The 72,089-nt window shown below is 40.0% G+C and overlaps 1 protein-coding gene across 6 annotated transcripts; it reads right to left on the reverse strand.

The window, feature by feature from the left end:
- Window positions 1-24,339: 24,339 nt before the first annotated feature.
- LOC147611408 (ethylene receptor-like) lies at window positions 24,340-43,971 on the reverse strand. Of its 6 annotated transcripts, XM_086784490.1 has the most exons (5): window positions 42,674-43,902; window positions 28,508-28,685; window positions 27,099-27,927; window positions 25,195-27,008; window positions 24,340-25,113 (listed from the first exon to the last, which is right to left on the reverse strand). In XM_086784490.1, exons 4-5 carry the CDS (start codon window positions 26,965-26,967, stop codon window positions 24,571-24,573), a joined length of 2,316 nt encoding a protein of 771 aa, XP_086640616.1. In that variant the 5' UTR covers window positions 26,968-27,008; window positions 27,099-27,927; window positions 28,508-28,685; window positions 42,674-43,902; the 3' UTR covers window positions 24,340-24,570. The 6 variants fall into 6 exon arrangements, with proteins under 6 accessions (XP_086640616.1, XP_086640615.1, XP_086640619.1 ...); XM_086784489.1 differs by lacking the exons at window positions 27,099-27,927; window positions 28,508-28,685 and having other exon boundaries at window positions 42,674-43,971; XM_086784493.1 differs by lacking the exons at window positions 27,099-27,927; window positions 28,508-28,685 and having other exon boundaries at window positions 43,702-43,902.
- Between the last annotated feature and the right edge of the window lie 28,118 nt (window positions 43,972-72,089).

Here is a 72,089-nt window from a genome sequence, read left to right on the forward strand (position 1 = left end):
TAATAGAAATAACACTTTTATAATAAAATTATTTCTACTATGCATTTTTCTATGCATAGAATGAAAATAACACTTTTAAAATACACAAACAATGGGGATTACTCTTTTTGAATAATAAAAGATAAAACTTATTTCATAAAATTTAAGAAAATTTTGCCATAGCCTCCTTTGTATGGCTGACCATTTTTTAAATTTTCTATCCTAAAATTACTTAAAAATTATCCCCAATTGGTCTAAAGCATTCCAAACTAATCAAATTCTACTTTTAAAAGAGAAACAATATGAAAAGTTTAATTCCAACAATTAGATTACTTAACTAGGATAAAGAAGGGCTGAATTTAAGAAGGAGAGGAGGAAAGTCTTTCCAACAAGGCATAGCATCTGCTTATCATTTTAAAGATAACAAAAAATCAGAAAACCATTAAAAGAATAAAGAAAAAGTAAGATTTCTTACTTACATGAATTTCTGGGAGCTTTCCTTTGGCTTGATGGTTTGAGGGATCTACTCTTGTTTGTAACAAGAGTGGCCACCAATTCTTTAGAAGAGGGAATGGTCAAAAAACTAATGAATTATTAACAAATTCACAGTTTTTGGCTCTGGGGAGGTGCAGAGTAACAGTGTATAAAACACTATTAAGCTTTAACAAAGGGGGAGGCTTCTATTTATAGGAAAAAGTGAGCCTCTAACCAAGCAAACTGATTCTAGAATTTTCTAGATCAGTTTGGTCAATTTTTGACCATTTTTAGGTCAGTTTAGCTTACTTTTTGGATCTAGTTGAAGCAGGAGAGAGGAGAGATAAAAATATCTCATTATTTGTGAGTTTAAAACTCACCCACACATGTGAAATAGGCACCTCCTTCATGAGGGGAATTCCCCCACATTGAGGTGTCAAAAATGCATCATTTCACTAAATATCTCTTCTTTTTTAACTAATATCCTTATCCTTAGTCAACTCTTCATCTTATGTGAGTATTTACTCATTTTTGGGGGGGATTTTCTTTATTTCTTCATTTATCTCCTCCATACATTTGGATGAATCTGATTGTCCCCTCAGAACCTTAATTTAAAATTTTTCGAAAATTTGGACCCCAGGATAAGGCCTTTTAAGCAGATTATAATTAATTTCTAATGCACCTTCTGAAAATCTTTTTGAACTTCTGTTTTGGTGGAATTTATTTTAATAAGAAGAGATATTTTTCATCCAAAAATATCCAAAATCTGAATAACCTCTCTCTAGAACATTTTCTCTCTCTAAGCCAAAACAGGTAGAAACAAGATCTTTCTTTTCTAAAGAGGGATTTGATTACAGGGGAAGATACTGGACATCCTGAGAGGCTGGGGAAGAATCTTACACCAATTCACCATAATAGATGCCAAGAAGTGGCTATCTCCTGGATGGAGGAGCGGGGGTGAGCAACAAAACGATGTTGGAAAAACTAGGGTAAACCAAAATTGGAAAGAGCAGATCTAATCATCAAAATGGCAGACATAATGTCTTCAAAACCTATGGGGTTATTGAAAAATGTCAAACTTAAGGTCTTTTCATTTCGCTACCATCATACATTTGTTGTAATGGACTTTGTGTGCCAACCAGATTCATATGATATTATCTTGTGCAGACCTTTCATAAGGGAAGCTAAATTGGTGCATGATTGGGCATTAGATCAAGTGTATGTTCAAAGGGACTTCTAGATTCTAAAGATTGATCTACAAATGTGGAAGGCACACCCACCAATGGAAGGGTAATTTTTTGGAAATGATTCAGTCACCACCGAACAAACCATGTCCTTACAAGTTTACCAACCAACGGAGGAGAATGCATGGGACAAGGAAGACGCCGCAATGTATGTGTTGCTTCACCCCCGGATTTTAGTGAAAATTGGATGCATGTGCTTGCTACTATGGATGTGTTGCCTTCCAGAGGAACCTAATACGTTGAATTAGGGAACATTCCTACCACCTCAGTACACATGGTAGATGTGCAACCAAGAGAAGAAGAAACGAAGGATGAAGCCTCTAGCACAGATGGTTCTAGATCACAAGGCCACAACAGCACCCAACGCCTTAGGAGATGGCATAAAAAAAAGAGGTATATCGTGTTGAGATGTCAAGCTCAACATGAGCTGACACTCATGAGGCACCTGCATGACCGTTCAACATTTATATCACTAGCGGGTTTGGTAGCTGGCAGCACTGACATATCTTCGCGAGAGATTCTACAGTTGGACTACACCAACTAGTCTACACCTACCCACTCCACTTAGCGTGTTAACATTATGGATTGCTTGTATATACTCGATTATGTGTGTTGGTCACTTTATCTTCTTTGTAGACCTCTTTTTTGTGTGGAGAAGAAGAAGAATTTTTAACCTCTCACCTTGTGTGCCCAGAGCTTGGTTTATGCTAAGGGCTGAGTAGCAAGCAAGAGGGCGAGACATTAGTCCTCCCTGATGTCAAACAATGCTTGAATATCTATTAAGAGGACATACTAGTGGTCACCTATTGGAAACACAAGGAGGACTAAGGTTGGAACGTGCTTTGTTTTCCTCCACCACAACGGGCTCCTTGTCTCACAACTTGGGTGTCTTCTCTTCTGAGGGCATCATTATCAAACTCCTCACCGAGTTCCTTCTCCACCACGGCTAATTTTATCTCCTCTTCAACCTCGTGAACCTCATCATCTTCTACTCTCGAAGGTTCCTCTGACCTTTCCTCATCTCCTTTTATTAAACCTTTCTCATCCTCAAGCAACATATGCAAATAGCAAATAAACTTGTAGTGGTAGTCAACAAGACGACATTTATGCTTGTGTATTGGGCACTTACTATGTGTATTCTTCTTATCCCCTGGCACCTTTGAAATATCCATGTTCACCTTATCTCTCTTGAGGATGTGAAAGAAACAAGATCGTCCACATGCACATACTGAATATTGTCCAAGATGACTGTATTATTCAAAGTTTTCCCCTGGTATTGTTGCTCTTTCTCTTGGAGATATGTGCATCCAGACAAGATCATACTCTCAATGGAGATATTGCAAGAAAACATATGTGAAATCTGAGGTTGGAGATGGTGTTGGCTGACTTTGTGAAGGAAATCGAATAATTTCTCATTAGGCATTTCTTCAAACCCAATATCGGGCTCGACCTCGATCTCAAAAGGATGCATCTACACACAGAAAAAAGTTGGCAAAATGATTGTTAACTACATAGCAATAAGAGAATAATGGAGATCTGTAGTTATAGTGCAAACATCATTACAACGTGATTCACGATGGATGTTGGTGAGTGAAGCTTGATATCGCGTTGTGTTGAACCAAAATATACACAGCCTACATTTCACAAATATGCATCAGAAGCTAGCAATACTACAACTTTTCATTACAACACAACTATGGGGGTTCCGAATTCAACCTATACTAAGTCTGTGTTGCTAGAATTTTAGCAAACACCACTATGAGACAGAGATATGGAAAAGGGTTCCATATTTGAGCTAAAAAGACCTTCTATATTGCAAGTCAGTACAACGCAATTTACGTTGAATGTTGACGAGGGGAAGCCTTATATCGCGTTGTACTGACTTGCACTATACAAGGTCTATATTGCACTAGTATGTAACAAATGGGCCTCTAAAGCTCACGATATACAAAGTTTTTCGTTGTATACAATGACCGTATGGTTTCACATTACACAAGCATGCAACGTAGCCAATCGGATGCAGGCTTCCATATTTGTGCTATAATGAGAGCGTATATTGCAAGTCAGTACAACATAATATAGGGTGGATGCTGGCAAGTGAAGCCTTTTATTGCGTTGTACTGAATTATAATATACTAGGTCTATATTGCACAAATAGGTAGAAAACACTAAAAAGTGGCTTCTAAAAATGAGACTATGGGCCGACGGTTGCCTATAGGGTTCTGAATTCACGCTATATACTGACCTTGTATAACGCAAGTTAGTACAATGCGATTTAAGGTGGACGTTCTTAAGTGAAGCCCTATATCACGTTGCACTGAAGCTCAAAGTCATTTCTATTAAAAATGAGTGTATGGACCGGTGATCGCCCATAGGGTTTCAAATTTGTGCCATATTAACCTTGTATAACACAAGTCAGTACATCACAATTTAAGGTGGACATTTTCAAGTGAATCCCTACATCGCGTTGTACTAAAGCTCAAAATTATTTTTCAATTATACATGATTTGCATAGGAAAGAAAGGAAGGAATGTCGCTCACAATCATATGAAAACAAACATTTTAAGACCGATAAGACCTGAGAACTCACCTTATAATTGCCTTAGAGTTGGAGACTGTCACGGATTAGTGTCGAGAAGATTAGGAGAACATCTAACACTGGTCACACCATTGGAGAGGAGTAAGCAAGAGCGAGAAAATAGTTACACGGGAAAAAAAGCTAAGAGTGTTTGAAACTCACGCTATAAATAATGTATGTGGGAGTGCATGCATTATCCGCCGACGGTCTTTACACGTGGCAAGATTTCATTGGCGATCGCCCACGTTCGTTCACACGAGTGATAGACACGTGTCACTCATGCATTTGATCATCATCATTGCATGCCACGTGCACTTAATGCCAAAGTCACATCTACGTAAGGTGGGACCCCTTCTGTTAAACCCTTAATCATCAAATTAAGCGTCAAGCTCTCCATAAACAACAGCTTCTTTTCATCGATTTTCATTGCCATGATCTGCTCTTCATCGTCTACACCATCTCATCCCTTCGTGGATGATATCTTGTTGATGAGTACGTGTCCATTTATCAATACAATGTTTACTAACTTGCACCATGTCTTCTTCTTCCTTTTCTATGTGGACTCCCGAGTGAGTTTCTTTCATTATGAAGTCAATACAACATGATATAGGGGTTTCAATGTGTTGGAACTCTTCCCATCGTGTTATAGTGCATTGAATCCAAATATGTTATTGCATTTCTTTGATTGTGAATGCAACACAACACAACACAATTTACTTGTTTGAACAGTGTTTTTTGTTTGCATATCACATATTTGAGCCAATTTTTTGTGTTGGAGTTTGCTTCATTGTTGATTCAATACAATGCGATATGGAACATTCAATGTGTTGGATGTCCTCTTATCGCGTTGTACTGAATTTTATTGAATATGTTTTCTTTGTTTATCACTTGAGCCTGTTTTGCGTGTTGGAGTTCCTTTGATTGTGAATGCAGCACAACGCGATATGGGGGATTAAGTGTGTTGGAAGTCCTCTTATCACGTTGTAGTGAGTTTTGTTAAAAATTTATCCTTATTAGTCCTTTGAGACGATTTTGCGTGTTAGAGTTCCTTTGATTGTAAATGCAGTACAACGCGATATGGGGGATTTAGTGTGTTGGAAGTCCCCTTATTGCATTGTAGTGAGTTTTGTTCAAAATTTTTTCTTATTCATCCTTTGAGCCGATTTGATGTGTTGGAGTTTCCTTTAACACTAATTCAATACAATGTGATATGGGGGGTCCAATGTGTTGGAAGTCTTCCCATCGCGTGTTGTAGTGAAATTAATCCAAAATTTTTTCTTGTTTTTCATTTGAGCCTTTTGGCGTGTTATAGTTTCTTCGATTGTGAATGTAGTACAACACGATTTTTGGGTTTGAGTATGTTTGTTGTCTGCATATCATGTCGTAGTGATATTTATCCAAAAAATTTCATGGTTAGTCGTTTGAGCCATCCGTCTAATTTTGTTATAGATGGCACGAACAAAGAGGACTGTGAGTGCCTCCTCGTCTAAGGATCCTAAAATAGGGTAGAAAGCTCAAAAAGTTGGATCGGGGAAGAATATTTCTAGCCTTCGGTCAATGAGGACTCAAAGGTACGAGTAGCATGGCTTCGTTTTATGTGAGCTACGAAAGGTGCAGAGGCACCTGCAGTGCGCCATTTCGAAGCTCCCATTCCAGCACCTTATCAAATCCATTTGTGAAAAGAACCACTATGATGTGCATTGGCAAAGCTCGGTATTGGGTTGCCTGCATGAGGCTGCCAAAGGATTGGCTCATTGAGCATTTCCAAGACAGCTACGTTCTAGCTACCCATGCACACATAGTAACAGTAATATCAAAGGACATATACTCACTACAACTTTTTAGGTTCAGATATGACAAGACCCTAGAGCCAATGAGCCTCACTGACACAAAGATGAAAGATATCCTGGTGATCTCCCCTGCGACAAAAAGGTACTACTGTCACTGAAGAGACTAAGGAAAATCATTCGCATGACAGATGGCACAACATACAAAATACCAACAATGAAGCCAAAAATAGGGAGGCTGATACAGAGAGAATTGAAAGGGCAAGGAGAGAAGTTGAATTTCAAGAATTGCATAGTTTTACTATCCAGGCTTTGATGTATTTTGTCCCCTCCTTCGTTGTGAGGTTGTCGGTGTGAGACACTCCTCAAACTTCTCTTTCAAGGTGGAGTAGATTAAGGTGTTATGCAGAATGCACAAGGAGGTCAACGACAGAGTTATGTAGGACATTTTAAGGTTTGTTATGTTCTATGTCCTAAACTTTAATTTAAAGTGTTATTCTTTCTTGAAGTAATACGATGCTAATTATCTATGAAGCCTGGTTTTATCAAAACTGCCGAGGGAAGCTCAGCGCAGGGTATATATTTTGGATTCTCTTATATACCCGCTTTTGGTTTCAAAGGATATTTTCCACATGAATATATGTCCATGGTTTGGGCACGTAGATTTAGACCATCTCCAGATCTTTGTAATGGCCTATCATGAAGTGTAAGGATCATGTGACCTAAATTATACTTTTGGTATTCTGCATAGATACTAGATTTATTGTCTTATATTGTTTATTGAATTTTGTAGTGGACACTAGAGTTTGATTGTTATAGATACTAAGGCGAAGCGATGCTATCTTGCCAATTCAACTACAGGATTTCATGGCAATGTGAGGCAGTAAGTCCACACACAATCATTTTTTATATTACTCTATGAGAGAGAGAGAGAGAGAGAGAGAGAGAGAGAGAGAGAGAGAGAGAGAGAGAGAGAGAGAGAGAGAGAGAGAGAGAGAGAGAGAGAGAGAGAGAGAGATTATTGACAATTGAAAATGGTGTGCAGATCTATTATAGAAAGTTAATAGCTAGTATTGAGGCCCTTACCTAGGAGGAGATTTTACATTCGATGGAGATCATTAGATGCAGAGTCCTAAAGCAACATGATGGATTTAGCTGTGGTTGGAGAGTGTGCTACAACACCATGTTGCTGCTACACTCAATGTCAGCACTACCCTTAGAAAATGTAAGCATGCACTTCTTCTTCTAATGATATCTCAATTTCTTTATACATTCACTGATAGCACATATTTAATTTTTTGTATGTGTAGAATCTATGACTATCAGATTATACAGCTTTGGATGTACGACTATACAGGGCCACAACAATTAAAACTCTAATTAACAATATTGGGCAACGAGAGCTTGATATGCCATATGCATTTGTGCCTCCTCCTCCACAATGGCCAAGACTAATGCCACCATTATGATAGTATCCACAAGTGCCAACCGATAGGGAGTGGATCCACCTTGGAGATTTGCTATCCCCTCGGTAGGAGCAAGCACAACAAGATCAAGCTACTGACTCTCCCCAACAAGAAGAGCACTCCCCCCACAACAAGAGCAAGCTTCTCCTACCCAACGATAATATTCTAGGTCATCCCATTCACCTTTGATGTAATATGTAAATTTATATTGATAATGTGTAAATTCTTTGTATTAACTGCTCTTGACATGTACAAAATTTTGTCATGCCGAATTTTAACAAGGCATTTTTGTATCTCCATGTTGTAATGATAATCTTTAAGAAAACTTGCTTTACGGTAATGTCTTTACATGAAATGTTCCTTTCATTCTCCACGGTTTTAAATTCAAGCTATACTAAGTTTGCATTGTTGAAATTTCAACAAACACGACTATGAGATAGAGATATGGAATAGGGTTCCATATTTGAGCTAAAAAGACCTTCTATATTGCATGTTAGTACAATGAGATTTACGTTGGACGTTGGCGAGGGGAAGCCTTATATCGCGTTATACTGACTTGCACTATACAAGGTCTATATTTCACTAATATGAAATAAATGGGCTTATATGTAGAATTCAAAGTAATGTATGTAAATAATAGCCTATTATGGCTTAATGTTGAAATCTAGATGTTTTCAAGGTAGAGGAGTAGGGATGCCCAAGACGTGTGGTTGCCATAGAAAGAAAAAAATGCAAAAAGAAGAAAGAAGTAACATTTATACCACAACATATAGAACAAAGATAACTTTTTAAATTTTATTATAGATGGAAAGGTTACAATCTCAAGGTTTCCATAACCTCTAGGATATGTGGTTCGATATAAACAAAGTAGGTTTTGGAAGCTTCACTCTTGCTTCCGATTTTCCTACCATCTAACTTAAAATAGAAATCCCTCGGTGCATCACTACACATCAATTGTATCTCTTGTCTAAGAAAGGCTAATGGCAAATGGCTTTCTAGATTGACCACCACTAACGGGTCTCAACCTTGTAATTGTATTACAACATCGATGATGGAAGCATGAGTTCCATGAGACATGTCTTGATCCAAGCTTTTCCAGAAGCCTCTCCGTAGTTGCCATCTTCTGTAACGAAATCGCATGCATAATGTTTTCCTCCCCCAATGAAATACCTTGTCATAAAAACAATCAATGCTTAAAAGTAATGGATGTCACCCTAATAGAATTTTCTACAAACACAAACAAACTTTATGTTTTGATTTCACCTGAATGTAACATCTAGTATTGTTACTTTACATTCAATGGCATCTTCTACAGAGGTCCTCTTTACATCCCATCCCTCCCCCAAAAATTGGTTCATTCAATCAGTATCAAGGGACCTCACTTGATATGTTAACTTTGTTTTCTTAAAACCCTCACATGATGCAAACATCTGTGTGCAAAGGAGCTAAATGGTATAAACCAACTCAAATGGACGTCCTTAGAAAGTTTCATTGCTACATGCATATCTGTTCTTATCTTATTCTTGTATGCTGCAATGTTGTCTGTGCAAGAATTGTGCAAGAACAAACCCATTCTTGGCTAGACAATGGTGCTAGATAGTGGGATAGACTCCAGTCTACCAAAATTATCGTTTGCATTAGCCAAAACATACATGGAATTATAAAAGAAGATTCCCTTGCTACTAAATGCCTAGGTGGGTTATCATATAGCAATGTGTTCATCTCTATATGGAAGACATTGATTCTTCCACTGATGCACTCTAGATTTTTCCACTCATCCACATTCAATGGATATAAAGCCGCAAGAAAATTTTAATGCTTAGCTATAGGGCACAAAAAATTAAGTATTGAACATAGAAAACAAAGAATACTTATTGAATCTTACTATTTGTCTTAGATCTTGTACTTTCATCGTGGTGATGTAGCATTTTGTCTGTGTGCATATAAACATGCTGCACAAGGACCTTGATTGTAATAAAATTTGTTCTCAATACAAGTAGGAAAAGACTTAAAAAAAAGTCTTTTTCTCTTTTGCTTCAACTGTTTGTCTTCCTCAAATAGACTCCCCTCCTTTTTGGGGTTTTCTTTGGGTAGTTGTTTGCCCTCATCTTCGGATAACTGTTTTTAACCTCATCTTCTTTGGGTAGTTTTTCTCTATACCTTAATAGCTTTTGGCGTTGATAGCCTCCAAGAGCATGGGTATTCAAATCAGGAACTGCCTTTGCATATGTTGCATAACACAAATAAATACCTTAACCTCGATGCCCACAGCCTTGGTGCATATCCAAAAATATATATAGCTTCCTGCTTCTTTATCAGCATTATCTTTTCTACGTTATGATGTATCCTTCCATATCCTAAGTATGTTGACAGAACCTTTAAGGCCATCAATGATCGTCTGAATATTTTGAGTGGTAAATGATCAGCATGCCTAGAGGTATCCTTGAAATATAGTGGCTGAGGGGGCTGAGACTCTGCTAATAAAGGTTCATTTACCTCCACCTTGACCAAGGAATCCATGTTCATCTACTATCTCAAGCTATAAACAAAGAAAAAATGTACTTTACAACAATAAAAATCTTTTGAAAAATGTTGTGAATTTATTCTTATAAATACCTTTTTGTTCTCATCATCAACAAGTCGCCTATCCTCCCATAAGTCAATTGAACCTTGTGGAGGTCTCTCTTCTTCTAAGCATGGAATCCTTGGTTACTCCCTCCCATATTAGAGATTCCCATGCTCCCTTGAATAGCCAAAAAATCTTCTTCTACGGGAAGAGTTTTTTCTTATTCTTCAAACTTTCTTATGCACATTTCTATAGCCTTAGGTGCACCGATGAAATTGTCACCTGCTGCTTCTATATCAAGCACTAAAAATTCATCAGTGGCATTTGGATCTAAAAAATCTGATGCAACTTGACATCCATTTGCTATTAAACCAGTACAATAGTCCTCCCTTATATTCAAGAGCTTCTAGATATCTGTTAGTACTATAAAACTCCTATTGTCCTTTAGTGGAAAGGATGGTAGGCATGGGAGAAGGATCTCCTTCTCTGAATCCTCTATAGAAACATCCTTTTCCTCTGGAAGAATCAAACTTGCTTTAAAATCTGTAGCATCAAAATCCCTATTCATTATTTCTTCTTGCTAACCATTTCTACATCATGCATTTCTTCTTGATTTTGAATGTGCCCTAGAAATGCTACAGGCTGGACACTAGAACTGTCAAGATTGCTCTTTTCAACATCCTCAATTCCTTATTTTGCATGTAGATAGAAAAGGAAAGCCACATGATGCTGAAGAAACATGCATTTCCTACTATGTAATTTGCAATACTCCATAGTGACTTTCACATGGTCATGAAGTATGTCATACTTTTTTTGCAATCTGGACTTTTTTGAAGGTGTCGTGACAACATGCTAAGATGGTCATACCTCACACCTTCAATATGAATGGCACTATCATCTGTCAATGCAAAGAAAGCTTGCAATTTCTCTTCATAATACTCCTTGAAGTGATCAATCCATGAACTCATTTCAAATCTTACATTGAAACATTCTCTATAGCACTCAAACAAATCTTGTGCACCTGCAAGCTATAGGAAGTCAAAAAGTCTCTCTACTGGTGTTTCCTCTATCACAGGAACACCTTCATCACACTTGAACCCATCTCTATGAAGTAAATAACCCTGGAAGGCTATAGCTTATGAGCACACAATAAAAGCTAACCTTTCAATATCTAAGGATTGTGTTGGGGAAAGACGGCGTAATAACTCCAGTCCAATTGATCAAGATCCCACTATTCGCGTCATTTTATACCCTTCATGGAGAGGCATACCAGACACAAAAATGCTCCTGGGTGTAGCTAAGGGGGAAGGTGGGATAACCAAGAAGAAATTGTGAGGTTTGGGGGTAGATAGTGTAGGTTGGAAACAAAATCCAAAATGCGCAATCCACTATTGTCTTTGTAGGTCGAGCAGCTAGGGTGAAGGTGGGATAACCAAGAAGAAATTTTGAGATTTGGAGGTAGACACTGTAGGTTGGAAAGACAACGCAAAATGCGCAATCCCTATGAACAAATTGATGGTATTGTGCTATCTTTCTATGACGGGTAGCTGCGGGGAAGGTGGGATAACCAAGAAGAAATCCTGAGGTTTGGAGGCAGACAGTGTAGGTTGGAAAGAAAATGCGAAATGAACAATCCACTATGAAGGGATTGATGGTATCGCACTATCTTTACGGTGGGGATCTACTTCTTCTTTGTAATTCTTCTATGGTGGGGTAGCTCAGGGGGCTGGGGGCAGCTCAGTTGGCAAAGGGCAGCTTAGGGGCAAAGGGCAGCTCTCAGGAGGCAATTCAGTGGCAAGGGAAAGACTTAGGGCAACTTGGAGGTGGATTTTTTAAAAATTAACTAGATGTTTATAGCGGTGTGGGACCATGTGGCAATGATACAGATGCCATGTGGCCATGCCATGTATTCACACATGTGACTCACATGTGTGAAATAGCCCACACGTGGGAACGCACATGTTGACGTGTAGTCGCATGTGTGGTTGTCACATGTGTGGATACATGTGTGCATTTACACTTGCACGTGTGGATACACGTGTTGTCGTACAATTCCATTGTTCATATGCCATGTGGCATAATCGATGTGTTCTATAAATAGTCGAGGATTATTATAAATTTCTTTTAACCCATATGTGGAAAGACCAGGCGCACCGACTTTTTTTGCACTTTGTTTGGTCTTCACCTACACCAGCTGTCCTTCACCCACACCAGCTCCTTTTGGTCTTCAAATTACCAATAGGACCCACTTTGATTATTGTCCAACTAAACTCATCCCAATAGAATTACAACACAATATCGATATACCGGAGTAATCGGAATCGCACCTATGTGACGTTCTTCCATCAGGTGAAAGGTATGCTTATTCGAATTTGTTTGTTGTGTGAGATAAGTGTTGATGTAAAAATGTGTGCAATAAGTGTTGAGAATTCCATTTGAGAATGCAAAGGTCAATTTGGAGCACGTATGACCCATTCTAAGAACACTTGAAAAGTAGAGGCCATGACCACTTAAGAGAAACTACTTCTTCGTTTCTCTCAAAACTATTTACATGGGGGGGGTGTTGAGGGTGAGAGAGTGTCCTTGAGATCTTCCTTGCTTGGAAAGGGTGATAGGGTGTCCTTGAGATCTTTCCTTTCTTGGAAAGGGGTGAGAGGGTGTCCTTGAGATCTTCCTTGCTTACAAAGCAAAGAGCCTGCTAGAGTAGGGAGTTTGATGGCGGGAGAGACGTCTACAGCATGGCAGGAAAGATGGCACGAGTAGGACGGCCTGATAACACACGGCGGTGACGTATATCACGGCGTCTTTCCATTAGTGGCATTGCGAGACACTACGCACATATGGTCTTCTTGTCTCATCACATCGCCTATTGAACCATTGTTGCTCTAGTGGATGTCGTGGTGGTTGGTCACCAACGACGCGGCAGGAAAGATGATGCAAGTAGGAGGATCCAATAACACACGATGTTGTATATTGCGTCATCTTTCCATTAGTGGCATTGTGAGGATTAGTGTGCATGCAGCGTCTTCTTGTCGCTCATCACATCACCTATTGAACCATTGTTGCTAGTGGTTGTCATGGTCACCAACCTGGCAGGAAAGATGGCATGAGGAGGATGATTTGATAACACGCGATATTGTATATCTTTTCATTAGTGGCATTGCAAGGAGCAATGTGCATGTAGTGCCATCTACACAGTACTTCCGTTTCTAGTGGTGGTTGTGGTGTAGGAGTCGTAGAACAAACTCATTATGTAGATGCGATGTCGGCCATTTCATCTTTAATCCCAAGTTTAGCGCGTTGTACTTTAGCCAAAATAAAATACGTAGAAAGATGGTGTGATATAAGACCCTGCGTGTTGTCGGTTCGTCCTACCCACGTTGTCTTTCCATTGTTACTTGTTCCTCCCACCAACCCACACCGGTCTCTATCCAGTCAAATTACATGTACAATGCTTGTTCCTCCCACCAGTCCACACCAGTTTCTAACCGATAAAATTGCAAGTACAATGCTTGTTCCTCCCACTCGCCCACACCGGTCTCTAACCAGTTAAATTGCATGTACATAGGAATGTTATTTCCATTTTAAAATATTTCATTTTGTGTTTGATTGACAGGCCATAGATGGCTAGAACAAAGAAAACAGCAAGGAGGATTGGACCAAGTCTAGGGTTGGCAGAGAAAGCATAAAGTGAAAACACATTGTCAAAGCAAAAGCTGAAAAAGAGAATCAACCAGCATGTGAATGCACTGAGAGATAAGGAAAGCCCAGAAACATGCTGAGTTACCTAAGATCCCCCATCACTAGGCATTATAAGCTCCCCACTTCAATACAAATGGTAATATTGTCAATTGGAGGCATCAAATGAGCAAAGTGTCATCCAAGATGATGTATGTGCAGCCAAAAGAGTGATTAGCAACTCCTTGAGCTGAGATTTATACTTCAAAGATCAATGGTGGGCTCAAATATTAGTGCTAATAAGAGTTAATTATAAAAAACAACTCTCTATTTTGTGTGCAGAGAGGATGACTAGCTTTGGAGGGTTTGGATTTGGCGAACGGAAGCTTGGGATGAGATGGGCCGGCAATGCAATATGTGCCCTTTAAGAGTCTGCAAAAGACTTTATTATAGACGTTTTTATTGATAGTTACATTTTCTGCCCATGCGCATAGGGTCACTCTTATGGACAAAGACATGCACAATTGTAGGATTATAAGATACAGATTTGAGAAGTTATTGCATCCTATACCATTGAGTGATGCTAGGGCATTCAATATCTTGAATGTCCCACCAGCTAGAAAACCTACCAATTTTAGTAGGTTGGAAGAATGGTTGAGGAGATGCAACTTTGAAAAGGTGCAATATGTAATTGAAATGTAAGTATTTTACTTTAAATATGTTTTACTTTGTTTTATGTACTTTTATACATCTCTATCAATTATTTTTTTCTTTTCTCTATTTTGTAAGAGCCATTGGGGTGTAATTATAATTGATATCAAGAAAAGAAAGACATGTATCTTGAATTCCATGCTTGGTATGCATGGAGAAGACAAATTGTAAGTCTTTAATTTTAATAGAGATTGTGTTTGAGATTTAATTTGTATTAGATTGAATAATTTATGTGGTTTGTTATTTTGCAAGGCATCTAAACGCATAATAAGCACATTAGAAACACTCCATCCTCCACTCCTCTCGACAATAAAACTCCACATCAGTTTTTCATTTTGCTTGTAAGTTATAATAATATAAATGATAACTTGTAAGTTTGTAATACAAATTTAGTTACAAGTCTAAACAAGGACTATCATTGCTATAGGTTCCATTACAAACTGATGGAAGCTCATGTGGATGATGAGTGGTTGCAAACACATGGAGATACATGCAATTAAAATTTTCAACAAACAAAAAGAGTAGCTGTGAGTATTTTTGATAGAAACATCAAAAAGAGTTGTGAAAAAGTTAAATATTTTCCTTAAACTTTCATATCCTACTAATATATACTAAGATTTTCGTCATAATTTTTACAGTTCACTTCATGTTATACAAACACATACATTTGATGGGTGAGAGCAAAGGAAATCAGATTAATGCTCGACAATCGTGTGGATCTTCCTGCAGATCCAAATTCACCACCATCATCCATCCCACCTATGATGGCAAAGAAGCCATCGAAAAAGAAAGGACTTCCCACAGTGTCTCCAATGAAATTTGGGTCATCTTCAAAAAGAAAAAAATGAAAGACAAAAAGAAGGGAAAGACTTGTCAAAAATAGAAAAAATCTAAGCAAAAAGAGGCCAAGTCAAAGAAAACATCCAAGCAATCGGAGTCCAAGCTGATCAAGAAAGGCAAAGAGGCCAAAGCTTCTATGGACACTGACCCGCCAAAGTAGATAGTTTTTTTGTTCTCATACATTATAACATACCAATTTGTATAGATACCATTGTAATAAATATATATATGAAATTAATATTGAGTCTAGTTCCTCATTTAACATTGGTTATCTTGTCTTAATAATGTTGAATAACTATTTTACAAAATGAATCGACAAGACAAGATAGATGGGTGCAAAATTATATTGTATTAAGAAAACTTCAAGATTACAGGGGGCAAACATTTCATACAATTTAAAGTATCTTCTTCCCACCATAATACCATCTACCTTAAATTTGTATTCTGATGGAATGGCATCTAATAGAAATTCCAAGGACGTACGCACATCCCTCAATGTCCATTTTGTATTTATAGGGACGACTCTATTGCCATCATCACTCAAGTTGATTGTTAGGTCATACTGCATTAATTTTTCCTCTAAATCCAATGGCATCCAAGTCCCTCTACTCTTTTTCCATTATCTGTACTCTAAGCTAATGTACAAGGTTTGTAGAAAGATGTTGTATGCCATCACCACACAGAATCAATGCAAGCATTACATTTTATAAGATCACCCCTATGGATGACTTCATTCACTTTCCATTTTGCTCCAACTGCATTATCCAAGTCAAACTCAGATATATGTGTAGATAGCCACATTGCTTTTGTCCTCTTCATGTTTGCTTCTCGAAGACATGCCCCAAATACATGGAGAGGCATAAACCATGATAGCCTAATCCTCTTAGAAATCCTTCCTGCTTTCATAAACTTTCGAATATCCAAGACATTATTAGATTTAAATGCTAATAGAGTACCTTTGTCTAGAAAGTCCCAATCTAATGAATTTAGGCTTGGTATAGCCAAACTCTCCGGTCTTCCATAAGTTTTTGGTCTTGTAGGGAGGACAATATACTTAGCGTTATACAAAAATATATATTTATTAATGAAAAAAGTAGATGGTTTATTAGAAAATAATACTCTCCCAAGAACACATGCAAGTCTTCGAAAGTCCCAGTGAATGACTCCACAGGTTGCCATTCAATGTTTGTTGATGGTGGATAAACATCTATTACATATACAATACATGTGAATAAACCATAGAATTATAAAGAACATAAATAAAATTACAAACAATATCTTACAATGAGCTTGCAATGCAAATGCTGGAGTAGAAGGATGCATGTGCATGTCTCTTGTCGTGTACACATGATGCACCTTTGCCTTTCACCCTTCTTTTGCTATTTTGAATTCCAAGATACGTCCCTTCCAATGGTATTGTACTAAGCCTCTTCTTTGCCTTTTTATCCTATGAGGACCTTTGCATGATGGTTGCATAGTCACGCAATTGTTTAATTTGAAGTTTATACCTTTCCACACACCCTGATCATCTTTAACATTATGAAGAATACATGATGAAATGGCATTAGGAGTGCACCTCGGGTTAGACTGTTGTCTTGACATTATTAGATGATGAATAGAGGAGAGGATGATGCAAAAACACAACTAGAAAGATGTGCAATCATGGTAGATTAGGGAATTTCAAATGCATTTACTCATTTTGGAGGGAACCTAAATTTAAAAATTTTACTTTTTGAAGTATTGACATTTGGCACGTGAGGACATGCCCTTGAAGTTGGAACCCACTAAAGTGACGTTGAAATAGCCGCGCCGTATCACATTAAAGTGTTGATAACCCACTAAAATAGCCAAAACTAGTGAAGTTAGTAAAAAGTGGATATGACACCCAATGTCATATTTATGGTTGGAATGTCGCATTTCTATTGGTCCAAATCTTAATCCAAATCTGGTACAAGTGATTAAAATGCAACCCTTTTTTTAATATTTTTGGCCCTAATGGGTTCTCAAAATATAGTTTTGCATTGTCTCTCCTTCCTCTTGGTTCTAGAAATATAGTTTTGCATTGTCTCTCCTTTCTCTTGCTTGAGGTTATAAATTTGTGCAATGGGGCTAAATTAAAGACATGCACATAAAGTAAATAAAGCTATTTTTTATTGAGATGTACATACATGTAAAGTAAAGCCATTTTAAGCCCCATAAGCTATTTCAATTAATATGAATTAAAATACACAAAGAGAACACTTAGGCTCACTCTTACGTAAGGGAAAATTGGACTCAAGGTATTAATTTTTCCTACTTTATACTTGCAAGTGTCATTTTGTGATTTAATATTATTTATTTTACCTTCCTGCTATGGTATCGCAGCTTGGGGGACGACAAGAAGTACTTGTACAAGTAGAAGAAATTGAAGGCATGTGATGGCTTGCACAACCAAGATTGCTCAAACACCAAGCTATGCTTACCTTAACTTGTATTGGGGGACATACCAATTCCATTGAAGACTTCAAGCTCTACAAGTTGGTGCTAGCATCTTCTCCTCTTAATCCCTCTCCTTGTTGTCACCTCAAGGAGCTTTGTGTACCCCCACAAAAGGGCTCTCACTCTTCTCACTCACATAATAAATAAGAGGTACATGCACCAAGAATCATACGCCCTACTCTCAACTCTCTCTCTCACACACAAGACTAAAGCATAAGAAAGCAAATAGACAAGTAAGACTCAATTAGCACAAAGGGGGATTGTGTCTTAGATTATGACAAAAAGTCACTTATATACATCTGGCCTGAGCACTCAAAAACTTATTGTAATCTTTGGTCATTGGTCAACTTTTCTCACAATACAACATTTATAGTGTCGTTCATGATACTTATTATAAGAAATCTCTCATATGTAGCGAAGAGATGCTAAGTTAACCCAAAATAGAGTTAGCATCCCCCCTACCTTCTTACAGGACCTTTGGTACATGGAGACTTGAATATTTTACAAATTGATTAATAAATAAAATAAACCATAGACACCATAGCATAACTCAAGAGAACAAAAATTAAAGAACACAAGATTGGGTGCAATCCTCCCCCCGACATGTGTGGCTCCTCGCCCACACGCGGTATTTAAATCATATTTCATAAATTTAGCCCTTGGAGCAATAAATAGCATAGCTTTTTCAAAATTGGGCTTTTAATAATTCCATCCAATGTCCACCTTTGTTCTCTCGAAATTATGATCTATACTCAAAGATAATCCATAGCACGTTATAGCACAATTACTTTGGATTCACTTGCAAAAATAATAATGACAAGTGGTAAACATTATCTAGATTCACTCTCAATTATTCACTACTATGTGAAACATAAATAATTGGATTCACTCCCACATTGGATTCACTCACAATGTCTTCACATGATGGGATTCACTCACAATGTCTTCACACGATGGGATTCACTCACAATGTCTTCACACACATTGTACGTGTCACAAAGTTGATCGGATTCACTCACAATCAAACTCACACCACACATCTCACATGTATTACCCTTGATCGGATTCACTCATAGTCAACTTAGCTTGGGCACATCTCAGACGCGTTACCGTTGATCGGATTCACTCACAATCAACTTAGTTTGAACACCAAGATATCCTTTTCACTTTTTGGGTCACCCAACAATTAATAAATTAATTGTTGTAACACTACCTCATCTAGGCTAGCCCTTGGGCCACCCTTTCCATGAGGGCCACCAAAAAGGGACATATAAGAGTTCTTGAAAGTTCTTTATATTAGTGTTTACTTATCTCTGTGAGATAATGAGAGTTATTATATCTTGTGTAAATACTTGTGTCCCTCATCTTAAGTAAGAAAACAAAGAGTGTTATCTTGACGGTTATCTTTTTTTGCCCATTATTAGTAGTCTGGAGTGTTATCTAGGCGGTTATCCTTTTTTGCCCATTATTGAAAGGTAAAACTTCTTATGAAGTTTTTTTTTTAAAATAAGCTAAAAAATAAGCTATTAATATATTATTTCAAAGTTTTTAATGGAATTTTTTATGCTCATATTCTTGAGGAAGGCAAGTCAAAGTTGATTACAAAAGCAAGAAATGCATCTACGGCTACTCTAAAGTCTTCTCAAAGGATATATGACCCTAAGTTGTAGAAAAAAAGTTTTTATATCTAGGGATGTCATTTTTATGCAAAAGTATCCCTTACACTCAAGGATGTCATTTTTTATGTAAAATAATCCCTTGCACTCCCTTAAGGATGATGGACTTTTATGTTGAAAACAACTCATGGTGGATAGCTCATAGGCAAAGAGCTTGAAGACATTCCTTCAATTTCTACAAGTAGAGGAATTGTGATTGAAGAGATATAAACTAATAAAATAAGGTAATTTATATGTTGATGGAGAGCCTAAAAGGTCTCAAAGGCAAAGGCAAGGACCCAAGAGGCTCACTTATGTGAGAAATGGTGATGTAACTCATCAATTCAATTATACATTGATGAATACTATTATGCATCATTATGAACCATTGTTTTATGAAGATGACATTGGAAATGAGATGTGAAAGATTGCTATTGATGAAGGCTTTACATCCTTACCATCATACAACATGGATTTAGTTCACTACTATTATGCTACATCATTATGAACCATTGTTTTATGAACATGACATTGGAAAATGAGAAGTGAAAGATTGCTATTGATGAAGGCTTTGCATCATAACCATACAAGATGGATTTAGTTGAGTTCCTAACGAAAGAGGCAATTAGTTGCAAATGGGTATGCAAGCTAAAGTATGTGGATCAAAATGGTTCCATTGCTAGGTATAAAGATAGGTTTCTTGCCAAAGGCTATGCACAAAAGCATGGGTAGATTATAAAGAAACCTTTATACTACTAGTAAAGATATAAACCATAAGGTTCATTTTGTCTATTACCAATCTTTATCATTGGAATGCTCACCAACTAGATGTTAAGAATGCTTTTCTTGCTTCCTAGGGTTTATCCCCCCAATAATGTCCTTACCTCTCGAAAGGGAGGTACAAGGTTTGAATCTACCCACTTCCTTAGTGATGGTATATCAAACTTTGTAGATGACGCCAAGGACATGAAGACCACTACATGTTTTACATTTAAAAAAACCAATAGTATCACTTGGCTCTTGTGAGGTTGAGTATATTGTCTTGTGTAAAATCTCTAAAGAAGCTTCATGGCTAAAAGGGATTTGCAAAGGTTGGCCTACATGATGCCCAACAATCATTGGTGAACATTTTATGGGATAATCAAAGTTCATGGCATCTTGCCCATAATCCAGTTCATCACACGAGAAATCAAACAATATTGAGGCTTGTCATAACTTTAATAAGGATCAAGTTGAAGCTAAAGAGATTGCATTGGTTCATGTAGATATCTTCACCACTGGAGTGGAGAGTTCTTTGAAAAAAAACGTAGGTCTTCTCTTTTCCATTGGAAGAGAACTTTTCAATGGTGAAGAGATTGATATTTTCACCATTTGAAGAGTCCAGTTCATCACAAGAAATCAAAGAATATTAAGACTTGTGGTAGTTTTATTAGGGATCAAGTTGAAGCTAAAGAGATTGCATTGGTTCATGTAGATATCTTCACCTTTGAAAGAGAACTCTTAAAAAAAATAAGTCTTCTCTTATTTCCACCATTAGTTCAAGTGCTCTTCATCAATGGTGAAGAGATTTCATCAGTTCATGTAGATATTGTCACCATTAGAAGAGATTGCATTGGTTCGTATAGATAGCTTAACCACCATTGGTTTATGTAGATATCTTCATGTGAAGAGATTATAAGAATAGAGCACAATGGAAAGATTGATAGCAAAACAAAGTGCAATAAACAATGCAAGAGATAGAAAATTTAAAATTCTAAGACAGGTACAATGTGATGGTGATGTCCACCCATGCGCTCTCAAGTAGAGCTTAGATGGCAATCCAAACAAACTTTGGATGGAGAAAGTACTAATTGTAGAGGGTGTGGATGCTCAAAAGCATTAGATATCTTAGCTTGTGAGATAACTATGTCCATATGTAGTATTGCAGGTGGTGTAGTGGACGCACATATATAACGTGGGCGGTTATGCGACATAGCACGGTAACACTACCCTCAAAACGTGATAAATGACCACTGACCACCACTAATAATGAAGTCCATACCGTCGGCGGGCCGGAGTAGAGGGCCACCTTGCCCTATGGGAGAGCCAAGGCACTGCGCCGGGCCTCAACTAATACTTGCACCCCTGACCATCTTCTAACCATCAAAATGGTCACAATAACAACCCCATCGGTTTCTAGGCCGGGGTTCCCACCAAAGATATGTGCACAAATGGCTTCTCCTTAGAATAGGGGCCTTTACAAATGTGCACCAAATATAGATGTGAGATACATGCTGAGAGGCGGACATTGAGTGTATACTAACAGAGATTACATTGGTTCATGTAGATAATTTCACCATTGGAAGATAACTCTTCAAAAAAAATTGAGGTCTTCTCTTATCTTCACCATTGAAAGAGAATTATTCAAAAAAACCCACGTCTTCTCTTATCTTCACCATTTGAAGAGAACTATTCCAAAAACCCAAGCCTTCTCTTAGAATCAACATGAGAATGGCTCGTTTAAGGGGGAATGAGCATGACTAAATGCATCATCCTCACCTTCTCGTATGTTATGCCTCCTTGTGCACATGGTAAGTCTTGTATTCTTGTATATAAGAATAGAAACATGATGTGTCACCATTGGATTCATGTTGATGTTATTATTGAGGAGGAATGTTGAAGGATCAAGTTCAACATCATTCTTCTCATTTTACATTTAGATTTGAATGCATGCAACATCCATCATGGCAATTCATAGAGTAATCACATAGATTATCATAATGATAATATCATTGAATGGAGATCATCATGGATGTATACCTTTCAATTAAGACTCCTAGAATCAAGGGATATTTTATCGAAAGGTAACTCATGTTAGATAGATATTTCAAAGCTGATATCTCAAGATTGCACCATTAGATTAACTTACAATATAAAGATCAAATTAAAAAAATTATATCTTCTATATCTTCACCATTGGGACCTTGCAAAAATATATCTCTAAATATCCATGTTCCTATATAGCTAGTTAGAAACTACAAGATTCAACACACTTTGTGCCTACCTTTGTTGGCAAGCTTCTTCAAGATGATGTCTTCTAGAAAGTTGATGTACATATAAAGATCTACAACTTGACTATTTAAATTACATACATACATACATACATACACACACACACACACACACACACACACACACACATACATATATATATATATATATATATATATATATATATATATATATACATACATACATACATACATACATACATACATACATACACACACACACACACACACACACACACACACACACACATACATATATATATATATATATATATATATGTATGTATGTGTGTGTGTGTGTGTGTGTGTGTGTGTATGTATGTATGTATGTATACACACACACACACACACACACACACACACACACACACACATATATAAATGCTAATCTGTAGAGTAGTACTCTTGGAATGAATTTTGCAATTTTCCTTCTTTGGACAATCTCATCAATTTGTATACATACAGCCTAATGACAGGAAAGCCCACATGCCATACATAATCAAATAGTTAACTTTAGAAGAGCAAAAGATGATACACAAAATTTGCAACCAGTTTTGTTTTTTACATTGAAAAAATGGCTCTATTCGAGAGACCACCCACTTCTTTAGCTTATTTTGAAGCTCTTTGAAATCCCTTTAAATTGTTCTTACTCCTCACAGGTTGAATTTCTCAATTTGGCCCTCCAATCTAGGTACAAAAATAAGTTCAAATTGACCTATAACTCCACAACTCTCAAAGTTTTTCCAAATCCCTACTCTATGATTCAAAATTGCTTACAAAAGAACAAATCATTGCACACACACACACACACACACACACACACACACACACACACACACACACACACACACAAAAGAAACCTTAGTATGCATAAATGAGCAAAAATAAGTTTTTGGCCCTCTATTGAACAAAAATGAGTTTCTAGACCCCTACTTGTATTCTAAATCTATATGACAAAACTTTGACCACAAAATTGGAGAGTCACAAGTCTATGGCACTTACCTTGCATAAGAGCCCCTCTATGCAAAGAGAGCCAGTTTAATGTTCTTGGGAAAGGTAGGATCTTAACTTTTTGCAAGTATATTTTTATCTTATACAGAAGAAAACGTGTTTAAAATATCATATTTTGCCCATCTATTTAAGTTTTGGGCTATCTATGTAAGTGAACTTTGAGTTTTCCTCTCCGAGCCTAGTGAACCGCTATGCATTTTTACCATATAACAAGCACTGAACATGTTATCCAAAATTCAACAAACCCCTATGTGATAAAAAACTAGAGGCTTAGATGGGTCCTTAGCTACTACACAAAAACATTTCTGTCCCAAATGCAGTGAATCCCTACGTGACCAGAAACTTGAGGCTTGAATGGGTCCTCAGCTTCCTATATCTCACATTCTATTTAGAAATTGATACCATGTCCCTGAAAGGACTGGCTTCACGCCTTTGTTGAGGGACTTAATCCCACTTATAAGCAGTTGTCCAGAAGTTAACGCAGTTGACCTTACTAATGCCATGCTTTTCAGAATGAATTTCAATTACTATGAATGACAACAGAAGCCAAATCCTCATTACATCCCAGTCCCTCATATGGCAAGCCTTATTATGGCATTATGTCTTCATCCCTCATATGGCAAGCCTTGTTGTGGCTCTAGGCACCACTTTTTGATACCAATGACCATACTGCTTAATTTTCTTGGTCAAGCTTTACAGGATGACACAGTTGCCAAACCCTTTAAACGTTATTTTTCCTGAAAAACAATAAACAACCTTTTCCTCACAACTTTAGTGTGAGGAGGATTTCATTCAGAAAGTAAAGAAGCAACACCCCTTCTATGGTACAATCAAGCTTCCGAATTTCTTATCATCATCAATGTGCAACTTGGACCTAAGCCCAGAAATTTAATGAAATGTAAAGCTTGGACAGTCCCATAAGACCATATCCTAATATGCACATCCAATATGCTCAGAACAATTTCCCAGGATTTTTCAAAAAATTTCCACCATAAACCTTGCTCATACATGAGACAGATTCTCCACAAAAATGCTCAATTGAAGGCACATAATTCATCGTATTATATTATATTGGACCTTGGTTGCTCTCCGCAAGATTGTGCAGAGCTTGCTGCTCATCTCAGCTAGTGAAACTGGTTTGAGTATAACTCCATCCATGCCAACCTTCAAGCAGCGTTCCTGGGTACTTTTGTCCGTGTCAGCAGTAAGGGCAACGACCAACGGCCGTCTTTCAGGATGAATGTTTTTCTGAATGCGAAGTGCCACCTCATAGCCATCCATCTCAGGCATCCAAAGGTCAAGCAACAGAAGCTTGTACATGCTCCCGGGTTGAGCAAGAGTAGCGAGGCATTGACGCCCCGACTCTACGACTGTAGCCTGACAACCTAGTTTCTCTAGCAGTTGCCTTGTTACAGTGCGATTGATCAAATTGTCATCTGTTACTAGCACTTTGAGCCCCTTTAAATCTTCCTTGTAAAGAGTTTCCGCTTGAGGCACACCCACTGATGGAGAAGGCAACTGGAGGCGTACCACGTAGGTGACCACAGAACCAAACCCAAGCCCACCGCTTTCAACCCAGATGTGGCCATTCATAAGCTGCATGATTATAAATAACAAAAAAAGAGGTTACATTACTAAAAAAAGGAGAGAGCTACGTGCAGGAGGAGCAAGGTTTACCTGTACAGTTTTTTTGCATATTGCCAATTGAAGCCCCACGCCATCATGGTGGTCAGGGGAAATATTCTCAGCCTGCACAAACTTCTGAAAAAGCTTTGAGGCATCACTCTCTACGACACTCATGCCGGTGTTCCGCACTTCTGTGCGTAAAAACACAAAACCATCACGAATAGAAGGCCGCCACGTCGGCTTCCGTGGATCCCACCTGAAGTGTTCTTTTGTATCAATGCAAACTGTCACTACCACACTTCCCCGATTTGTGGACTTGATAGCGTTGCCAATCAGATTCAAAGTCACCTGGAAAAGACGCTTTTCATCACCAATCACATACTGGGGTATCTCAGTCGAAAGCTCCAAAGAAAATTTGAGACCCTTGCTTCTTGCCATAGGGATAGCGAAATTAGCAGCTTCTCTAAAGACTGCGGGCAGCTCAAAGAGCCTGAGATCAAGCACCAGGCTACCATCCTCAAGCTTGGAATAGTCCTGCATATCGTTGATTATAGTAGATAGCAGCCCGCTGCTCTTTGCAACTGTCTCAACAACGGCCCGCTGCTCATGGCTCAAATTAAATTCCTGCAACAGAGATGACAATGCTCTAATGGAGTGCAAGGGTGTCCGCATCTCATGATTCATAACAACCAAGAACTCGTTCCTGGCTAGGACAGCCGTCTCTGCATCTTGTCTTACCAGCTGCAAATCCTTGTTTTGTTCCACTAGTTGGTCCTGTATTCTGTGCGACTCCTCTAAAATAGCTGCATGGGAAAGAGCAACTGCCACTTGGTCAGCAACAGTCTCAACAATCTCCAGTTCCTTTGACCCCCATTCTTGACCGGTTCCTTTGGGCAGGCCCAACACCATTATTGCATATGTTGTATCCAGGCTCTGAGGTGTACCACCTTTAAAATTCGAACACCGCAGCAATGGAAGCCTCACCGCTACCATTGACCCCAGCACAGCAGCATCATGGCTGCTTGCTACTCCAAGAACAGAATCTGCAGGAACAACTACTGCTTTGGTTGACCTTTGCACAGTTTTCACCAGCTCGTCATCAGCAGGGACCACCACAGGCACCTGTAAAACCCGCCGCTTAAGCTCATGAGTTAGCTCCATTGCAATTCTTTGGGAGTCTGGCATCCATATTGTGCAATTCTCCAAGTGAAATATTTTTCCTAGCTCTTCAAGCATGATTGCAAGAATGGTGTGCCTGTCTATGGAGCGACGAATCTCCTGTGTGAGCATGCGAACATGCCTCCCTGCCTCCTCTTGTCTTTTAATCAGATCCACTTCACGGTTAAGCTCCTCAGCCTTGTTTCTTAGGAAAAGCTCTCTGACTTTCACATGTAGTAACACCGGAATAATATGAACAAGAGAGATTGCAGTGGCACATGATACAAGAGCTGTAAGTACTTTCAAAATAGTCTGCGTCAGCATGATATTGAAGGAATGTGGTCCATAGGTCCACATGGACACAAAGTGTGTCAAACCGCATAGCACTATGAAAGCTCCAAACTGAGCAACCACCCACCAAAACGGAAACACCTCTGTGCGGCTGATAAAATATAGGAGCTCCAGAGGAATAGAGAAATAAGCAAATGCAATCAAGAAGTCACTTACAAGCTGGAAGCGCATCATGCTTTCCAGATTCCATCCATCCTCATCACACCTGCAAGAGCTCAATCTGCGCGGAGGAACTGGCACACCAACTACTGCCAATGCTATTGCTAGAAAAATGACAAGGAACAACACAATCCTAAATATACTGGCCATTGGCATGGCCACAAAATGCCTCAAGAAAAATCACACCACTTGGTCACCTGCACAGTAAAATGTATGATCATTAGTTATGAAGCCGCAGCTTTACTAAGAAACTAGCATACATTTGTAGAAGGGCAAGAGGATCTGACCAGATCAGAGACTTTTATTTTTTTTGCAGAAAAGATGCGTCTATTAAGTATGAATAGACCATACAAAATCACATCTAGAAGCCGAAGCAAAGAATCCTCATCCCAAAATGTATCTCAACCAATCTGGGGCACAATGGTGCCAAGAGAGTCCTATGGGGGTCGATAAGAAAAAGATCCCATGATCGCACTCCCTCATGAAAACAGTGCACTTTGCTTGCACAGATCTGGATGATTTCTGTATACGAGCCCATGTGGCCATAAGAGTGTGATTGATATCTTCTCATATAATACAAATGCACTGAGTGACATATATCTAAATGCCCTCTAGAGCCTCTGTGCATCTGGCCCTCCAAATCTGCCAAGCTGTGATACTAGCAATGATCTCCCAAGTGGTTTCAATCCTCTGCAGAGGTTGTGTATACTATGTATGAGGAATATCCAGTAGCATGCAACGTTGGGCCACACCTTTGCATATCAATATGGCGGTGTCCAAATCCCTGCCCTAAAAAAACATATGTTGACCAGACTGAGTGAGTCAAGCAATAGCACCCCAAGTAACATAGATGGTATCTCTCCTCAATCTGCTCATAAGCTGAGCCATAGCGCCCCACATCCTATGAGCAGCTCTACACCCCCATTTGCAATGTTGTATTGTTTCAAAAGCTACCGGGCATCTGGGGCAAGAGTGGTTTGCACCAAAAAACACCTTCCACTGATTAATGGGGAGGCCATCACCATGTAAGAATAACCGAAAGAAGTCGGAGATCTGGCCCCTCTTGTATGAGTGCCTGGGAAAATATGGCTGGGAAAATACTCTGCAACAGGTGCACTGGGTAGAGAAATGCATGAAGGCCAATTAGAGTGCTGAACTGGGGCTGAAAATCAGCTGAAATCAGCCTAGAAGGAGGCGCCTAGAAGAAGATAAAGGATGGAGAGTGTTGCTCATGAAAAATTGTGGTAGGGAGTGATTTGAGCATGACTTTTTGGATCAACATGAGTGGCTACATGGAAAAGAGCAACTCGAATAGATAAAGTTTGTAGAAAGGTTACTTTGCATGCTTTACTTTTGAGTTAACCTTACTTGCATGATTTCCTTTGGAGAAAAGTGAGCTTGCATGATTTACTTTTGAAAAAAGTGAGCTTGCATGCCATATTTTTAGGTGCACGAGAGGAAGAGCTTGCATGATTTACTTTTGAGAAAAATGAACTTGCATGCCATATTTTTAGGTGCATGATTTACTTATGAGAAAAGTGAGCCTGCATGATTTACTTTTGAGAAAAGTGAGCTTCCATGCCATATTTTTATGGTGCATGAGAGAATAAATCATTGCACGTTGCATGCATGTAGCCAGAAAAGTTTGCATGTCGCATGCATGGGGTTTCTCATGATGGAGAAGAAGATCACCAACCATAAAGAACTGAACTGCCATGCATGCATGCATGGAGATATAAAACTCCCATAAGGGTGGGCTGCCTTAAAATATCTGCTATTCCTGTACAAATCCATCATTACAAGTTAACTGAACACAGATTATGCAGCATACTAGCCCATGGGTGCAATCCAGGCGTCCCCAAATCCATGCGTTTCTGCACGCAAACAAAACAGTAGACACAAATAAAATAGCCATGAACACAAATGTACGCATCTCAAAACATATTTTGAAAGAAACCCCATCTATTTACATGTACTTGAAATTTACAAAGGCTGAGGCATTTGGCTCTCCAAGATCCATCGAATGTCCATACATGCTTCTTTGTAGCCAGGATCTCATAGATACAGCTGGCATTCACATACATGGGAAGCTTAACCATAAACATACCATGGCTACATGTAGTGTCCAACACCCATGTCCATGGAGGTAGAGAATTAAGAATATGAATCCCGCAAAATTAGGGAGTAGTTACATTCCCCCTGGCTTCTAAACAGTTGTCATGAACTGAAAAGCTTCCAAATAGTTGTTGAGAAGATCGGGATATATTCTTTAAGATCTTGTTCTTGCATCCACCTTGAATCCATAGGTGAATAGTTCTTGAACTTAACCAAATACTTACGTATGACCTTGTCTCCCTTAAGCTTCCGCTCTTAATGGAAGACACTGTTCTGGTTGAAGCACCTTCTCTAAATCATCCACTTCTGGTGGATCTTCTGTAATTGGTTGAGAAGGTGGTGTTTCAATATATGGTTTCAACAAGCTGATATGGAAAGCATAAAAGCCACATCATTAATCTTTTGAATAACCTGGAATGGATTATAATACCTGTTGGCAAGTTTGAGAGCCTCGCCTTCTTGCCCTGGCCTCTTGCAGAGACATACCTTTTCAAACTTGAGAAGAACCCAATCCTTCTCTTTGATGTCCATATGACGCCGATGCTGATCGGCAGCCTTCTTATGCTTTTCTTGAGAGCGTTGTATGGCTACCTGAACTTGTGCATAGGTAGTATCCAAGTCTCTAACATACTCATCAGCAACAAAAATCTCATCCTTAGTGCGAAGGATGGGTGGAAGTATTACCTCATCATAGATAACCTCAAATGGAACTTTGCTAGTTGAGAAATGCAGTGTTGTTGTATGCAAACTCAACTAAAGGTAAATACTTCTCCCATGCTGCCTTTTGATCAGAAACATAGCACTTGAATAGATCTAACACCACTGAACTAACTATCTCACTTTGCCCATCGGTTTAGGAATGATAGGCAGAAGAGAAATTCAGCTTAGTACCCATATTGTCAAATAGAGCTCTCCAAAATAAGCTCGTAGTCCTTGGATCTCTGTCACCCACAATGGACTTAGGCATTCCATGATGCTTGAAGACATGAAAAAGAAAGAGGCGAGCCATATGATTCGGCTTGATAGTCTTTCTTATGGGAATAAAATGAGCTTACTTTCTGAAGCAATCAATAATAGTCCAAATAGCATTATTACCATAAGCAGATCGAGGAAGATCTGTGATAAAATCCATTGCTATGCTATGCCAAGGCTCTTGAGAAATAGGCAAAGGCTAAAGTAAACCAGGCAACTTATGCCTATCATACTTAACTTTCTAGCATACCACACACTCATGAACATATTGCTCTATATCAGCCTGCATAGAAACATCTTTCCAAGCGGGCAAGATACCTCTATGCCTTGCATAGAGAGGTGTATGCGCTTCATCCATAACCTTTTTACGAAGCTACTTGACTACACAGATAGCTTGATGCCGGTATAAGTAACCATCCTTAATAGAGAAAGGGTGGACTGATTTTGCAGCCTGTAAATCAACCCATATGTCTTTGAAATATTCATAAGAATCATACATATGAAGCATTGTTGAAAGGTTCTCATGATAGGTAGTGGTGATAGCATTCACCTTGGGCCTACGGAATAATGCATCGGCCATTGAATTATGCTTTCCAGAAGTGTGTAAAATCTGAAAATGAAACATGGAAAGAAAATCTGTCACCAGCCTGGACAATTCCTAGTCTGAAAGGGGTCTGGTGGACTCCAGGATGTTTAAATATTTGGAAAGTACAAGCTTTGGGAATGGGGGATTATGTTTAAATATTTGGAAAGTACAAGCTTTGGGAATGGGGGATTATCCTAGAATACAAAGGACCACACTCCTAAAATTTAGGAGAGTTGCTATTTTTGGCTCGACTCCGATGGAAATTCTGTTCGCGTCATTACATCTGGAATTGAGCAGATACCAAGAGTTGGCAAAGTGCCTATGACAGAATGTCTACCAGTTGGGATATTTTTAGAGATAAAGTATATGGAAGGACCCATCTCTTAGATTGGGACATGTGGCAAGAAAGTGGACCAAAGTGAGACAAGTGGCTTGACACTTGTTAGAAAGTGGATCAAAGTGAGACAAGTGGCCTCACACTTGTCACTTCAGCTATTGTGTGGCTCTCCACTTGTCATTGTAGCCTTCTCTTGCCATTTTAGCTCATGGGAGGCCTAAATCTATAAATTGGAGCCCTCTCTCTTCATTAATGGAGGCTCTCTTGTTGCACACTAGCCTCTACCACCGTTACAGGCTGCCCTAATGATGGCTACTCTCTTTCTCTCTCTCTTGAAGGCTGCCAATGAAGAATACTGGTTGTTGGGGACTGTTTTGGAGGCTTCCATTGTGAAGAAATACTGAAGGCAAGGGTATTTAATCATTTATTATGATTTCTAGCCATTGTACTTGTTGCACCAGCATTTGTACTTGTTGTACCTGCTGTACCAGCCATCGTACCGGCTGTACCAGCCACTGTACCTGCTGTACCAGCCACCGTACCGGCTGTACCAACATTTGTACTTGCTGTACTTGCTGTACCAGCCATTGTACCTGCTGTACCAACCACTGTACTTGCTGTACCGGCTGAATGGAGAGTTGTACTTGCTGTACCCTTTCTATTGCATGAAGACCCGTGGTTTTTGGGGAAGAATCAGTACCCACACGGAGGTATATGGATTATATTGTTGGCTCGGCATTTCTACAGCCTATGTTCCGGCTTGGTTGCCTCGTGTTGGGCTGTGTTATGGCATTTGTATATGGATAATCCGGCATCTCCCGTGGGGAGAGTAAGGCCCTCAAAGCTTGTACATGATATTATTCTCCTTGGGTAATAAAATACTCCAAGGGAGGGGTCGGCCCATTCCGGCCTCTATGCGGTGTCACACGTGCAAGCTCCATTTTCAGCATTTGTGGATGTTTTGTCCAGCGTTATGTTTTATGCAAAGTGATGATGGATATGTGTTAAGGCTGTGGCCACGTTTAAATGTTTTAATATGCATTGATGGTATCAACAAGTGTGTCAAAGGCCCTAGTCCCCCGGGCACCTGCTGCGAGTTTCATTGGTATCAGAGCATAGGCTTTCTTGGAAGCGGAGGCTTCCTTCTATCAATAAGGAAGAGAAAAGATCTCAAGTGGGGACCACACTTACCATCATTGCTGTTAAGCATGGCCAGCCACTTCATAGCTTATGAAGCAAGAGCATGAGCAGTAGACAGCTTGTTGATCTAAGGATTTATGAATTCACAAAATTTTATCGTGGAAGGGTGAAGTTGGCTTTATGTGCACACGTTTAGCACTCTTTCCATATGGATATTGTGGATTATATTATCAAGCTTACAGGCAAGCTATATGGAGATATATCTCAGGATATCTTAAGGATATGGTGACAAGATATTTCTTTTGGCTTCATGACCAACCTGGCAAAGAAAAGCTAAGTATACTTTGAGTTTGCAAAGTTGGTGCTTTGGCTATTTACTATGAAGTGTTTTTGATATTCACTAACCCTTGTATAGCTATGCAAGGAGAAAGGTGGTGTTGTTTGCCTTGAGATGGTTTTAGGGAAACATTGTTTATGGCTCCCTTTAATGGGATGAATTCTTTTCATGGCTCCCTTTCTTGGGATGGATTATATCTATGGAGATTTCTTTCTTGGACGAGATTTATATAGATATTGGGCTTCACAAGCAATTTCTATGGACGAATCTGTTCGAGTTTATAGAGAAGAAATCTTTGGATATCTCATGGATATGATGCTTTTATGGATAAAGTCCACCTCTACTCCAAGGTGTGTGGTTAGCACGCAGTATGTGGTAAGAGTTATGGTATACAAGGATTATGGTATACAGGTCTATGGATTCTTGGACTTCTTTGGATCTATCCTCAGGTTTATGGATTATTCCTTTTGGCTCCCTTTATTTGGGATGCATTGGACTTATGAAACTCATGATTCACATACCCTGTGTAGTGTTCTCTTGTCCTACGTGCTCTCTTGAAGATTGTTTTTACCATGTGAGGGTGGAACAATAGAGAGCAGATGGAAGGGAACATGGGCACTTCAAAGGGTAGTGACAGCACAACATACCCTGTGTAGTGTTCTCTTGTTCTACGTGCTCTCTTGAAGATTGTTTCTACCATGTGTGGGTGGAACAATAGAGAGCAGATGGAAGGGAACATGGGCACTTGAGAGGCTAGTGTGAGTTGGTGGCCGAAATGCCTACAAACTATTGGTGGCCGAAATGCCTAAAAACTATGTGTAGCAGAAATGCTTATGGAACACCAGGTTATCTATGCTTGCGAGTGATTGTTTTATCTTGTTACTTGAGCCCACCTCTCATCCAAGGTGTGTGGTCAGAGTACCAACACGGAGTGCAAGTGGTAAAGTGGACATGACGGGACTTATGTCTATGCCAACGGTCATGTGGACCGATGTCTTGTTGGCAAGAGACTTATTTTATCTCGCCCATTTACTTGGGACATGGATTATGATATCTGGACTTATGGGACTGTTTTGTCTCGCCCATTTACTTGGGACATGGATTATGATATCTGCACTTATGGGACTGTTTTGTCTCGCCCATTTACTTGGGACATGGATTATGATATCTGGCTTCTGGGACTGATTTGTCTCGCCTATTTATCTTGGGACATGGATTATGATATCTGGCTTATGGGACTGATTTGTCTCGCCCATTTATCTTGGGACATGATTATGATATCTAGCCTTATGGGACTGTTTTTGTCTCGCCCATTTATCTTGGGACATGATTTTGATATTGGTAATATGGAAACTTATTTAGTCTCGCCCATTTCTTTGGGACATGGATTCTTCAGTTATATTGGATTTTTGAGACTGTCTGGTCTCGCCCAATCGATGGGACATGATTATATCTTAAATATATGGCTTGAAGCTTAAAGTTGCGGACAACTTTTAAGAAGTTGGGGAGGATGTCACCAGCCTGGACATTTCCCAGTCTGAAAGGGGTCTGGTGGACTCCAGGATGTTTAAATATTTGGAAAGTACAAGCTTTGGGAATGGGGGATTATCCTAGAATACAAAGGACCACACTCCTAAAATTTAGGAGAGTTGCTATTTTTGGCTCGACTCCGATGGAAATTCTGTTCGCGTCATTACATCTGGAATTGAGCAGATACCAAGAGTTGGCAAAGTGCCTATGACAGAATGTCTACCAGTTGGGATATTTTTAGAGATAAAGTATATGGAAGGACCCATCTCTTAGATTGGGACATGTGGCAAGAAAGTGGACCAAAGTGAGACAAGTGGCTTGACACTTGTTAGAAAGTGGATCAAAGTGAGACAAGTGGCCTCACACTTGTCACTTCAGCTATTGTGTGGCTCTCCACTTGTCATTGTAGCCTTCTCTTGCCATTTTAGCTCATGGGAGGCCTAAATCCATAAATTGGAGCCCTCTCTCTTCATTAATGGAGGCTCTCTTGCTGCACACTAGCCTCTACCACCGTTACAGGCTGCCCTAATGATGGCTACTCTCTTTCTCTCTCTCTTGAAGGCTGCCCATGAAGAATACCGGTTGTTGGGGACTGTTTTGGAGGCTTCCATTGTGAAGAAATACTAAAGGCAAGGGTATTTAATCGTTTATTATGATTTCTAGCCATTGTACTTGTTGCACCAGCATTTGTACTTGCTGTACCTGCTATACTAGCCATCGTACCGGTTGTACCAGCCACTATACTTGCTGTACCAGCCACCGTACCGGCTGTACCAGCATTTGTACTTGCTGTACCAGCCATTGTACCAGATATACCAGCCACTGTACTTGCTGTACCAGCCACTGTACTTGCTGTACCAGCCACTGTACCTGCTGTACCGGCTAAATGGAGAGTTGTACTTGCTGTACCCTTTCTATTGCATGAAGACCCGTGGTTTTTGGGGAAGAATCAGTACCCACACGGAGGTATATGGATTATATTGTTGGCTCGGCATTTCTACAGCCTATGTTCCGGCTTGGTTGCCTCGTGTTGGGCTGTGTTATGGTGTATATGGATAATCCGGCATCTCCTGTGGGGAGAGTAAGGCCCTCAAAGCTTGTACATGATATTATTCTCCTTGGGTAATAAAATACTCCAAGAGGGGGTCGGCCCATTCCGGCCTCTATACGGTGTCACACGTGCAAGCTCCATTTTCAGCATTTGTGGATGTTTTGTCCAGCGTTATGTTTTATGCAAAGTGATGATGGATATGTGTTAAGGCTGCGGCCACGTTTAAATGTTTTAATATGCATTGATGGTATCAACAAGTGTGTCAAAGGCCCTAGTCCCCCGGGCACCCGCTGCGAGTTTCAAAATCAGCCCACCGCATCTGCTTCTCTGAGAACTTTCTCTGTGTGAGAAAGTGCCGGAGACTCTGATAATCTCTTTTTACCATAAATTCAGCACCTAAAGATAGTCATAGTCACAAGGGACAGGGACGGGACGGGGGCCGGCCATAAGTAGGGAACGGGGACGGGGGAGGGAACGGCACTCAAAAAATACTTTTAAAAAAAAAAAAATTCTACTCTACACTTATTCTACTTTGGAAGTACATCAAAATGAGCACAAATTTACACTAAAATAGTAAGCTTTTGAGTCATATTAACAAAATACGCCAATCAAAGAGTGAAGGCGTTCACGGTTGATTGTATTAAGTAGATACAAAATGAGTCATGACTCAAGAGTCAGGACTAAGCCTTAAGGAGGCAGAATACATGGACAGACTCAAATGAGTCAATGATAAAAAAGTGCTAAAGACTAGAAGCTAGAGGCTAGAGCTAAGTAGTAAGGCCCATGAATCATGATCCATGAATGATCATCCACGTGAAGTGCTCGCCTCATGGTCATGGGTAGCTTGTGCCAAAGAAGCATCAAGCTCATCCTCAATCTCATCCTCATTGGCATACTGCTCCTGCACCTCATCCTCTTGTTGCTCTTCTTGTTGACTCATCTCCCACGCGGTGAAGGAATCTGCCTTCTTGGTCACGCTCTTGCAAAGCATTCGCAAGTTCACGCTGACGAAGACAAGGTCATTGGCACGCTCTACCCCGAGTCGGTTCCTCTTCCTAGAGGCAATGTGGCTGTAGGTACTCCAAAGTTGCTCCAAGCAAGAGGAGCTGACGGCCTGGCTAAGTATGCAGATGGCAAGTTGCTGCAGCTCCGGTCCATCCGAACCAAAGTCCTCCCACCATAGAGCAGCACCAACTTTGGAGCGGTCAACTGTGCATCATGACAGCCATAGGAGCCATGAAATGACCTGTACATCGAAAGATGGTCCCTGATCTTGCGCCTAACCGATGCATCAGGCACAAGACGATCCAAGATGATCCTCCATCCAGCGCTCACCTCCCAGTCGCTCTCCTGCTTGTTGCCTTGGAATTCTGGGTCCACCACATAAGCTGCTGCATGCAATGGAGAGTAGTAGGAATTCCATCTTCCTAGACACAAGACATGGATCTCCTCGTATCTGTCTTTGACAGGCATGAAGTCTTTCAACTTCTCTATCATGCGATCCATGGCCTCGTAGACCTTACCTATGCATGGTTGCATAGCGTCTCCAATTCTCAATAGGTGGACTATGGGTCTCACCATAGCATCTGTGGTCTTCACACGCTCCCACCAAGAGGCGTCATCCGCCCGTAGCCTACACTCTTGGCCAGTGTTTGTACGGAACTCTTGCATGGCGACAAACTCGTCGCTAAGGAAAAGCCCCCTCAAAGCACCGCTACAATCCTTCAACTGGCCCAACATGAGAAAGTTGTAGGCAAACCGGGTGTCGGAGAGAGACAGGACCTCTTGTTGAACTCATGCCGAAGTCTTTGGTGGTTGAGGACAAAGGAGACCATGGTGTTGGCCTCCTCAATGAGCAGGCTGATCCATGGTAATGCCCCGATGTCCTTGAGGAGGTTGTTTAGGCAATGAGCCATACAAAAGGACACCGTGACATGTCCATACATACCTTGGAGAATAGCTCCCGCCGCCCTATTGGAAGGCTCCCCATCCGCAACAAAAGCCCACTACATGCTCGGGGCCAACGATCTCCATGGTGGTAGCCCACTCCGCAGCAAGCACATCCACGCTCTTCCCGGTGCCGGATGCATCATGAGATGAGATGAAGTACATCTCTCCGCGGAAATATGCAACCACACCGTGAATACTCCTCTTGCGGGTGTCACTCCATCCATCCACAATGAGGGAGACTCCATTCCTCTCCCATTGCCGCTTTGTGTTGTTGGCCGCTTGCTCTACAATGCGCTTCTCCTTCTCGAGCAATGTAGTGCGCAAGCTCTCGGATGAGGGGGGCGTATAGGTTGAGCCATACTCCCCAATTTTCTTAACCATGACCTTGAAGTATTCCGACCTATTCAAGAAAGTAATTTACTAATGAGAAGGGGACTAGGATGATGAAAACATAAATGATGAATTGGCAATGATCGATTGCACTTACCGTGGTCGTGGAAGAAGAAGCGGGCCACCGCCATATCCACCTCCTCCTTCAACTTGGGGTTCCAATTCTCCCCAAGTGTAGATTGTTGTCGTGGGCCACGTAATGGTTGAGAGGTTGTGGAGATGGAGGGTGCCGGCGTCGTGGATGGAGTAACATTCCGACTTGATGGTGAAGGTGATGGTGTGCATGATCCCGATCCACCACATGACTCCATTGTAGAGGCTTGAGTTCCTCTCCCCATCGTCGCGGGATCCACGGCCACTCGTGGTGTCCTTCTTGTCGCTTCGACCACCTCGTAGACGCTAAGCTTGTCAAGAAGTTCCCGTCTCTTCTCAGGCATGACATTCGTGCAAAACCTCACCTCATGCCCACTCTCATGCAAGAGGTGGGCTGGCACTTTGTTGGCGCCACCCGTTCCCCGGTACGAGCAAAGCTTGCATACCCATGGCCGAGAACCGCCTCCATGAGAGGATGGGGTGTAGTTAACCTCCTCCCACCATGTCCATCCCGTTGTCCTTCTACAAGAATCCCCGGCACGTGAGGAGGATGCCATGGTTGAAGATGGCTTGACTCTTGAGCCTTGAGGAATGAGAGAGAGAGAGAGAGAGAGAGAGAGAGAGAGAGAGAGAGAGAGAGAGGCCTAGAGCCTAGAGGCTTGGAAGTTGGAAGACTCAAGAGGCTTGAGGGAGAGGTGAGAGAGAGAGAGAGAGAGAGTCTAGATAGTAGGGCGGCGGCCCGCGGGCCTTGTGTGAGAGGCTTGGAACTTGGAAGTTGGAAGCTAGAAGAAGCTTGAAAGCTTGAAAGTTGTGTGTGCTTGTAGCCTTGAAGAGGCTTGTTCTTATATAGATAGGCAAGAGAGAGAGAGGCAAGCCTCAAGGGCAAGAGAGAGAGAGAGGGCCAAGCCTCAAGGCTCAAGGGCCAGGGCCAAGCCATAAACGGCCACGCCAACATCCATAAACGGCTAGAAACAGGCAACGGCTAGAAACGGCGAACGCAGCGGCAGAAAAACAGGTAGAAAATCGCGCAACGGCTCCCCGCCATCCCCCCACAAAGCCGTCCCCCACCGGCGTCCCCATTCCTGTCCCCGTCCCCATCCCCTGTGAGTGACACTTCCTAGGGGACGTCCGTCCGTCCCCTGTCGTCCCCGTCGCCGGTCCGTCCCGTTTCGGCGTCCCTCCGTTGCAAGCACTCGTCCCTTCCGTCCCCTGTGACTATGAAGATAGTGTTTCATAAATTCGATATGGTTAAAGTATGTATTACAGCCATTAATAGATATCATAATCATGTCCCAAGTAAATGGGCAAGACAAATCAGTCCCATAAGTCGAGATATCATAATCCATGTCCCAAGTAAATGGGCGAGACAAAATAAGTCTCCTGCCAACAAGTCATCGGTTCACATGACCCTTGGCATAGACATAAGTCCCGTGCCAACCAGGCGTCATGTCCACTTTACCACTTGCACTCCGTGTTGGTACTCTGACCACACACCTTGGATGAGAGGTGGGCTCAAGTAACAAGATAAAACAATCACTCGCAGGCATAGATAACCTGGTGTTCCATAAGCATTTTTGCTACACATAGTTTATAGACATTTCGGCCACCAACTCACACTACCCTCTCAAGTGCCCATGTTTCCTTCCATCTGCTCTCTATTGTTCCACCCAGATATGGTAGAAACAATCTTCAAGAGAGCACGTAGGACAAGAGAACACTACACACGGTATGTTGTGCTCGACACTACCCTCTGAAGTGCCCATGTTCCCTTCCATCTACTCTCTATTGTTCCAACCACACATGGTAGAAACAATCTTCAAGAGAGCATGTAGGACAAGAGAACACTACATAGGGTATGTGAACCATGAGTTTCATAAGTCCAATGCATCCCAAATAAATGGGAGCCAAAAAGAATAATCCATAAACCTGAGGATAGATCCAAATTCCTAGAAAAGAAGTCAAGGAATCCATAGACCTGTATACCATACCTCTTATATACCATAACTCTTACCACATACTCCGTGCTAACCACACACCTTGGAGTAGAGGTATACTTTTATTCATAAAAGCATTATATCCATGAGATATCCAAATATTTCTTCTCTATAAACTCGGCCAGATTCGTCCATAGAAATTGCTTGTGAAGCCCAATATCTATATAAATCTTGTCCAAGAAAGAAATCTCCATAGATATAATCCATCCCAATAAAGGGAGCCATAAACAATGTTTCCCTGAAACCATGTCAAGGCAAACAACACCACCTTTCTTCTTGTATGGCTATACAAGGGTTAGTGAATATAAAAAATACTTCATAGTAAATAGCCAAAGCACCAACTTTGCAAACTCAAAGTATACTTAGCTTTTCTTTGCCAGGTTGGTCATGAAGCCAAAAGAAATATCTCCTCACCATATCCTTAAGATATCCCGAGATATATCTCCATATAGCTTGCTTGTGAGCTTGATAATATAATCCACAATATCCATATGGAAAGAGTGCTAAACGTGTGCACATAAAGCCAACTTCACACTTCCAAGATAAAATTTTGTAAATTCATAAATCCTTAGATCAACAAGCTGTCTACTGCTCATGCTCTTGCTTCATAGGCTCTGAAGTGGTTAGCCATGCTTAATAGCAATGATGGTAAGTGTGGTCCCCACTTGAGATCTTTTCTCTTCCTTATTGATAGAAGGAAGCCTCCGCTTCCAAGAAAGCCTATGCTCTGATACCAATGAAACTCGCGGCGGGTGCCCGGGGGACTAGGGCCTTTGACACACTTGTTGATACCATCAATGCATATTAAAACATTAAAACATGGCCACAACCTTAACACATATCCATCATCACTTTGCAGAAAACATAAAGCTGGACAAAACATCCACAAATGCTGAAAATGGAGCTCGCACGTGTGACACCGCATAGAGGCCGGAATGGGCCGACCCCCCCCACCCCCCTTGGAGTATTTTATTACCCAAGGAGAATAATATCATGTACAAGCTTTGAGGGCCTTACTCTCCCCACGGGAGATGCCAGATTATCCATATACAAATGTCATAACACAGCCCAACACGAGACAACCAAGCCGGAACATAGGCTGTAGAAATGCCAAGCCAACAACATAATCCATATACCTCTGTGTGGGTACTGGTTCTTCCCCAAAAACCACGGGTCTTCATGCAATAGAGCTGGTACAGCAAGTACAACTCTCCATTAAGCCGGTACAGCAAGTACAATGGCTGGTACAGTCGGTACAGTGGTTGGTACAACAAGTACAATGGTTGGTACAGTCGGTACAGTGGTTGGTACAACAAGTACAATGATTGGTACAGTCGGTACGGTGGCTGGTACAGCCGATACAGCAAGTACAAATGCTGGTACAGCATGTACAGTGACTAGTATAGCATGTACAGTGGCTTCATCATTTCTTCGCGATGGAAGCCTCCAAAACAGTTTCCAACAGCTAGTATTCTTCATGGGCAGCCTTCAAGAGAGAGAGAAAGAGAGTAGCCATCATTAGAGAAGCCTTCAACGGTGGTAGAGGCTAGTGTGCAGCAAGAGAGTCTCCATTAATGACCAATTTATAGATTTGGGCCTCCCATGAGCTAAAATGGCAAGAGAAGGCTACAATGACAAGTGGAGAGCCACACAATAGTTGAAGTGACAAGTGTGAGGCCACTTGTCTCACTTTGATCCACTTTCTAACAAGTGTCAGGCCACTTGTCTCACTTTGGTCCACTTTCTTGCCACATGTCCCAATCTAAGAGATGGGTTCTTTCATAAACTCTCTCTCTAAAAATATCCCAACTGGTAGACATTCTGTCATAGGCACTTTGCCAACTCTTGGTATCTGCTCAATTCCACATGTAATGACGCGAACAGAATTTCCGTCAGAGTCGGGCCAAAAATAGCAACTCTCCTAAATTTTAGGAGTGTGGTCCCTTTGTATTCTAGGATAATCCCCCATTCCCAAAGCTTGTACTTTTCAAATATTTAGACATCCTGGAGTCCACCAGACTTCTTTCATACTGGGAAATGTCCAGGCTGGTGACATTTACTCCAAGCTTAGAAGGGTGCAGGCAAACTCATTTCCCATCCGGAATCTCTCCCAAGCTAGGGGCTAAGGTTCCACTCCCCACAGGCCAAGCCAGTCAACCATGGCATTCCATACCACCAAAGCCTATCCTATGGGACCCTCACCAAGACTACCTGTGAACTGCCATGTCCATGGCAGCAGAAAGACTACTCTGATCCACGCGCAAACAAAACGTCAAGTATATCAGTATATAACCACATTAAGTCACTTATAGAGTGACTCCAGCCGCTATAAATAACCAACCAATCATAAATAGCTAGTAACCATGGATTATCAATAATAATGAACCCTAGCCACCTGTCTCAAGCGCTCCCCAACCCTGCCCAGATTAGGACCTACTAATCCCGAGGATTAGCAATAGGTACATAACAGCAACCAGCCCAGTTTTGAACAATGGGATGCCTCCTACTGCATTAATTTGCAAGATGTCCCAACTATCTCCATGGATATCTCCGTCTTCTAAGACCAGAAAATTAAACCTTGGGGACGGCTGCAGGCAGCCTTCCCCCTAATCTCAAGGCTCCCCAACCCTGCCCAGATTAGGACCTAATCCCTAGCGTTAGGTGCATAACAGCGACCAGCCCAGTTTTGAATGACACGATGACTAGCACCTCCTACTACACTGATTTGCAAGATGTCCCAACTGTCTGCATGGATATCTCCATCTTCTAAGACCAGAAAATTAAACCTTGGGATAACAATGGAGGCCATTCAGTGTGGGAAGCAGAACTGTCTAGAAGAGAACTCCACTTTAGGAACCATGCAAATGGAGGAGATCCTCCACACGCAAGGAACACGGTAGCCAAAAGCCACGTTGTCATGGAGTGAGGTAGAATCCCAGTAAAAAGATCCATCAAAGAAACACCATAGAGTCCCTGATGGATATTTTGTTTTGTTTTTTGAGCCGGGGTCAGAAGCGAGCACACTCGTTCTAAGACTTGAACAGAGAAACGCTGGATATGTGGCTGCATCAAAGCGCATCTTGCACAGTGGAGGCTGAGTCAAACTCTGCCCTGAAGTAGCTACATCAGGGGAGCTGGATGTCCATGATGAAACTGAATTTGTCCGAGAGACCAACTTACAGGTCATCACAACTATGACCATTCGCTGATGGGGACAGGGGATCAAAATAATCAACAGTAGCAAATTCAACCTTTTCAGCAAAGTCTGTCTACAATTGGTACTTCAATACATAATACTTCTGAAACGCTTGTCTACAATTGTCCATAAGAATGTTTCAAAGAGGGCCCAATGAAGCATTTAATTTACCTCTTGTGTCTGCTTACAAGGGATCACCGGCGTCGTTTAGGCTCATTTGGAGGTGAGAAATAGCAAAATCTTTGCACTCTCACTGCTATGATACAAGGACAGGTTCCATATTTCAAATTAAGGGCTCTACTCTGCATTTTTAGGGTAGCTAGAAACAGCTTCTTGAAGGATGAATGCCCTGCTTTCTGTTTGAAGGATGATCCCTTGTCATGAATGATATATAACCCTGCTCATTGATCATGTTATTGAATAATGAAACCTTCATCATTCAGAGATGAAACCATGGTGATAGGATCATATAATTATGGTCATAGCATGATGAAAACATGTGGACACAAAATCATGAGACTATGGGCATTTCAACAATAAAACTCCAGCCACTGAATGATGAAACGTCGCGTGATGCAACCCTTTTGACGACGAGACATTTGCTGTAGGATGCTGAAACCCCTAGTCATCCAGCAATCCATGAAATGATGAAACCCTGGTCATCAAAAAATCTGATGGAAGAATGAGACCCTAGCCATCCACCACTGAATGATAAAAAACTAGTCATCCAGCAGTCCGAGACGTTGCCAGCCTTTGGGAATGATGAAACTCTGGCCATTTGGCAATTAGGACGTGGCCATTAAGTGATGAAACCCTGGTCATCCAACAGACCATTCTGGCCATTGAATGAAAAAACCCTAGGGAATGGGCACTAGGAGTACCAAAAAACCCTAACCAATTGAATGACAGAATCCTGATTTCCAAGGGGGAACCACTGGATGCTGAAATAACCCTGAAAATAAATCAGGTGAACTCTGCTAGGGCTTGCAACCGTGGCCTTCTCTTCGACAGCAACACAGGTCTTCTCTTCCACACAGTCCGAGATTAGCCAATTCCGAGCTAAATTGAGAGATGATCTGGTCGAGATATGGGCGATCAGAGGCTTCATTCACTGCACTTTGAGAAGAGATGCACCGTGCAGAGATCGCGAAAGGAATGAATAGACTGCTTGTGATGGTGATGCAATGGATATGCCCAACCTGAAAACGTGATGCAACGCTCCTGCGCGAGTATCATCATGCCATTGAATGGGTAAACGTTCACATGGAAGGGAGTCCTTGTCCTTTTTTCACATGGAGGATGCTTAGGTTGCTCCAAATCAGCTGATCTTGTTGATGACCCGCAATCCCAGATTCCCATTGCCAATCCTTTAGAGTTCTTACTAGTCCTTTTAGTTCTGAATTGTTGAATGGTGCCAAGAGAGTCTTGCTCTAGTAATGGACCTGTATTTGTATTCACAGACGGTTTTCATCCTTTTTTGTAACTCAAACTTCTATATAATATAATGTCATACTTTCTTCGCCCGAAAAAAAAATGCCAATCCTCACACTTGTAAAAATAACATCCGCGTGATCGACCAGGTGGCTCATCATCATCAATAGCACCAAAGTTCAACATTGATGTAGCAAATGGGGTGGGGACAATAGCCCATCAGCGGAGCTCGGAGCTCTATGCGTTGGTACGTGGGTTCGAATCGAGCTTCCCCTCCCTCCACTCCACTGAGGGGTGGAGTCTAAAGGGGGTGTGAGTAAAAATTGCCGCGCGATTCTTTAACAAAAAACATTGATGGGCCATGCTCTCCTAATTTAATATTTTTTTTAAGTGCTTCTCTTTTCTCAATTAATACTTTACTTTGGCCACTAGTAGGCCCACTGCACAAATACACAAAAGCACGTCCAACAATGCCCCATGTCTCTCAACATATAAGTCTCATACAAAATGGTAACCTAGAGCTCGTCAATATGAACAATCCAAAAGTGGCCATAGCCTCCGTGTGCAAAGTGTAGGGTATGGCCATGTATTTACCTACGTGTGACACTTAAAAGTATTTATGTGTTCAAGGGACATTGTGTCCGCTCTCACAACTTCCAAGGTGGAGGCTAAGATGCAAGTTAGTAGAACGAGACCTTATGGCATGCTAGTCGATACTTTGAGGATGTAGCCAAGTCAAAGCACAAACCAAACACAGTAGGAAGGATGCAATGTATATCATGTACTTGACATGGTGGAGGCATGGGCTTTAACTTCACTTTGTTGTATTACAAGTTGACAATTCATCTTTCAAACAACCAAGTGTGCAGATTTTCTATTCTATGCACATAAGTTAACATTCCAAAGTATTTTAAATCTTAAATAGGTATTTTCCATGTGTATACTAGTTGCAACCAATAATCATTATTTGTATTCGTTTACAATAGTATAGCCCCTTTAAAGTGTGTGCTTGGTCTCATGAGTTTGTAATAAACTTTACTTTTACAATGTTATGACAATATCATTTTCCCCATAGCTTGCCCATGCATTTTGTTTTGCTTTTGTTTTTCATGTGCCCCAAGGTCCACTTCTATTGCTATTAGTAAACAGGACATGATAAAGCTTAGTATTTTGGTCAAGATGGAATCTAAACATGTTGATGATCTCTTGTTTGATTTTAGCTCGTGTCTTCGAAAGCCAAGTATTATGTCTAGAATGTTGAGAGTACTTTTAAAAACTTTAATTGATTTCACACTTTGAATGAGTCCTCAAAACTTCACACAATCGATACTTTGAGGATGTAGCCAAGTCAAAGCATAAACCAAACATAGTAGGAAGGATCCAATGTCTATAATGTACTTGACATGGTGGAGGCATGGGCTTTAGGTTCACTTTGTTGTACTACATGTTGACAATTCATCTTTTAAACAACTAAACGTACACAGATTTTCAAACTCTCATTTGTAAAGACATTAGGTAGTGTCTATTATATGTACATAAGTTAACATTCCAAAGTATTCTAAATCTCAAGCAAGTATTTTCCATGTGCATGCATCTTTAGGACCCTACTAGTTGCAACCAATAATCATTCTTTATATTCATTTACAATAGTATAGCCCCTTTAAAAGTGCGTGTATGTGCATTATTCATATGTTTGAGTAATGGTCTCATGAGTTTGTAACAAGCTTTACTTTTATAATGTTATAACAATGTCATTTCCCCCATAGCTTGCCCATGCATTTTGTTTTGCTTACATATATACAATTGTTTTTCATGTGCTAGGCCCAAGGTCTGCTTCTATTGCTATTAGTAAAACTTGGACACAATAAAGCTTAGTAGTTTGGTCAACATGGAATGGAAACATGTTGATAATGATCTCTTGGTTCGTGACTTTAAAAATTCTCAATAAGTTTAAACATTTTCTTCAACATACTTAATGGCTTCTTTTTCTACTTATAATCTTAGTGCTTAGAGATCTCATTCTATGGTGACAAAAAACTTCTTATAGCTTGCAAAAAAAAAAAGGAAAACTCTTATGAAGCCGAAGTCTGGTAGGGGCATGGTAGCTCTCAAAGATGAGAGTTTGGGTTAAGAGAGAAAGGGAGGGGGATGCTATGAGAGAGAGAGAGAGAGAGAGAGAGAGAGAGAGAGAGTAAGAGAGAGAGATTGTTTTAACGAGCATGGCTATTATCAACCAATAAATTATTTTTTCTTGATTCACAAGCTTTATTTGTTGGTGTGCTAAGGTAATGTAGTTTTCTTAGAATAAATTACCAGACAAGGTGCATTTTATTTAAGTGTTCTAAACCTACATGTATTTTGGCACAAACCTCTATTTAAAATGGACTTTGAAAGTAAGTCACTAGTCTCTTACTCTCAATTTAAATATTTATTTGACTTCATTCGTTTTATCATACACATGATGAATGAGGTTTCTTGTGATTTCCTTGTATCCTTTCCTAAAGAAGAAGAAAGCCTTTATAGAAAGGTAGATCGACATTACTCTACCAAACACACACACACACAAGAGAGATGGATGGCTTAACTTTCTTATATTCTCTCTTCTTCTCCATAACCATTAAGATAAGAGTACATACTATAAGGAAAAGAACTCTCCTACCAAAATATACAAGGTCGATCCATAATGTGAACCCGACCGACTACATGAGCTAGTGCTATAACTATGCTATAACTACCAAAACATACAAGATCAGTCATAGTATGAACATGACTACACGAGCTTGTGCTATAACTATACTAAACTAAAGTGGGTGTGCTATAACTATAATAAACTAAAGTGGATGTGCTATAACTATAGTGTGAACTCTACACGAGCTGGTGCTATAACTATGCCATAACTCTACTAAACTAAAGTGGTTGTCACACAGCCTATAAACTAGGCCACTAGCAGCATATCACCCATAATCTCACTAACCATGCTAGTGGCACAAGTGTGGAGTTGTCATCATGGTTGTGTTATCCATATCTACACAAGTTGTTGAGCTCGATGTCTTAATATACTCAACTCCATACCTTGCACTTGAAGTAAGCTCTTGAACCTATGGAGCTTATTTGTACCTAATGCCTTTGTGAAGATGTCAGTTTCTTTATCCTCTCTACTGACATAAACCAAATCCACATCACCTGATAGAACCTTCTCCCTCATAAAATGATAATGCACCTCAATGAACTTTGTCCTAGCTTGATACATTGGGTTATTCGTCTCGCCAACTCTATGTTACTCATGTTATCACAATAAATGACAACAACCATATCCATGAGCTTACCCATACCTGCAACAAGTACCTTCAACTAAGCTATGTCACATGCTACCATAGCAATGTCCCTGTACTCATCCTTTGTACTCGACAAGTAACTGTTAGTTTCTTCTTATTACTACTCTCAAGCTAATAGTAGCATTCCCAAAAGAAAACATAAAGCTACTTGTAGATCTCATGCTACTAGCCCAATCTGCATGTGTATATCCATATACTTATACCTATACTCTAACCTCATAGAACAGTCCATGGTGTACTATGGACTTTATGTACCTCAGTATCCTCCTAGCCATATCCAAGTGTGGCTTATGCGAGGCCTGCATAAAATGACTCGCCAATCTAATAACATAGCTCAAATATGGCCTAGTGATAGTCATATAGATTAAACTCCTTATACAATGTGCTTGTTCATAGTAGGGTCCTCCAAAAGATCACATGTACCTGCCAATTTTTTCTTTTGCTCTAATGGCACTGAGATTGGCTTACATCTTGTCACACCATACTTGGACACAACATGTCCAAAGCATATTGTCTTTACAAAAGCCAAATCCCATCAATGTGGTCTAATCACCTATATACCCCCACGAAATATCGCAACTCGCCCAAATCCCATCAATGTGATCTAATCACCTATTGTCCAAATCCCATCAATGTGATCTAATCACCTATATACCCACGAAATATTGCAACTCGCCCAAATATTTCATGTCGAACTTTCTCTTAAAGAGCATCTTCACCACCTCATGAATGTTAACTTCATTGCCCCTTGTGACTATTTAGTCATCAACATAGATGACTACTAGAATAATTCCCCTATTAGTCTTGTTCACATAAAGTTTAAAATCTTATGTAGACATATGAGATCTAATAGTGACAAGATACTCTCATGTCTTGTCTGACCATGATCTAGGAGCGTGCTTCAAGCTATACAAGGCTTTACGTAACCTGCAAACAAAATTTGGGTGCGCATGGTCCTCATATCCTAGTGGGACTGCTCCATGTAGACCTCCTCCTATAAATCATCATGTAAAAAATCATTCTTTACATCCATTTGATGTGAAGACCATCCTTTAGGGGCAATTATAGAAACACTGACTACTCTCACAATTGCCATCCTAGCAACTAGGCTGAAAGTCTCTTCATAGAGTCAATCCCATAGGTCTGTGCATATCCTGTGGCTACCAATCTTGCCTACTCATAGACCTATCTAAATTCTTCTTTACTTTGTAGACCCACTTGTGTCAAATTTCCTTCTTCTCCTTAGGCAAGGGAACTACATCTCATGTCTTATTTACATCCAATGTAGCCATCTCTTCATCCATGGCATCTTTTTAATAGTTATGTCCAAGTGCCTCCTTAAAACAATGCAGCCATCTCTTCATCCATAGCATCTTCCCAATGCTTATGTCCAAGTGCCTACTTAAAACATAAGCATCTTCCCAATGCTTATGTCCAAGTGCCTACTTAAAACAATGCAGCCATCTCTTTATCCATGGCATCTTCCCAATGCTTATGCTCAAGTGGCCTCCTCAAAACATGTGAACTCTATCTCTTGTATTGCTTTGACCATATATGTATAATGATGGGCTCTATACACATCATATCTCAACTTGTCCATTAGATATCTGACCCTTGTAGACCTGCATATGCCTAGATCACTACCAGGTGTTCTCAACACTACTTTGGCCCTTTTGTACACCAGGTGTAACAATAATTAGGATCCAAAACTCCTCATGAAGGCTCTATTAAAACGAGCTAGTAACCCAATCAACAAAGGAATGACCTACTGAAACATTAGGCATTATATGAAAGGCTGATCCACCTTCCCTTTTTCCTTTTATGATACATGTAAAATTTTTAAATTTTCAACACTTGTAGGTACCACTAAATGATGTGTCAAAATTCTTTGCATTCTACTAAGAAGACTCTCGTGGTCCACTAAGTGCATGTGATTGTTGCTTTTATTCGTGTTGCTATAGCCATATTGTTGTTTACATCTGCCTCTATGGAATCCTTCCATTGGTATATACCATCTACTCATCTCATTAAACACAACATCCTTGCTCACTTGCATCTCACATGTATCTCACACGTAGTGGGGTTATAGATTTATAACCTTTCAACTCAAGGGAATATCTAAGAAAGATATATTTTTCTACTTTGGGATACAGTTTGCCTCTTGTTTATAATATAAACTATAGTTGCTATTACTTCAGCCCTAAAATAATGATGCCTTCCTTTCTCATTCATTAATGCATAAGCAACTTTTGTAATATACATGTTCTTCCTTTATGTAACCCCATTTTGTTTGTGGGGTATACCTGTATATAAATGCGTCTTTATCCCATGCTCTCTTAGATAATCACTGAATTCATTAAAGAAATATTATCCCCCACCATTTAATCAGTATATGCATGCCTTTGTCTTTCTTAGTTTTGAAACTCTAAAAGTTTATAAATACTTCACTTTTTTCTTTCATAAAGTATACTCACACCTTTCTAGTGTGATTATCAAAATGAAAGATACATAATAGTGGCATCCTTTGATCTGTGTTATCTTTGTTGGTCCCTAAACATTAGAATGAACCACATGGTCTTTGACTTATATTTTTGTCATGTTGTGAAAACACAAACTGTTTTGGCATACTTTGCATACTTTATACACTCCATTCACTTTGAACTTTGGCAAACCTATTAACTATTTTGGGCCTACATATTTTTTAGCCATTGAATATTGACATGAACAATGCTTTGATGCTAAATTTCAATGTCTAGAATCACACATGTATCATGTGCAAACATTACATCCTTTACTTTAGGCATGTTTATATCTAATATAAACATTCTACCAATTCTGTTCCCCTTTGAACCACCACCGCAAGACACTAGTTGAAATCTTCTATACAATTACCATTTGTCCAACAGAAACCATGTTCTTTGTAATGTTTGGAACATGAAGTATACATCAACTAGGTAATTCATTTTGTCATCTTGCATAGACAATGACACCTAATCAGCTAATATGCATAATAGGATGCATAGTATCATCACTTGTTTCCACATACCATTTTATGCATGTCTCTAAACCCCTCCCATGACTGACTGGTTAGAAGTATCTGAATCAACATACCATATATCTCCAAGATTTCGTGGAACTAAGCATATGGTACATCACAAAAAGCTGCTTACTTCTATCTTTAGCTTCCTTTCTTGAAGATGTATAGTTCCCTTACTATAACTTCTCACTTTTTAATGTCATTCTACTTTTTATAGTAGTCCTTCGCCATATGCCTTGTTTTGGCACATAGCAATAGCACTCCATGCTATTTTCAATTTGATTTCTTTGCCGTCCACCTTGGTCTCTCTAGCTCCCCCTGCCTCTAGAGTGGTCTCTTCCACCTTCCTGTTGTTGCTGACCATGGTTTCTACTTCCAAAACGACATGCACTTCAGTCTCTAGATGACCATGGTTTCTACTTCCAAAATAGCATATGCACCTCGATCTCTAGATGAAGATATATCTCTACCTCTATCTATGTCTATGTGTAGAAGGCACCCTTAAAGATGATTTTCTCCTAACATTCATCTTCTTAGTGATCATCAGGGCTATAAGGTCCTCAAATTTTGGGAAGTTTTTCCAAGTTCGGATAGATGTTCAAAATTGATCATAGACTTTGCCAAGCCCATTCAATGTGACCTTATCGTCATCATCAATAGAGGTAAGGCAATCTATAAGCCCTTTCACTTTTTCTAATACCTAGCTTTTTAATTGTATCTTTGTTACATTGGTACTTATGCTATATAGCTTAACCAAGGTATCCCATATATCCTTAGGTGTCACTATATCCTGTATATGATCGATTATAGCATCCGACATGCTAACAGTTAACCAGTATATCACTTTGCTTGCTTTCTTATGCCAAGACTTAAAGGCTTATTCCTATTGAGGAGTGACATTTTCTTTCAGAAAGCTCTAGCTCTTTCTTGTCTCGTCACCTGAAACAAACTCCCAATATCCTTTTCCCATGAGGAAGTTTCTCATCCTAGCTAGCTTCTCTCTCACAATCTAGGATAGACTATCAGATATGATAGTGTAGCAACTTACGAAACAATGCTTGAAAAACTTTTTGCACTTACTCAACCTATAATCTCCAACACAATCACATCACCTCTTGCGATACTGTAAACATGTTATACTACCATATAATGCCATTATGTGTAAACTACTCACATAGAAATACATTCGTCAACAACCTACAAATCTCATATTCTCTTCACATAATTTTCTTCAACTAATTTTATGTCATAACTATACATCAAACAAGAAACTCGGCATACATAGTCAAAATTGACACTTCCACAAAAAGTGCATGTAGAAAACTTGTAGAGCCAAAATGGGGTCTGAAATGACCTAGAATCTAAATTCTAAAACCACTCAAGTCCTACAGACCTTTTCCACATAATATAATGCCTCTATTCTTTATAAAGGGTGGATCAAGATGTGATAATGCACCTTATAGTAGGTGCCTGCATGCTGCACCTATTCTCTTGACTAGCAGCATAGCTACTTGCAAAAATTTACTTCCAAATCAAGATTGCTCAAACATTGAGCTATGCTTACCTTGACTTGTCATGGGGGGGACTTGTCAATTCTTAAGCTCGTATCTCTTGAAGAATCGAAGCTCCAGTTGGTACTAGCTTCTTCTCCTCCAAATCCCTCTCCTTGTTGTCACCTCAAGGAGCTCCACGTACACTGACAAAGGGCTCTCACTTTTTCTCTCTCACAAAAAAAAACACATGCACCAAGAATCATACACTCTACTCTCATCTCTCTCTCACACAAGATTAGAGCACAAGAAAGTAAGTAGACAAGCAAGACTTAATTGGCACAACAAAGGGGGATTATGTCCTTGATTATGAGAAAAAAGTTACTTATATATATCTGGCCCTTATTCACACTTGGGTGCCTAAAAAATTATTATAAGCTTAGTCATTGACCAGCTTTTCTCATAAAACATTTTATAGTGCCATTCATGACACTTATTATAAGAAATCTCTCATGTTGTGTAGAGAAGAGATGTTGAACCCAAAATGGGGTTAACATTGCCCCCTACCTAATGTAGGTTTCATCTTGATCGTATGAAGATTTTATATCTGGATCTTCAAGTTTGTAGGTGCATTAGGGTTCACCTGAGGTAATAAAATGGTGCCAATACCCTATGTCAATCATTCCTTCAAAGGTAGTATGCATGTAAGATGGCATGCATCTTAGTTTATGGTAATAGGACATGGCAACATCTTTCTCAAGGCCTTTGTTAAGATCAAACTTCATGCATTCTCTACTGAATATATAGACATAATCATCATGTTGATCCATAGGACTATTAAGAGCTTAAAGAAGCTAAATGTTACCATAACTAGTAATGGATCATGAATATTTCTCCAAGCTTTTATTATTGTCAGCATGTAATTGCATTGTAGGTTTAAGGTATCAAAGTTATAATGTTTGAAGAAGGGAAATTTGCAGTAATAATGGGAATCTCTTTCTTTATGAGCTTTGAAATCTGCTTTGGTCAACCTTCTTGGGTTTGCCAAGAGTTCCCGTGGGAGATCTTATTTAAATGTTGGCATACTCCAATATTTCAAGGAAGTGCATTCCCCATGTTGGTTGGATATTGTAGCAATCTGTTGTGTAATTTCCATTAGCATTTGGATTTATTTCTTTATATCCTTCTCTCTGCTCTATAGTGTATGCGATCTACTATCTTTTGTAATGATAATTGATCATGTATATGATACTTCTAATTTCTAAAAGATCTACTAGTTCTGATTAGCTAGCTTGGTGTGCTAGGCCATATTTTCCCATAATGTTCCTTCCTCTACCATTGGCATTGATTCTAATATATCTGGCCTTAGAGCTTTGACGAGGTAAGGTAACCATGGATGCTTGTGTGTTGTTGCATAGGCTTTTGGAAAAATTGATGTTGTTTAGATCGAACAATATAATTTATTGTTGCAAGAATTTCATCACATGAGTTTGGGTTTTAACAATGGTGGCTACATACCCGATCACCAGTTCATTATTGACTTGCCGACATGTCCATGTGTTAATCCAATTCTAGGATTAACAAGAGCTCCCGCCATTATCTTACATCAAGGAGTCATGGTAGATACACCATGAAAAGATGCAGGGGAGAAGAGAGCTTGAGCTCTTGCAAAGCACACACACACTCACAAAACCCTAAAAGAGAGCACACAAGGTGAGAGGCTGAAAATCTTCTTCTTCTTCACACAACACTCAACACACCATACACAAAGATAAGAGTACACACAATATGAAAGGGTACTCAACCAAATACATACTAGGGTTCTCTATAGTGTGAACCCAACTAAATGAGCTGGCGCTATAACTATGCCTGGCTGTCACACAGCCTGTCATCCCACTGGCCGCATATCACCCATGATCTCACCAACCATGCCAGTGGTGTAAGTGTGGGGCCTATCCCCCAGGCGGGTCATCAGTGTCCACCGTCTCACTAGATGAGCTCGATATCTCAACACTCCCCCTCGAGCTCAACTCCATCTCATGTACACCAAGCAAAGCCCTGAATCTGCGGAGCTTCTTTGTACCCAATGCTTTGGTGAAAATGTCAGTGACCTGATCCTGTGTGCTGACATAAACAAGGTCAACGCCTCCTGCCAAAACCTTCTCTCTGACAAAATGGTAGTGGACCTCTATATGCTTCGTGCAAGCATGAAAAATTGGGTTCCTGGCCAATTGTATGCTGCTAATGTTCTCACAGAAAATGACAACTTGTCTATCCGCTGATAGACCCAAATCTGCAAGTAGCTTTCTCAACCAAGCTACCTCACATGCTGCCATAGCAGCACCTCTATACTCGGCCTCTATATACTGGATAGAGCAACCGTAGGCTGCTTCTTGTTGCTCCAAGTCACAGCAGCACTCCCCAAAGAAAACATGAAGCCACTAGTAGATCTTCTATCTGAGATACTACCAGCCCAATCAGCATCTGTGTACCCATGTACACATATCTTTGTCTCAGTTTCATAAAATAGTTCACAATGCAAAGTAGACCTCACATACCTCAGTATGCGTCTCAATGCATCCAAATGCGGCTTCTGAGGAACCTGCATAAACTGACTCACCAACCCAATAGCATAGCTCAAATCTGGCCTGGTGATCATCATGTAGATCAACCTTCCTATTATGCGCCTATACATAGTAGGATCCTCCAAAATCTCTCCTGAATCTGCACTCAACTTGCCATTCTGATCCAATGGCACTGAGATAGGCTTACAGCCTGTCATACCATACTTGGACAACATGTCCAAGCCATACTTTCTCTGTAGTAATCCAATACCATGTGGTGACCTAATCACCTCAATGCCTAAGAAATATTTGAGCTCCCCCAGATCCTTCATCTCAAACTTCTGTCTAAGCAAGATCTTTACATCAAAGATCTCTGCATCATGGTCCCCCGTAATGATCAGGTCATCTACATAGATGACAACAAGCACAACCCCTCTATCACTATGTCTCACATACAGCGAGAAATCTGCATTGGCTACATGAAAGCCAATACTGACAAGATATTCAAAAATCTTGTCAGACCATGCTCTTGGTGGTTGTTTTAAGCTATACAAGGCTTTCTTCATCCTGCAAACATGCTCGGGGTGACTCACATCCTCATAACCAGGTGGTTGCAACATATACACCTTTTCCTACAAATCCCCATGCAAGAATGCATTCTTTACATCCATTTGATGTAAAGACCATTGCTTTGACGCAGCCACTGCTATCACAACTCTCATTGTTGCCATCTTGGCAAGTGGGCTGAAAGTTTCCTCATAATCAATGCCATATGTATGCGCATATCCTTTGGCTACCAATCTAGCCTTGTACCTGCTTATTCTTCCATCACTGTTATGTTTTACTTTGTACACCCACTTGCAGGCTTTCTTGCCTTCAAGGGCAATTGCACTAAATCCCAAGTCTCATTTCCATATAGTGCATCCATCTCCTTATCTCCATAGCTTTCTCCCAACACACATTTCTAACAACCTCATCAATGCATGTGGGCTCTACAACCTGTACAACTTTTGCCATGTATGCATAGTGATGTGCCACATAACCATCATAGGTAAACCTTTGCACTGGATTCTTCACTCTCCTAGATCTTCGCAGCTTGGCATTCATGGCTTCCATAGCCTTCTTTACACCAGGTGTTCTCATAGCTGGTATCCCAAGATCCTCATCAAGGCTCATCTCTGAACCACTAGACTCTCCATCAACATGAGAATGCCCTGCAGAAATGTCAGGCATACTAAGGGGCTCAACCACTTTCTCTTTGCCTTTATGTGATGTACTAATCACATTTGCAGGACTGGTATTACTTGCATTTTATGTAACCACATTTCCACTCACATCAGCCCCAATAGCTTCTTTTTCAGCAGCATACCAGGCTGATCATCTTATAAAAAACAACATCCCTGCTTAACCTCAACTCACGTGTAGCAGGGTTATAACACCTGTATCCCTTTTGCTCAAGGGAATACCCAATAAACACACATTTTTCAGCTTTTGGATCCAGCTTAGTTCTCAGCTCATCTGACACATGCACATATGGAATGCATCCAGATGAGACAAATCAGGTTTTCTGCCAGTAAACCTCTCCTCTGGAGTTACATCATGTATGGCTGTAGTTGGAGTACTGTTCATGATGTAAACTACAGTAAAAACAGCCTCAGCCCAATAGCTATGCGGCATATTCTTCTCTCCCATCAATGCTCGCGCAATCTCAACAATGTGCCTGTTTTTTTGCTCACAGCAACTCCCTTTTGCTGTGGAGTGTATCTGCATGTAAACTGTCTCTAAATACCATTCTTCTTAAAAAATTCAGAGAACTCATTGGAGAAGTACTCTCCCCCTTCATTTGACCTTAGGCACTTTACATGTTTCCCTGTTTGCTTTTCAACCATAACTCCGAAATTCTGAAAAATGAGTGAACACCTCACTCTTCTCCTTCATGAAGTATACCCACACTTTCCTTGTGTGGTCATCAATAAATGTCACATAATACCTGCAGCCTCCCATAGACATGGTCTTCGTAGGACCCCATACATTTGAATGCACAACATCTAGTGCATTTCTGCTCACATTTCTGTCACATGGAAATACATGCTTTGTTTGCTTTCCAAATTGGCATGCTTCACATATTTTCTGCATATCTTCAACTTTAAACTTTGGCAGCCCTGTCACAATTCCTTTAGTCTACATAGACTTCATTCTCTGCACATTCACATGTCCAATTATTTTATGCCAAATGTCTGTGTTTGCAACAATTCCTGAACCATTTGCAATCATCGCAGCACTCACTTTAGGCATGTTTACATTCAATGTAAACATTCTGCCCACTCTATTGCCTTTTACAACCAACTTGTACTTGTCTTTAAAGTCTTCAACATAACAACCATCAGGGTTAAACCAAACCTGCAAACCCTACTCAATCATCTGGCTAATTGAAACCAGATTCTTTGTTATGTTCGGAACATGAAGTACATCTACAAGGTACTTCACTTTGTCATCCTGCATAGACAATGGCACATCTCCAACATGGGCAATTGCATGAGCAGTGTCATCCCCTGTTTCCACAAAACCTGGTCTTTCAAGGTTTTTCATCTCCTTGAACCACTCCCCATGACTTGTCATGTGGTTCGAAGCACCTGAATCAACATACCATACACCATCTTTATGTGCTACTTCAACATTTTCAGACATGGCATTAACGACATGCTGCATAACAAACAACCTTTCATTATCCTCATTGTTTCTGCTCGAGGATGCATAGTTGTTTTGCTGCAATTTCCCATTTTGCATGTCAGCCTGCTTCTTATAACAATCTGCCTGCACATGTCCAGGCTTACCACAATAAAAGCATCCACATGTATCATTATACTGCCTTTGCCAATTTCCACGACCTCTTTGACTCCCCCTGCCTCTGAATTGGCCTCTTCCACCTGCGTGTTGTTGTTGTGAATTCTGGGACTGTTGTTGTTGCTGCTGCTAGCCATAATTCTGATTACCTATTTGGCCACCTCCTTGACAGCGTCCACGGCCTCCTCTACCTCGTCCTCTTCCTGAACTTGTGTAGAAGGCCTCTTGCTCTGAACTGTTTTTGTTTTGTGAATATTGTTGGTCTTCACCCAAGCTCTTCTCTTCTATAATCAACATAGACACCAAATCTGTGAAATTGGGAATGTTTTCCCGAGTTTGAATAGACGTCTTGAACGCCTTGTATTGTGGCCCGAGACCACGTAGACAGACTTCCACCTTATCATCATCATCTACTGAAACGCTAATAGATGCAAGGGATTCCACAATACCCTTGATCTTCAATGCATAGTCATTCACAGACATACTCTTTTTCTCCACAGTATGAAGTTCATTCTTCAACTGTATCTTTCGTGCCCTGGTATTCATTTCATAGAGTTTTACCAAGGTGTCCCACGCCTCCTTGGGGGACTTGGCATCCTGTATGTGCCCAATCATGGTGTCCTGTATACTGATAGAGAGCCAATACATAACTTTTCTGGCTCCTTGGTTCCAATCCTTGAACTCTTTCACATTTGCAGCAGCAGTCGGATTGATCTCCGGTATCTCCGGTGCCTCTTCATGCTCACCTTCTATGTAGTCCCAGTAACCCTTTCCCATCAGGAAATTTGTCAACCTGAACCTCCAAGCATGGAAGTTGTTCTTGTCAAGCTTCTCAGCAATAATCTGGTTTATGCTATCATTTGACATCTTGCCAGACACACAAATTTACCAAATCAGCACTTTTGTTTGTCCTGCACAAACCGCTGTATTTTCTGCAGCGGTACTGTACTACACTCAAATGTCAAAGCCAGTGACCTCAATGTGCATACATACACACAATGGCAATTGTTGACCTCCTTGTAGCACTCAGAATGTCTTCACAACCAATCTGTCTTCTTGTAGTTCTTAAAACAGAGTTCTGCATAGAATTGATGACTTATACGCAGTGCTCGAAATTGCCTGCTTTCTGAAAAACGGAGGTCCTAACGTGCCCGAAACGCTTTTTCGGCCCAAAAAACCGCGTCCGATAAGACAATCTAGTTGCCCTATAGCTTTACTCCCGCGAAGAAAGCTCCTCAATCAGAGATCATTTGTTGCTGGTGCCTCCCGTAGAGCTCCCGATAAGGGTGTAGTCGCCAACACAAATAGGGAAGAGTAGATGAAGCTCTTACCCTCGTACCGCTTCCTATGCTTCTCTTGCTTGCAGAGTAGCTCAGCCCTTAGCATGAACTAGGCTCTGATACCATGAAAAGATGCAAGGGAGAAGAGAGCTTGAGCTCTTGCAAGCACACACACACTCACAAAACCCTAAAAGAGAGCACACAAGGTGAGAGGCTGAAAATCTTCTTCTTCTTCACACAATATACAAAGATAAGAGTACACACAATATACATACTAGTGTTTTCTATAGTGTGAACCCAACTAAATGAGCTGGCGCTGTAACTATGCCAGTCTCTAGAATGGCTGTCACACAGCCTATCATCCCACTGGCCGCATATCACCCATGATCTCACCAACCATGCCAGTGGTGTAAATGTGGGGCCTATCCCCCATGCGGGTCCTTAGTGTCCATCGCCTCACTAGATGAGCTCGATATCTCAACACACCAAAGGGTCATACATTCAAGATATAAAGCAATAGCGTCCAAAGCTACAACTTGGGGACGGGCGCCCGTAATGGTGTGATGGAGTATTTATGGCGATTCCTGCTTCAAGAGCGTGTGGTAGCAAGTTAGGATGAAGTCCTAAGTGATGTACTTCATGGATATATTATGAGAGTAGTCATTGTAATAGCATTAGGCCTCTTATAAGCCTAAAGTGCCCAGCCGACCATAGTTTAAGTGAGTGTGAACACTTATGGCCATGCATATAAGTGAATTTCTCTCATAATATAACATACCTGTGCAATTGAGTCTTGCTCTTGCTAATCCTCTTGCTAATCTCTCTCCCTAATGCATGCTAGTGAGTGTTTGTGAGTGAAGTGAGGTGAGAGGAGGGACGAGGACCTGTAGTGCAACGCGGCGGTGTGACAATGCTCGCAGGAGACGCGGTGGAATTGCTTCTCAAGGAATTATGGAGCTTGGATACCTTAAGTATGAGCTTGGCCATTGGAAAGATCCTCATGACAGTTGCAGTTCATTAGGTGATATCTTTTTGGATGTGTTTCAAGGAGGGTTAGGGTGAGCTATACCATTTTTGGCGCTGTTGTCGGGGAGCCATCCCTTGGCTTTTTCCATCATTTTGTCTCTAATCTACGCATAGCCCATAGCCCATTATCTTGATTAGTGGTTTTCCATAAAAAAGATGTGTATTTGATAGTGATTTGTGTGAGATTTGGTGTAGAATAGCTCTCTTTTTTGTTTTTGAAAAGAATGCTTTTTGCTTAATTTTTAGATTAATTTGTTCTTTTTGTTTTTGTTTTGGTGGTTTTTCATGTTCTTAGGGCTTGCACATAGTTTGTATTAGGCTTAGTTTGCATCCATTGCTTCAAACAATGTAATAGAATGCAATTTTTAGTGAATGTTAGCTCTCTTTAGTTTAAACATAGATCTAAGATCATTAATTCTAGTTTATTTGTGTGTTTTTTGTTGAAATTGGTTGGATTAGAGTGTTAGCAAGCATTAGGAGTAGCTTAATCTTTCAAAAAATTTCTTAAAACTATTAAAAAACCCTTGAATTTGACTAATTTCTCTTAATGGACTGGTTTTTGTCATTAAGGGTGATTAATCTTGTTCAAGAGGCCAAAAATTTAGAAAATGTGTTAATTGGGGTCTAAATTGATCATACGAGTAGTCGAAATTCGGATTTTTGAGTGTTCTGAGTGAATCTAGATGCATCTAAACACCTAATCACATCAATTTTCTGATCAATTAGAGAAATTTGACTCTCTTTGCTTAAATTTGCCTTAAAAGAGGAGACTATAATTAAGAGTCTAATTAATCCCCTAATTTAGATTAATTTATACAATTATTGATGCACAAAGATTAGGTTCGCCTTGCTCTATCCAATGATGTGCTCAATTGTGTGAATCAATTAGGGATTAGTGATTAATTAGAGTCCTTGATTAGTGTAAAAGAGAGAAAGAATAGTGAAAGGATTAATCTTGGATTAATCTTTAATCACTATTTTACATAACTCATTAAGGCTAATGAGCATTCAATGAGTAGATGCTCATGAGTTGTCAATTTGTCCATTTTGGGGGTCATTTATGAAGGGTGTAAGGGGTGTCATTAAAAGGTTGACTTTTTTGATTCCCACTTACTTTTTTGGGAAAATGCCTATATCCCTTTCATTTTAAATTCAAAAAATATCCCCCCCCCCAAAAAGGAAAATTCGTATTTCCCACTCGACTCCCAAAAAAAAAAGTTAAAAAATTTCAATTTAAAAATTTCGGCTGTGAAAGGCAATTTCGGTGAAAATTTCCGGCCATGAAAGGTAAATCCGGTGAAAAAATTCTGACCGTGAAAGGCAATTCCGAGAAAGGCAAATTCAATTTATGGCCGTAAAAGACAATTCCAGTGAAAAATCCGATCGTGAAAGGCAAATCCGACGAAAATTTATGGCCGTAAAAGACAATTCTGGTGAAAAATCCGGCCGTGAAAGGCAAATCCGGTGAAAATTCTTGGGTGTTGAAAGATAATTTCGGTCGTGAAAATCAAATCCGGCGAAAAAATCCGGCCATGAAAGTCAAATCAGGCAAAAAATTTTGGTAGTGAAAAACAAAAAACAAAAAATAAACAAACAAACTGTGATTGCTTATTTTAAGGAGCATTTAGGCACTCCGACATGGCCACAATAGAGGGATTGCCAGGGATTACACAAGGACTGAACCCAATGGCCGAAAACTTCGAGCCATTGAGATCTATGCCGTAAATTCACCTCCCAATGCCATTGGCCATGCCTATAACAAGCGTGTCATCGGGTTTTACACCCCTTGTCACTTCGATTCCACTGGGCTTTGGTCCCTTGCCTAACATTCTCGCAAATCCTATAAGTACCAATCCTTTCCTGAATGCCCACACCTTGGACATACTAACTAGTCTAGGAAGGGGGTGGCCCAAGGACTCACCGAGTCTCTCCCAACAAGAGCACTCACATATGACCTCAATGATTCATACAAAAATACGACCGTATAAATTTCCAAAATTATGGGTAAATATGACGGAACAACAGACCCTGTTCAATTCGTTCAAATGTTATCAGTGTCACCACATTTATCACCTTCATCACTTGGACCACATCATGGTGCATCATGAGGAGCTCCACATGCCCCAACACATCTTGATCCACACATATCCTTGCTCCTAGGCATTGTATCCTAGCACTCTCTATCTCTTTTTTTTGAGGAGGATCTTTCCCCAGCCATTGACATCTCTACTCTTTTTGAGGAGTATCTTTCCCCTACCACCACTGACACATCCTTTTTGGGGACACCAATTTTTCCTTGTGATTATGCCATTTGAGATACATGCACCACTTCCATCTACTACCGTCATGTTGCATGGTTCTCACTTATCACTTACATTTGTGAGATCACCCCCTCTTAGCACTTATATTTGGGATCCATGATCCTCATGTGTGGATAATCTTACTCTTACCTCCATCCTTGTTAGATCTTTTGAGGGGGAGCCTCTTCATCCCTTCCATTCCACATCACATTTAGCCCACTTTATTCTATAGGCCCTATATAACCATTCATCATTGGCCTGTGCTCAAGCACCACCCACCATGAGCCACTTTGTGTGGGATCTTGGATTAGTTTACATCAACTTTCCATGGACTTCATCGATTGCAACTTCTCCATTAACATATCATTCCTTGGCATTTGCTAGAGCATCTGCTCAGAGCACCTAGCATCTAGCCTCTTACATTTGGGAGCCTCTCAAGTTTCCCATTTTCATTTGGGATACCAGAGGATGGGATCAATGTTTGACATGGAGGAGCACCCCTTATTTCCCTTTTTTCCATGATATGCACTCTTGAGCTGGGGGAGTTTCCCTCGCGTCACTTTTTGGTGCATGGAGGATCCTCTTCATCTACACATGTTTTAGATCCTTGGGCTTGGTTCATGCTCTACATCATCACATTTTGGCATGATCCATCCTTCTTTTGGGCTTCATTAACATCATCCTTATCCCTTCTTTGCCCTTTTCCCTCCATTTTTGTACTCATTTACCATCTCATTTGATCACATCCGTCAGACTAGAGGTGTATTAGAGGTGGGGGGACGTTGACCCCTTTTTGTACACCATAGCCTAGCACTACCTACCCTCTCCTTATGATGTACACATTTTTGCCATGATTCATCCTTCTTTTAGGCTTCATTAACATCACCCTTATCCCTTCTTTACCCCTTTTCCCTCAATTTTTGTACTCATTTACCATCTCATTTGATCACATCCATCGGACCAGATGTGTATTAGAGGTGGGGTGATGTTAACCCCTTTTCATACACCATAGCCTAGCACTACCTACCCTCTCCTTATAATGTGCACATGCACATGTATATGGATATCACTTTGGTGCACATATCCTATATTGTTTGCGATAGGATATTTGGGTAACATTAAGCTTCATGTGTATATCTTTGTGGAATCACCTATGCTTGCCATGTGGCATTGTGCATATAGGATGGAACCTCCTTTTCCTATATATAGAGAGTGTGGGTGAGGGAGATCTCATTCCCCTATAGCCCAAGTTGTGGAGTCCATCCTTTTATTATTTCTGAGCGAGTTGAGTGAGTTCGTCTCCTCCTTATTCTCTTTAGAGTGGATCTTAGAGTTTTGAGTGTTGGGTGTGGCTTGCTCATTCTTGAGCACTTCCCATGCATGAGAGGCTTGAGGTTGAGAGCTTATGTGGGTTTACTTTTATCTCATTGCCCATGTCTTTTTCATTTTCTTGAGTGTGTAGGCTTGTGAGTGAGAGGTGAGTGTGGTGTGGAGATGAGTTGGTGTGATGATGATGGTGTTGTTTTATTTTCCTCTTAGATTAGGGTCCTTTCCCTCTTCTTCTTACCATCGTCCTCTCTCCCCTCATTTTCATTAGATTAGTATATTCTTTATTCATTATTATTTGCTCAAGTCTTAGGTGAGATATAAGATCTTGAGTGTCTCACATGGTATTACCAATGCCCATACTAGAGAGACAACCTCGCAGATGTCTTAACAAGTACCAAAACCTAACTCTCGATGATGTGATTATGCAAATTTTGGGTCATGGCCATTATCGGCAACTACTGCAATTGCGATGCAACTGCCGATCATGGCACGTGACTTTGAAGTGCAATTGGATTGGTGAAGTCAATTAGATAGTTAGGGGGTACATTCAATTTTTTCATGCTTGAGTAGGTATGATTATGTAGTTAACGAGATGTGACTACATAATCACATCGTGCTATTTCCTGTGTTTTTGAAGTTTTTGGTATTTCTAAGTGGTTGTTTTGTATTTGAAAGTAGTGTGGATTGTGTCTTATTTTTGGTATTTCTAAGTGGTTGTTTTGTATTATTTTTGAAAGTAGTGTGGATTGTGTCTTATTTTAGTCAAATGATCCAATACTATAACTACAACCATCATCCATTGTTAAATAGTGTATTGTATCTTATTTTAGTCAAATGATCTACTACTATAACTACAGCCATCATCCATTGTTAAATAGTGTATTGTTTTTGGAAATAGTGTGGATTGTGTCTTATTTTAACAGAATGATCTACTTCTATAACTGTAGCCATCATCCATTGTTGAATGTAGATAGAGAGAAATAATTGATGACATTGACTAAGAACAAACACACACACAACATGATACACATTGTGCAGAGAGGATAAGAAACCATGACCTTGCAGCACAAGCTTAGGTGAAGATCCTACTTGGATGTAGCTATGAAGTCGAGTGGACAAGTTGATGGAGATGCAGACACATATGTCGCAATATGTCGCAAAAGAACATGGTCAGTGAAGGACACAAGAGATAAACAAGAAGAAACAAGTAAAAATCACGGCCCGTTGAATTTTAAATCCAAGTTATAAATGAAAGGCGATTGGGTGCTATGTGGTGGCATATTATTCTAATTGGACATTAAAAGTTACATCATGATCCCTATTAAGGAAACCCTACCCTAACGTGTCGTGGGAAGTTGCCTATCCGCCGAGCATGGCTCAAGAACCATAACCGCTCATCACCGCCGTCCTCCAGCACTTGTTGTCACACTTGCAAAGGAATTAAGCAAAAAAAAAAGATTAAGCTAAAAATGAACAAAAAGAGTTTAGGTTTAAGCAAAACCCTCTTGATTAGGCTCTCTAATCATCCAAATCACAAGTTTTTTTACTCAAACAAGTAGTAGTCATACTCTAAACACAAATCTATACATGAATCTTAACAAAAACATCAAAAATAACCAAGCAAAACATCAAAAAAATAAAAAAATGCATGCCAAAGGGCTTACCTGGCACTGGGCTATGGGGGGTCCGTCGGATTTGAATCAAAGATGGTGTATACAAGTAGCGGATGGTGCTCCCTGGCAGCGGCACCAAAGATGTTAAGGAAACCCTACCCTAACGTGTCGTGGGAAGTTGCCTATCCACCGAGCTCGAGCATGGCTCAAGAGCTCCACTGTAGCTGCTCGTCCACCGCTGTCCTCTCGCACTCGTTGTCACACCGAGGTGGTTGCTCTAATCCAACGGGTGATGCAAGCTCTCTACAAAGATTATGTGGGATCTCTGCCAGAAGAGGATCGCATTGGTTAGCCTTAGAGAGAGAGAGAGAGAGAGAGAGAGAGAGAGAGAGAGAGAGAGAGAGAGAGAGAGAGAGAGAGAGAGAGAGAGAGAGGGAACAAGTGATTAGCACTAATCACTTGTTTCCTCTTGTTAAGAGAGAACAAGTGATTAGCACGAATCACTCCCAAACCCTAACCCTAAGCACACATGCTAGATTAGAGTTGTAAAGAGAGAGGAGAGAGAGAACACTCCACTTCTATTGCACAAATGGGAGAATCAATTACAAACAAGAGAAATTAGCTTTTATAGTTCCAAGTCTTTTCCCACTAGGCCACTCGACAGTAAGTGACCCGGGGCGCCCAAAATATAGTTACAAGGCTTTTCTCTATGGTTTGGCCAACTGACCAAGGTCCTTTTTTTTTCCTTTGAAGCTCAATACTTAGGAGCATCTTTAGGGTGTTTCCCTCATCAAATGACAGGATTTGCAATATAGCACGGGCACCCATTATATAAGTGTGCAGACATAGTTGTCATACGAACGTGTTAACTCATATGTGGTTAACAATCCCATCATGCAATACGGAATGTGATCATTACTTTTGATCATGTAAACGAAATCACACCATGTGGAATCATGGGATGGAATCACATATTGCGTGATCACGTAACAGAATCACGCTCGTGATTGTCGATCATGATCATTATTATGTATTTACCCCTTTTATTTTTATCAATCACGTAATGGAATCATGCCCATCGCTATGATCACGTATTGGAATCATGTAACAAAATCATGCATGTGACATAATAGGAAAACTCAATAGTAATCATATGAAGCAGTATTATATATAACCTAAATCTATTACCAATCTCTCATCATTTGCCTTGACAAGGATTTCATGGAGGAGGTTGATTGATCCTTGGACTTCCTCATGCTTTGAAGGTGGTTGTACCTTTAGCAGTTGGGGCTCCATGCCAAATGTTTCTCTCTCTTGTATGTCTTTCATCAATCCCTTAGCATGTGGTAGCAAGGCTTTCATGGAGGAGGTTGATTGATCCTTGGACTTCCTCATGCTTTGAAGGTGGTTGGACCTTTAGCAGTTGGGGCTCCATGCCAAATGTTGCTCTCTCTTGTATGTCTTTCATCAATCCCTTGGCATGTGGTAGCAAGGCATTTGTTTCTTTGGTGGTGCTTATACATCTTGCGTCTTAAAGTCCATTTGTGGTGATGCTTCAAGGACATTGGCTGCTGTATCTTCAATGTCAAGGAGGAAAACATAGTCATGTCCATCAACAACCAGTAAGGAGAGTTACTACACTTTCTTAAAGCAGTCCAAATCACTGCTTTGGACTACTTTAAAGCAAGACAAAGAGTGTAAAGCTATGTCAAAGCAGTACAAAGCACTGATTTGGACTGCTTTAAAGGGGTCCAAAGCATTGTTTTACAAACTTGGAGTGCACTACTTATGACTGCTTTTAACCAGTCTATTTACATAAGAGTAACACTTCAAAGAAATCTATAATACATTGTTTTACACTGCTTTAGGACTACTTTAAAGCATTCGAAATTAGTGCTTTGGACTACTTTAAAGTAGGCCAAAGAGTGAAAGCACCAATTTGGACTGCTTTAAAGTGGTCCAAAGCATGCTTTTACAAACTAGGAGTGCACTGCTTGTGACTACTTTAAATGAGTCTGTGTACCAATTTGAGAAAGCTTGTAATAAACTTTGAGACCAAATAGATAAAATGAGAAAAAGCAAGTGAAATCACAACACTTTGTTGATATAATGTAGTTTATTCTCATCAATATGTTTACATAATCTGAGAGAGGTGTACATCATACTAGTATCATATATCTCGATCAAAATGTTTATATACAAAATGTTTACATAATCTAGCAGAGGTGTACATTAAGAAAGTATCATATATCTTGAATATAATTTTATGTAATATGGGACTCAATCTGCATAGTATATATAAATTCAAAGAAAATGGTATTTATATCCCATTGCTTCCTCCTCTGCTTCCTCTTCTTCCCTTCCTTCCTCCTCTGCTTCCTCTTCTTCCCTTCCTCTTCTCTCCTTCCTCCTCTCCTTCTCCCTCTCCCTCCCCTTCCCCTTAGATTCATTGGTTTTGTCCTTTAAACCTACTAACATTTTATGGATGTCAAAGATTTCTTGAGCTTCTTGTTCTTTCCTCTCTTGCTCCTTCCTCCACTTTTCTTCCTTGTCTTACAACTCTTTGGCAATGCAATTCCTCTTGATTTAATATGTTGCCTCCTATGTCACATTTTAACTACATGAATTTGATCTCAGCTTTTGATCCCTCATCTAATTCTATAATAAAGATGTCTCTCTACCTACTACGAATGCCGATTGATCATGTGAGCACATCCATTACCAACCCACATAACGAGAAAATCTCAAAATCATCATGGACCCATCAATCTGAACTTTGGCAAAATTGTGTATGTCCCACATTTATTTGACAAACATTTGTACAGGCTATCATCTAGTAAGATTGTATTGGCCTCATTGTGTCATGGCATAGCCTCCTTAAATGTCTCCAAATTCTTGAAGAATAATGGCTTGCCATTCGGAAGCTAAAATCTGTAACATCACACATATCTTGGCCCCAAAATTGCTTTGATATACTCGTCACCACCAGGAAAAAAATCTCAAAACCTTGTAACAACATTTTTAGCTTTAGCACAATCCATATATATACATTAAATAGTTTGTAAGCCCAGGATAGAAAATGCAAGGCATCCTTGTTCTGCACATAGTGAGTTTCATTTTGTATTCTTACGAAAACATTGAATTCCTCTGTCCACATAGGAAGACTTTCCCCCTCAATATGTTATGGGTGTGCATAAGCATCTCATTCATATCCAAAATTAGTGCCATCATGCATTCTGCTATTATGGGAAGTGGATAGTTAAATGCTCCCTGACAAGGTAGCATTCTGTTGTGAAAAGCCTTATGGGGCCATGGGACCAGATGGCCAAACCATCCCACGCTTTGCCTTTTCTTTTCTATATAGCCTGTAGTAGGGAAACTTATAGTAGGGATTTTGGAATTTTCTCTTTGGCCACATCTATCATGAAACGTTCCTCTACAAAGAAAGTACATTACTTGTTAGTTAAATAGTGACAACAATCACCACATAAAAGAGAACTTCTCACAAAATGTAAGAAAGAAATAGAGACAAGTGGGACATAAAACATACATTTTTCACTGTACAAAAAGAAATGGGGAACAAACTTGAGGAAACTAAAATAGCAGACATTTCATTAAATAGGATTACAAAATATATTGACGGTGGGATGGAGTCCCCCTAGTCAAAATGGCTCCAAATTGCAAGGGTTAAGTCTTACTATGTAGAGAAACTACAACGGTCAAATCATGGTCCAGATTTACAATTGTTTGCAAGCAGGTGGCTTAGTAAAGCACAGGGCATCCTCCTTGTCTTCAATGCTCAAGTTGCATAACCTTATTATTTGCCCCTTACCTTTAGTCAAAATGGCTCCAAATTGCAAGGGTGAAGTCTTGCTATGTAGAGAAACTACAACGGTCAAAGCATGGTCCAGATTTACAATTGTTTGCAAGCAGGTGGCTTAGTAAAGCACAGGGCATCCTCCTTGTCTTCAATGCTCAAGTTGCATAACCTTATTGTTTGCCCCTTACCTTTGTTTTGTTTTAAACCTATAAACATATAAGAATGTTATACTAACCTCCTTATTATAATTACATGCAAGATTATTATTATGCCTCCAAAAGATATAGTTGCATACTAAGCTCAAGCTACTGATTCATGCCTTGGGTACCCTTTCGCTTCATGATCCCCATGTTTCTGAATTCATCAAGATTCATGTTTTCAATAATCTAGTCTTGATTCTCATCAGGCACCTATTCTACATCCTCAACTAAATTAGGGTCCCCATGGCTGTATAGTAACACCCAAGGTAACAACCCTATCCAAATCACCTTTTTTCTCAATAGCACAGGTTTTCCCTTCAGTAGTACACTCCCCTGCAGCCTACTTCCCAATATTCTCATCAACATCCATGCATTCCCCCCCTTCCAAACAGTGACCGTCTACATTATAGGTCTTTTCTTTGTCATTACCACCCATATCATTCACAATACTGGCATTGATGAGCTCGACAAATTGATCAATGCCAAATTTGTATACACAATTGAGCACACTTAATGGGTTTCTCCCATTGTTATAATGATAAAATAAACTGTACTCTGAATATTATTGTATCAAATCAAACTAGGATTTGGGGTAGAAACAATACCAAAATCATCATTTAATGAAGGGGTTTTTACTTGCTGCATCATATTAGTTTCACTTAGGCCTTCAACCACAAAACCAACAAGTCATGGATTACATACTGAATATAACACACTTATAACAAGCCAAGACATGTGTTTTTTCATTTTCATGTATTGCTTCAATACTTCAAAGTAGCCAAAAAGCTTTGGACTACTTTTAAGTTCTTCAAAGCAATTAGTCAATACCCTAATGCTTTTAAAGCAGCTTGTACTTTGTTTTAAGAAGTTTGTACTACTTTGAAAGTAATCTCTACTAACTTTTGAGTTCCCTATACTACATTTGAACCACTCTACACTTCTAAGTACTTTGGATTGATTCAAAGCCTCTAGGTGGGGCACCTCTATAGCACTAAGCACTACAAAAGCTAAGAAACCACTTCTTGGTCATTAGCAATGATACCTAGCAAGCAATGCTTCTTGGTATATGTACCTAGCAAGCAATGCTTCTTGGTATATGTACTACTTTGTAAGCAGCCTCTAGTGCTTTGAAAGCACTAGAGACTACTTTCAAAGTAGTCTCTACTTTGAAAGTAGTTTCAGTAGAGTCTTCTTAAAACTAGTACATGCTACTTGCAAAGTAGTGTAGACCATGAAGCAGTCTCCATTACTTTGAAAGCAATCTCCAATGCTTTGAAAGTAGTCTCCACTACTTTGAAAGTAGTCTCCAATACTTTGAAAGCACTCTCCTTTGCTTTAAAAGCACTCTCCTTTGCTTTAAAGGCACTCTTGACTACTTTGAAAGTGTTTTCTATTGCTTATAGAAAGAATACACTGCCTTTTTAGCACCCTATACTACTTTTTTAAATAGTATGGACTTATTTAAAGCATCCAAATGGAGCACCTCTACACTTATTGGACTACCTAGTAAGTACTACTTGTTTTCTAGTGCTTTTTAAGCAATGTGCAAGTTCTCTATTCTACTTTTTAAGTTTCTACTGCTTTTGTAAGTTTGCAAGTTTCTACTACTTTATAAGTTCTCTATTCTACTTTTTAAGCACTCTTAACTACTTTCTAAGCTATCTAAACCGATTTAAGGCATCCAAATGGGGCACCACTATAATACTTAGCAGAAGAAAAAGCTTCACAACGCTTGGTCGTGGTGGCAATGCTACCTAGCAATTGCTACTTATTAATCTTTACTACTTTTTAAGTAGTCTATAGTGTTTTATAAGTAGTGTCTACTACTTTGCAAGTTCTCTATACTAGCTTCAAAGAACTCTATAATAATGTCTAAGAAATCTAAACCGATTTAAAGCCTCCACATGAGGCACCCCTATAGCACTTAGCACTAGAGACCACTTAAGGGAAACAAGCAATGCAATGTTACTAAGCACACCACTAGCACATAATGTAAGTGAGATGTAATGAACATGGTAGCAAAAAGTGCTTAAAACAACACACCTTTCACCATTTTATGGTTAAAAAGTATCTAAGAGGATAACTAGACACTGCAACATCGGGGATTCTTTATGTGCAACATCGGGGATTCTTTATGTGCACCCAAGTTGCACACAATCTTCCTTTACATGGAACACACTGATAAAATATAGAGGATGATAGGGATTTTTACATGGAAGCATGTAGACACCCATAATCTCGTCCTCTATTGATAATCCAAAAGAGTAGCACACTTATTTACAATCAGAAAGCTCCCCTTATAACACTTATATGGGCTCTAGGAGGTGCGAGGGATAAAGTAAGAAGTTGATGCTTCTCTATTTATTTTAGCAAGTCATCCTCCACAAAGTGGCATTGCATAACTGCTTCTTCGATTTCATTCAACAGAGAAATGTGTTGGTCTTGTGGAAAAAACAAGGCAACTTTTGTCATAGTAGGTAAGCATTCTAGAGTAGCTCTCAAATAACTTTTACTTCTCTATAACCAAAAATTTCAACAAAAAGGTCCAATTGTTTGAATTTAGTAAACCTGTAATGAAGCCACACTTGCATCTAAGGTGGTTGAGTGTACATTGGGCCAAGTAAACTCAATGCTACTTTGTATTCCATGATCTAAGCTTTTTAAATTTCATATAGATAGCTTGTCTAGAATTAAAGCCTTTTCCAAAACATGTATCTCTTCCTTGGCTCTATTTATCTAATCTTGTAGCACAGTTGTACAGCAAGGCTTGACACACCTTCAACTTTAATTCAACTTTATCTTCTTCTTTAACAAAATAGGTCTACAAAGGAGATAAAGTGACTAACACACATACTAGAGTATATACAAGCGGTCCATAATGTGAACATGCTAAAGTGGAGTGGGTAGGTGTGGACTAGTCGGTGTGGTCCAACTGTATTTTGCTACGGAGTGTATCTACATGTAAACTATCTCTAAACCATTCTTCCATCAAAATTAAAGACTCATTGGAGAAGTATTCTCCCCCTCCATCTGACCTTAGGCACTTCACATGCTTTCCTTTCTACTTTTCAGCCATCACTCTGAAATTCTGAAAATGAGTGAAAACTTCACTCTTCTCCTTCATGAAATACACCCACACTTTCCTCGGGCGGTTATCAATGAATGTTACATAATACCTGCAGCAACCCATGGATATAGTTTTTGCAGGACCTCATACATCTAAATGCACAACATCTAGTACATTCTTGCTCACATTTTTGTCATATGGAAATATATGCTTTGTTTGTTTTCCAAATTGACATGCTTCACATACTTTCT

This window comes from Cibotium barometz, chromosome 47, assembly GCF_041138505.1.
Source record: "Cibotium barometz isolate CiBa-2024 chromosome 47, ASM4113850v1, whole genome shotgun sequence".
Lineage (NCBI taxonomy): Eukaryota > Viridiplantae > Streptophyta > Polypodiopsida > Cyatheales > Cibotiaceae > Cibotium > Cibotium barometz.

Excerpts from the sequence above, each read along its gene's own strand:
- LOC147611408 (XM_086784489.1), bottom strand. The coding sequence starts at position 26,967 with ATGCCAATGGCCAGTATATTTAGGATTGTGTTGTTCCTTGTCATTTTT. Across the intron at positions 25,114-25,194 it reads TATGCAAAAAAACTGTACAG|CTTATGAATGGCCACATCTG; the intron begins GTAAACCTTGCT and ends ATAATCATGCAG.